We start from the raw sequence: 72,089 nt of genomic DNA, 5'->3' as shown, positions 1-72,089 counted from the left end.
TTATGCCTTGAAGACTACATCATCTGGTGATGCATTGAAAGGTATAGTGTCTTCCACTGATATTTAAAGTTTTGTTTAGCTACTACACTGCTTGGATCCTTCTGCTTTCTGTTGCCGCCTCTTTCTAGGGAAATGCCCCTGTAGCAGGAAACTGTGAAGAGACTATTGTTGGAAAGCTTTATCTGGGTAGCAAAAAGGAGTAAGGAGGTATCCTCAGTTTCCATTTGCCAGTCAGGGTGTCTCCAGGTAAAATGTTGCCTTCCATGTGTCCTCTCCCAAGGGAATAATGACTATTAGAATGCAGCTTTGGTTTACTGTGCAGAAGACTATAATTTCTCTGCTGGACTATGACTCATGAACTAGTGGTTTATTTTCAGTCTAAATTATCAGCTAATTATTATTTCTCAGGCAAGCAATAATCCGTTTCATGAGGGAAAGCCTTCAAAGGGAATATTTTCAATCAAGAACACAAAGAGCTTAGAAATACAAAGCAAAGAAAGGTTAATCTCAGCTTGGTGCAAGCTTTCTCCCTTCTCTAAGCAGTCCAGAGCCTCAAGTGGTTGGAAAGGTCTCGAATACAGAGATTTTCATTTACCCCTCTGCTATAATCCATTTAAAATGTACAGCTGTGAACCTGACTGATTGGTATTTTAAGGGCAGTCTGAAAGTGAAATGGTGACAGGCAAGATAAAACAGAAAGACAGAGAAACAGCAGTGCTGGTAAAACTGAGGCAAACTTATGAGAAGAAACACAACTTTCCCAGGAGAACAGTAAAATACCTGATTTGGGGTTAGCTGATAGCACTGGCCAGGACACAGTCTGCAGAATTAATTCTACAAATGAAGTTACTCTGGTATTTTTCACCAAGCAAGAAGAATATAGATATTCTCTCAGATATTCATTTCTGGTTTCATTCTGAAGTACTGCACCAGCCAGCCCTGAAAAAACGTCAATACGGACTGTGGGGTTCGTGGGGAGGGAGCATAGCAGTCTCCTTCCTTGCTGTGAACCATTAGTCTCTGAGCAGAAGGCACTGCTTCCTTCCTCCCAGAAGGCAGGAGACTGGAGTGATGTCGGGAAGTCTGCCTGTTGCATTTTAAAGTTTTCTTTTTCCTTGCTGAATTAAGCAGAGATGCTGGAAAGACTCACGCTAAGTAGAGGAGCTGATCACTAAGGCTATGTGTGCAATGCAGGGCAGATGTGCCTGCAGCACACCACCAGCCTTGGGCTGGAGACCTGGGGAGCTGCCCAGAGCATGCTGGTGGTCCACCTGGGCCTCCTGCCCACAGAAATCACCAGACAAGCAGCATGGTTTATTTGGGTCCTGTCACAGTCTCTCTTGCCTGTCTGATCCCAGTACCGAGTCAGGATGCAGCTATGCCCTGCTCTGGGAAAGAAAAAGTACTAGCATAGCTGGACCAAGGATCATGGTGCTCAGGAAAGCACACCTCAGCGGAGCATGGCATAGCACTCTTCATAATGTCAAGGGGTCCTCAGGAACCCACACCAGCTCCTCTCACCCCTTCAAAATTTTCTTTTAAACTCAACCTTTTTGTCCTTCATTGTCATGCTTTGCCAAGCAAGCATCAAAGGAAATTATGTATCTGCCTTTTCAGTCTGTTACAAAACCAGAATTCCAGGATTTTAATCTTATTTTAGTGGTAGCTCATAACTTCTTGGTCCAGTCCTGCCTATTTCTCTACCTTTGAACTTTATTTGGGTGCCTGAAACGTTGAGCTGTTAATCTGCCTCACTGATAGCTCAAAATGCTACTTTATAAAAAAAAGCACCACTTTATAGTTTGATGGGGTTTTGAAGTATTAGTTCAGCTGATGCAGCTGAATTTCTCCAAGGGGGGAGTGGTAATGGAGAGGGTCAGAGGAGATAAGAAAGAACAAAATCATGAAAATCTCTAATGCAAGTGAGAGATGGGAAGCAATGGTATCACCAGATGCAAGACCTTGCTGGAATAAGGAACTGAAGGAATTGTTGAGAGGTGAGAAAAATATTTACAAAGTCAAAATACAAACAATTGGGGAAAAAATCCTACTAAAAATAATGTGAAAACATTACAAGATTTTACTCATTTTTAACTGAGGATTAGAAATTCAGTTGTAGCACGTGCCCCTAATCTCTCAGGTGTTGTGTTTTAGCCATATGGGCTATTCTACAATAGTGGCGATTTTCATTCACTTGCATCTCTTTTGATCTCATTAATTATTGTATGGCTTCTAGTTATTTAATGCCCTACCTGGCACTGAAACTTGTTTTAGAAAAAGGGAGCTGTTTCAGTGAACAAAGACAATGCATGCTAGTTCTACACAGTGGTATAAAATATCATTCTCTAAAACAGGTTTGTAAAAGAACAAACATGCCTTCAGTGCAGAGTTCACAGGCAAATATGCATTCAGCACTAGCAAACCTGTCTTAAAATCTAAAGGAGGTAGCTAAGGATATTTCTGTTGTGTATTCCCTCTACTGCAGCTAAATCAACAATTCCAGTCTCTCAGTGGAAATTACAATGATGCTCTTGATCAAGTTCTGAGAATAAAGTCTGGCAAAGTAGCTCCTGTCCTCTTTCCTAAGGCAGCAATAGGATGGTACTTGCTCCATGCTAACAGAGATATTAAAAGGTTTGCTCCCGGAGAGGAGCAGACTGAAATGCTTAGGACACAGAGGCGACAGAGTGTACAGAAAGCTGATAGATCTTAAGGGCAATCTTATACAGAGGAATTAATAATTCCCACTGATTGAATCACATACTAGGTGGTCCACATAGTCAAATACCATTTATTTCTACATATCTTCACAACATCCAAGTTTTTGCAAGTTCATGACTGCTGCCTATATCACAGGACACTCTGTCTCATAGCAAGTGGCCAGGAGTGTTGATCTGCTTGACAGCAGGAAGGGTCTACAGAGGGATCTGGACATGCTGGATTGATGGGCCGAGGCCAATTGTATGAGATTCAATAAGGCTCAGTGCCGGGTCCTGCACTTGGGTCACAACAACCCCATGCAACGCTACAGGCTTGGGGAGGAGTGGCTGGAGAGCTGCCTGGTTGAAAAGGACCTGGGGGGGTGGTCGACAGCCAGCTGAATATGAGCCAGCAGTGTGCTCAGGTGGCCAAGAAGGCCAATAGCATCCTGGCTTCTATCAGGAATAGTGTGGCCAGCAGGACTAGGGAAGTGATTGTCCCCTTGTACTTGGCACTGGTGAAGCTGCACCTCGAGTACTGTGTTCAGTTTTGGGCCCCTCACTACAAGAAGGACATCGAGGTGCTGGAGCATGTCCAAAGAAGGGCGACAAAGCTGTTGAAGGGTCTAGAGCACAAGTCTTATGAGGAGCAGCTGAGAGAACTGGGGTTGCTTAGCCTGGAGAAAAGGAGGCTGAGGGGAGACCTTATTGCTCTCTACAACTACCTGAAAGGAGGTTGTAGCAAGGTGGGGGTCAGTCTCTTCTCCCAGGTAGCAAGAGACAGGACGAGAGGAAACAGCCTCAAGCGGTGCCAGGGGAAGTTTAGGTTGGATATAAGGAAAAACTTCTTCACTGAAAGGGTAGTCAGGCACTGGAACAGGCTGCCCAGGGAAGTGGTTGAGTCTCCACCCCAGAGGTATTTAAAAGATGGGTAGATGTGGTGCTTAGGGACATGGTTTAGTGGTGGACTTGGCAGTGATAGGTTAACGGTTGGACGTGCTGATCTTAAAGGTCTTTTCCAACCTAAACAATTCTATGATTCTATGATTCTAAGTGCACCATTAATGGTTGTCTGCAAGCTTCTGACTGCTGCCCAATTATTGACCACTAATCTGCAGTAGTCTAGAGGACAAGTCAGTTGTGATGTATAACTTCCCTTAATGTGTTTTTTGGAATACTGTGACGATAACACATGCACATTTATCTTCATTGTCGCTGCTGGGAAATTTGAAGGTTGTCTGTAACAAGATTTTCCCATTTGGTTAAATAATCATATTAGGATTTTAAAGCACTCTGTGTTATCAGAAGGCAGCAACAAATCTCTAACCTAACAAATGGTAGATGGATGAAGATATTTTAGCAAATAATATTTCAAAGCCTTTCTGCACATTGCTGTAGAATTCCAAATACAGGGAATCAAACCCAGTTCTCAGTAGAAATGACTCTACTGTTACGTCATGAACATACGTACTCAATGCAATTGACTGCATGGATCAAGTAGCAGCTACTGATGGGAACAGTGCTGAATGTTCATTGACAGTCTGAACAACGATGGTGTGATCTCACCGTTTACTATGTGTTGAGAAGGCTGTAATTCCAAAACCAATACTTCTTTGATGCAAAACACTGGTGATGATACTTCTCACTCATGTCAGAACATACAGCTCTTAGCTATAAAATATTTTTTGTCATGCAGCTGCAGCTGTAAATCAGTGTAATTCTATTGATTTCAGAGGACCCTTACACTGAGACTCTGGTCCTGTCAACTTTTAAATAAAATTAGATAAGCAGTCTTGCTACACACACTAAATTTTGCTATTAACCTTATTTATTCTCTGACAGATTTTTTTCCCACTCGTTCAGACCTCAGGCAGTGCTGAGCTGCACTTGTGACTACAACTTAAGTTACTGCAACTATGAAGGTCTTAGAGTCTTCCAATACTGCCTGTAGGACAAACTACAAATAAAACCAGTATTAAGATAGCATGCTTTGTTATCAGCAACAGACCCAAAACAGATAACAGATAAGCAGGATAAAATTGCTTTTGTGTATTATCATTAATTACAACAGAAAGATATCACTGTACTTACTTTCACAACTCTTTCCAGAGAGTTTTCATATTCAGAGGATACCGGCGAGGTAGCTCTGCTCCTGGTTACTTCTTACTTCTTGAGGTGAACCCTGATCACTAAGTTCTTCTGAGGATCTATCTTCATTAATGACTGTTTTATTTACCTTTTAATACTTGCATCAAAAATATTTGTATTAGTAGGGAAGTTCCAGGCACACAACTATCACCTGTCTCCTTAATCAGCATAGTTCCCACTAAAGAGATGCACACATTTTCCTTCTCAGAACTGAAGATCAACAATGTAATTTGTTCTAGTTCTCTGACAGGTCCTTTACAAGAAAAGCTGAGTACTTTGCATTCACTAATTCAGTGTTAATTTTAACAGCTCCACGAGTAGCATTATTGACATCTTATGGATATAAACTGAGGCACAGGGAAACTATTTATCTCAAATAAAACAGAAAATATTTGAGTCACGCAGATTCAGTGGTAGAATAGGAAAAGGAGAACCTTAAAAGTCCAAGTCTTAAGGCTCATATCTAACCTTTGATTCATGCTCTGAGCATAGCCCCCAGCATCAATCTTAAGCTAGGACTTCTCATAGTGGTCTCTATGGTAAATAAGTTAGGAGCAGGGAAATAAGGTCAGTATGGAGGTATCAGTGTCCCTATTTGTTTATCCATTGCTAGCAGTAAGCTTAGTAAAGTATCTGAACTTTTGCTAGGTTATCCATCTTAACATGCCAGAGGAAAAATGCATTCAAGAACCCACCAGCTTTGAAGACACTGCTGCTGAGAGCTCACTGACATCAACAGCAGGGCTATGTAAAAACACCCCAGACAAAAATCATTCTCAAGGATGTTTTGTCCTTTTTGTCTTTTGACATCTTTAAGAGAGTGCTAGGAAAGATCTGCTGCTTATTTACCATTTCTTGTCAGATGACTTCACACACCAGACAGAAGTCTCTGAGGGGTTCCTCAGACAGCAGGAGGCCGATATCTCCTGACAGCAGGAGCAACCTGGCCTAGTGGAAGGTTTCCCTGACCATGGCAGGGGGGTTGGAACTAGATGATCTTTAAGATCCTTCCAACCCAAACCATTCTATCATTCATTCATTCTATCATATACTGCATCGTCAGACTATTGGTGGTGTGTGGGGAGGAAAGGTCTCGTTTCTTAAGTCAGCGTCACTTTCACAGCAATCGTCTCGCACTTTCCACAGTTCTCATCTGTGAATGTGTGAATTAATGCACGACTAAAAAGAAAATGAGAAAATGAAGGTGCAGAAGCAGGTAAAAGGATGGACTGTACAGTGGAAGTTCAGGAAGACACACTGATTTCTAATGCAAGGAAAAGAACCAGGTATCAGATTTGCTGAGGAAAGTTATAAGCGGATGGTAGCCGACAGCTCTAAACAAGGAGAAGGGGTGGGGAAACCTGAGGTGGTGTTTCTCACAGGAAAGAATACATGAGAAAACAGAAGAGCAACAGCTAACCTGACACAATCCATCAGGGACTGGTAACAGATTACGAAAACTTTCAGTTGGCAATATATACCTAACATTACCTAGTCAGGTCTGAAAGCTGTTACCATATGCTGGCAGCTCACTGGCCTGTGTGGAATGACTTTAGTGCTCACGGTCCCCTTCCCAAAAGAGAGGTGAAAGCATCACAGAAGTCACCCTTACCAACGGCATCTCTGTCGGCAGTCTCAGGGCATGCGGACTGGGTTACTCCCTCAGAACAAGCCACAGTGCAGGACCTTAGGGCATGAGAGGGAGTGCAGAGACAGCTTTACCTACTACTTTGGAAAGCAGCAGTTGCTTCTTTTTGACTAGGATTTTTAAAGATCCACAGGTTTAATTTGGACACTTTGAGCTCCTAATGCACATTTTAAAAGAGCTCTTCAATTTCTACTGTAGGTATTATTAGCAAATAATATCGGATATTACAAAGAAATATTTATTTATAATAAATTTTGTTTACTAATTATTAAAAAGTAAAATCTAATATTAGATATTACTAAGATAAAGTAGTTGGGAACTCTTAAAAATTTGCTGCCTTATTCTGGTTCTGCACTGACATTTAGTAACTTCAGTCAGCAAGGCTTGTGCCCACCCCAAGTCTTAGCAGTCTCAGTTTTGTAGAAAATAACATACTTTGGCCTGTCAATGAGAAATTAATTCATTTTAGCTCCTTGCAGGCACGTATTGCTGAAATTCACCCTATTGACAGTAATAATGAAAAATGTTTACCTTAAAAATATAGATGACACATTTTACTTTGAAGTCTGTACATAAAGGTTTTGCCTAATTCCCTCATTCATCAGCTACGTCAATACTGTGGAAGATAGAGGTTTGATTCTTTTGAGCTAAAAAGCCATTCAAAACATTATGCTCACAGAGCTTTGGTGTTATGTAATACCACAGTTCATTGTACCATTCGCACAACAGAGAGGACATCAACAATCTAAAAGAATAAGATAAATAGATTCTATTATACCTTAAGTAACCTTAATAATTTAAGTAACAGCTGGCAAGACATAATACCAGAGGTAGTTATCAGGGAAAAAAGAACATACAATGCAAAAGGGAATGTAGGTATTGCTGAGATCCCTGACTTTAATCTGAAAAGGATGTATAAGAGGCTGCAGAAATCTGTGGCATTTTCTCTAAGATGCTTAAAGCATCTTTGACTCTTTTCCCAGAGTTTTTATGTTGACTGCATCCCTCTTTCATTGCCTTTCCACACTCTGTTTAGAATGAATTAAAAACATTTCCTGGGACTGACCACATGAGGAAGCTGACGCTTACAGGCAGATCCTTGTGTGGACCAGCAAGACCAGAGAACAAAACGTATTTGAGGAAAATAATGAGGAGTGATTTTCTTCTGGATATTTATTTGCCTTCAGTGTGAGCCCTGCTCCTTGTCCCCTGGCACGTCTAATACAAAGTTACAACCTTTTCTAAAATGCCAAACAAGACAAAGAAGAGGGAGCCACACATTGTGGCCATGAGGGATTCTGGAAGGGGAAGGAGAGCAGGACCAGCCAAGCACCAGCGCTGGCAGAAGTGAAGGAGTTGCGGGGGAGAGCAGGAGCACTGCCCTTGGCAGTAACAAGTAGATCTTCCATTAGCTCACTGCTATAAAACTGGTCCCAATGAAAACAGCTGATAAAATGGAATTTTAGCTCCAGAGCTTTACTTGTGTGATATGACTGATGTTCTATTTACATTATTATTTCAGGAAGGAAAGTGAGGGAAAGAGGAGAGGAAAGGAGGGGGAAAGGAAAAATTTTAAAGCAAGTAAAGGCATTGCTCTCTGTCAGAGCAGTGTGCGAGACTGTTTTCACCAGAATTACTATTATCATCATGATCCTAAAGAGAAAAGAATGTATGGCATGTAGAAAATAAATAACATCAGAAAGTAAGTAGCCAGGCACTATTTATTTTTTCACAGTGTAACCAATCAACTTCACAGCAGATACAGTAAAAACAATGCATTACAACTGCTTTACAAAGTTCAGTGTTGAAACTCTCTTGATTCTTATCAGTTTAAGAGACATCAGATCACAAACATCTAATCTGTTCATTTTGCACAGAACACATGGTATTCAATGGTGGGGTTTTTAATTTATTTTTTATTTTTTAAGAGTATGGCTTTCAGAGTTTTACATTTAGAAGATCACAGGCTACATCTCAGAAACATCTGTATGAACCATGCACCACGGTGCAAGCACATTCAATGCACAAGGACTAGTGCAACATTTATGTGAAATTCAATAGACATTAACATTCACAGTACAGTCATGAGCTATAAAACCTATCCTTCAAACTACTGTCAGCCTTCTCCTGGCAAGAGGTTTCTGAGATTTTGTTTTTTCTAGAAGTCCTTATAGCCCAGCTCTCTCCCATAATCTAACTTCAGAAATTGTGTTTTCAAAGCCTTGAGCAGCCAAGCCCCTTCTGATAATGAGAGCCATAAATGCCTCCTTTCTGAGCTTGCTAGTATTATTCCTGTCATCAGTCTCAAAGTCTCATCAGTCCTCAAAAAAAAAAAAAAAATCAGCTTTTAGCAGCTGATGTACTACTCTGCATGAGTTATACTGTTGTCAAAAAAAAAAAAAAAAAAAACCAAAGCAAAAATAACAACAAACCCATAGGGTGAAATCCCTCCATTTGCTTTTATCTCTCACCAGATCTCAAGAAAATTTAAAAAAAAAAAATTAAAATAACAATCCCACAGGCAAGACAGAACAAAAGGCTAGAAAACTCTAGCCTTGAATCATATTTGAACTGTCTGCAATATTCTATAGCAATCTAAACTTTACACTTATTTTAAAAACTATCAGTGATGCCTAGTTACTCACTTTTGGAGTGCTTTAAACTGAAAGTTTAAGGGATGATTTTTAGAAAGGGCTAAACATTCATGATTTGAAAAGCAGGTCTTTTTCAGATGTCTTAAACTGCACATCAGAAAATGAGGCATCCAAAAAGTAAGGGTATACTAAAAAGTATAAAACTCCGAGTCGATCTTTTACCATGGTAGCAATAGAGTTCTCAAATAAAAGAGCAGAATCCACCTACTCTGCAAATGCAATCACAGTAACTTCTTCAGCACTGAAGAAATTTGCTCCTACCTGTATCTATAAATCAATTTTTCACCAAGGAGGGAATTTTCATGTTTACCTTCAGTGGTATCAATGCCTATCTTCAACCAAAACGTTTGTGTTCTCCCTTTCTTCTTTAGTAAAAAAAAAAAAAAAAAAAAAAAAAAAAAAAGAGTTAAATTAAAAAAGAATCCACAAAACCCATCAAATGGAGCCGTAATTATTTTAAGCTTCTGAACCACTTCTACATTCTAACTGTGCAAATCTAAATGGGTTTTTTTAGGACCTTTTTGGTGACATTTAGAACATAAATTGGGGGGGGGGGGGGGGAAGTTTTTAAAAATTACAATCAGAACTGGATGTATATGTAAAAATTTTCAGATCTTGCTCTCCAGTGTGTCTTTGCCATTGCCAATATCATTTCTACTGCACTCATGAAGTCTCAGCTGTATGGGATTTAGCCAAGAGCATCATCAGTTTATCGTCTCTGAAGTCTTCTGTTTCAGCCATGTTCATTAATAATGTTGTCAAATATTAGAAAGATTATATCAATGTTTCACTCTAACCTGGGAGACAGACTATCAAAATGGAGAAGCAAATAACATTCAATTTAATACCTGAAAATGCTTTAGTTTTGGCATTGCACACAAAAGATTATGGTATTTTAAGAGAGACAGAAGAAGTCATGGCTCAATCACATTAAAAGCCTGTGAGGATACCTTGATGTTTCTAGGTAATTGAATATAATAATGGATGAGTGCATACCAAGGCTGTTGGAAAAGTACCAAATAAGTGAGTAGAACTGTAAATATCAGCACACTTATAATAATAATATTAGCCCAACTGAGGAGACTTCTGGAAGGAAAACTGAAATGGAAGAATAAATTTGCATCAATATTGTGCATTTTATATATAATCCTTAGAACTAGCATTAAGAGTTACATAATTTATCTTAATGTTCCATATTTTCTTCAGTAAGTTATCCACAAGGGCTTTAATAAATAATTTTAAAAGGAACATTGATGCACAATATTGCAACATTGTCCACTGGTGCCAAAACACTATCAAATTAAACGCATGGTATGAATGTTCACTTAGGTAGTTAAAAATATCAGCATTTTTTAAAACCAGAATGAAAAAAAAGGATGCATTAGTAAGGGGAAAACTGTGAATCACTGAAACACTATGTGAACTATAGATGCTGAGACAGAGACTTGCATTAAGAGTGTGTTTGAATAATGGAACCTCAATATAATAAATACTGAGACACATAATAAATCAACAAGTGTTATTTTTGAAGGATATATATGTAAATTTAGTTTTTAGATTATACACTGTAATCGTTTATAAAACTTCAATGAAGGCAAATGCAAATTATAGCGGTATTGTTTCTTTAATTGGAAACAACAATTAAGAACAGATATCAGATTTTTCAAGATAGGAATCACCATGAGATTGCCAGATTCTGATCCCTCAGTTTCATTTGAGGAAGTATTTATATTCTATAGCAATTTAAACTGTAAGTAAAGGTATCATAGCACAACCCTTCATGTTCAGACAATGTTCTAAGCACTCACAGTGGACAACAGTGGGAAATACAAAAGATACTGTGAAGACACATAAATTTTTTCAGTGACTAAAGCGTGAACACAGATTGTGTATTATTTAACACTGGGCCTACGAATATGCAAATGTCCACATTTACCTGTCTTGGAAAAGCTGAGCCATCGTGCAAACCTCTTCAGTGTTCCTGCTCCTACGCTGTCAGTGGGCAGAGGGACAAACATGATTTTGTCTGTTTAAAATGACCCCCAAGCCAAAAGATTCCTATTTACTTAAGGAGGAAAAAAAATTTAAGGGGAATTCTTCAGTGAAATAATGACTCATCCTCACTTCCTACCCACAGTAGCTGGTTTTGGGTTTTGTTTTTAAATATCAAATTGGCAAAGGTAATATATCCTCTGCAGGGGCAGTACTGGTCATTGCTGTTTAACGGTCTTCAACCTTTTCAAGTCTAAATGACAAAACAATCTTAATGACACCCTACAGAGCCAGCCTGCCTCCTCAGCTGGATTAACTGAAAATCGCTCTTCCAATGTTTGGTGACAAGACATTTCGTACCTGCAATGCCCAGACAGGGAAACTTCAAGGGGAAACCTCTTCTTTTGAATTCAGCAAGGCTCAAACCATGATGATAAAGATCATTCTTTGAAGCTAGAAACACACAAAAGAATAGCTTCCAACCTGAAAAACATTTGAGTCTCAGGCAGGCATGCAGAGATGTATAGAAAAGCAGCTGCCACAAAGAATTACAGAAAAGAAGCCTTATTACTGCAAGCAGACTCCTGTCTCTCTTGGTCCTGGCAGCTATTGGGACTCAGGCCCTGTCATCAGTAGCAAAATTGTCCTCATTTACACATGCCATACATCTACTCTTCTGAAACTCTTTACTTGACTAAGAGAAGGGACTGAGAGGAAGAATACGGTAGTACAGTTTACAGGTCTTCTGTCTTACATCCCCTGTGGCTCTCCTCACACAACTCAAATAATGTTGATCTATCATAAGCAAAATTTGCAGGCAAAGCAAGATTTGTCACTGTGAAGGGGAATGAGATTCCCAGGAACTTTACAGATTTTTTTTTCCTTAAAGTGCCATGAGGCTTTTAAGAATTTTTTAGAAACAGTGCACTGCTAGTGGGCAACAAGACCCACCTATGGAAAAAAGGGCTAGATCCTTTAGCCTATTACAGTTTTAGCTGATCTATCTTCATGGGCTGTCTGAGGTTTCCTCTAAAGCCTTTGTAATGCTCTGCCTTCCTCAGTGAGATTTATTAGTAAATAACTTTCAAAAGATTAGTATTCACTGCCTTTTCAGTAGCATCATAACTGATCCAAAAGACAACTCAGAACGCACAATACTGAGCCCTATGACAAGATTCAGACATCTTGCCCAGAAGCGCAATCGAAACTCTCTCCCTGCACTACACAGGGAATACCTCAGTGCCTCATAACAGGACAGTCACCTCAATGAAACCGCTCCTGTGCAAAGATAAACATCAAGTGCAGGGATGCTTCTCCATCATTCTGGAAGTCACAGCTCACATCCATCTTCTGAAGGGAAGCATGTACCCTGTTTCAAATTATAGTCTAGCAGGCAGAAATCACCCTTCCTTTTAACCAGAAAGTGTTACCAACCTCCCTGGAGTACACCAGCTATCCTAGTTCTCCCCTGACATGATCACAATTCACCTTTCCCACTCCCTGAAGGAGGGAGAGACTCAATGATTGAATGCAGTCTGGGTCAGGTTTCCATTCCCAAACGTTGTAGCCCCCAAGGGGTTCTAACAGTGGTGTAGACACGTGGGTACTAGCTCTTTCCCAGTGTCTATTGTACTAATTAATACTCAATAATTTTAAAAAGTTTTATCATTAATAATAAAAGGAGAAAAAAGATAACCTTTTTCTGATTTAATCTTATTTCTGATTTTCTGTCTGACATTTCACCAGAATGATCACTCAAGATAACTGTCTATTGCTCATTCAGTCTGTAACTGATGTATAGGAAACACACAGTATTTTTTTTTAATATAAAAAAGAAAAAGATTTAATTATGTTGCAGGGAAATCAAGAGCATTATCACAGATACCCATGAGAAACCTATTAACTAAATAGAAGTCACTCAGATCCATGATACTGGATTCTGGAATCACTTTCCCCCACGACCTCTTCTCTCCCATCTTTCCCCTTCCTCCATACCAGCTTTCAGTGCAGATTCTCAATGGAATGAAATATGTCCATCATAGGAAGCCATCCCTCTGCCTCCAGCTGCAAGTTCCCATCACCTGTCTTTGACCAGAACAAATGGTCATAGTCTTGCATATTCAGTCAGATGACCCCACCCATCTGGCTGAAACATTAACTTAGAAAAGAGTAAAATAAAGATAAATTTTCAGGTTTTGATTCATCTGGCAACATGGCTTTACAACTGCTATTGCTGGCACAAGTGAAGCAGAAGCAAAAGACGACTGAAAAAGGAAGGACAGATCTATTCCTTTCATTGACTTAAACCACTCCAGTAGCAAGCCCATAGCATGAACCAACGCAGACGCCTTTTCTAAAGCTCAGAGAATATTCTGCCTCTCCCCACGAGTCAGCCTACCACACAGCACATTCATCAGGCCATGCGGACATTCACTGAGCTTTTTCAGAAATGGAAGCACATCAATTCTTTCTAATTCCTGGCCTTGTATTCCTTATCTGAGGAGTTCTATGTTAGTTTCTATTTTCTATATCTATTATAATGACTACAAAATACAGTATTATTTCACAAACATAAAAGATCACATTTAATGTAGAACTGACAGAAACTACAATGAATTAAAAAAATAATTATATTAACAACTATTTAAAAAAATTAAATTAGATGTATTTGCATGAATTCTCAGGTATTTAGAAGCAGTAAACTGAAATGATGACTGATGCAATTAAATAAAACATATATTACTTTTGGCAGATAGATATTTAAATCCAGACTCGTCCTGTTGGACTTTCAATTGAAAGGTCAAAGGTGTTCACAAATTACAAAGCACAGTTCATATATCGATTTTAAACAAATCTTTTACTACCATAGCAAATAAGCAACAGAAAATTATAAAAACCATGTTGGAGGATTCTCCTTCAAAGTCGCACACAATCTTATGTCTCTGAATGGCAGAAAACTGGATAAGGTTAAAGCCTTTGAAGCACATCGTGTGAATATAAAATACATTACCCAGAGCTCATGCTTTGGTTGCACTGCCACTACACAAAACAGATTCATTCAGACACGGAAGACATGCAGTGAAGATCAGTGAGGTATAATCATAGACAAAACCTTACCAAAAAATAACATACTGAGCTGTACTCACTACTAAAACAGACAAGTGGTGAACAGTAATCCAGAAATATCAAGGAAAAGTTATTTTTGAAGAATACATTTCAGGACATGCCTAACATAGGTGCAGTATAAAACGGTTTCCCCAGACTTTCACCTCGCTGCCTTTGTGGCAATTTCTCCTCCTATGTCCCTCTCTTTCAGTGAGAAAACTTCTTACTGAAGAGGCTCTGGCTCACATCCTTAATGTTCAATCATTTGAGCTACCAAATACTTATTATTGAAATTAGTGCAAATTAAGCATGTGTTAATGGCATCAATTCAGGATAGCATCACTCTTTATGACAGTACATAAGCACACGCTTTTCTGAATTCTGGTCTAATTACAGTACTGATTAGGAATAGGTTTAAGCATGTGCTTAAGCAGTAATGGTCAGAATAATATGACTCCAAATACTGTGATCCCAGCTATCAGTAAATGAACTTTTATCCAGGCAGGTTTGAAAAATGATCACAGCATCTAAGTCCAAGTAATTATAGTCTCTGTTTCTTGCCATTTTTTTGAGTATCACTTAGTTTTCTTGGAATCAAGTGTTTACACACAGATTAGAAAGAAAACACATAGGACTAAAATAACACATTTATTACATGCCATGCTACAGTTAACTGCATTCCCATTTCTATTTGCTCTCACAGTACCATGGGAAACTAAAATTATTTCATCAGAAACAAATGAAGTACACAGAAAAGTTTGTCAATAGACAGAAGCAAGTGTATCCATAAGCCAAACAGCCATAACATTCAATAGCTTTAATACTCTATTACATTGTTTCATGGAAATTAGAGATGAAAGACTTCTTATCCATCCCTTGCCAATTCAGGATGTTTTCTGTTCTCCAATTCAGTTACCGAAGGCTGACTGGCAACTGACAACCACATGAATAGAAAAAGCTAACTAGATGTGCCAGAGGAGAGCAGGCTGTGAAATTTGTATTTCCCCTTGTGAAGTGCCAAGTTCTTTCAAGTTCTTTTTGTTTAAAGGTAAATTAATGAAACTGAGGAGCTCACAAAATCTGGGTCTTGTATTGTATAGCAAGCAGTCTGCTTTTCAAGTACACATCCAACATATTGTTGCTGAAGCCACCTTCATCCCTCCTACAGAGGAATGTGTTTAGTGTGCTGTCAAAAAGCATCAAACTGCACTATGGAATTAAAACTGACACATTCCCATTGTACTGAACATTTTCTGAAAATGAGACTTTAAAGAAACAATAAATTATAGTTGATCAGTGTTGTTAATGATGCTGCACTTCTACGCTCAAACAGTCAGAAGTTGGTGCTCAGAAAGGTCATGCAACAAATAATGTCAGCCAACCTCGACAGCAGACTTTCAGACTCTCTCAACCACTTTCATATTTCATCAGCTAAATATTGAAATAAAGCTTGTATTAAAATGGGATCTTCTCTGTCACACTTTCTTCCAGAATCAGTGCACATAGTCTTGCATTCTCTATTAAACTTCGGGGCTGAACACTGCAGTAACATTTCATCTGCAATGTGTATTGTATATCATATCTTATTATGTCTGGTACCAACTAGAATATAAAAATACATTAATCTTTTCTGAGAAATTCAGAGGAGGGAGCACATTCAACAGAAATATTGCGGGGGGAGGGTCCTTCATGTATCATTTTCTATTATTAGCCATTAATCATGTCTTTATCTCCAGTACTGAACATCCTTACCTACAGACAAATGCTAATCCCATTAATCCTCTTTAAAGATCTGTAAGGTCTTCTGTGTAATTCTGACTTTTACTTAATGCATATCTTAATTTTATAGTGATTTTTGCAAGATCACTTGAGACCAGTTTCTTTTTGAGAAAGGAGGAAAGACTGCACTTTTACATAATGAAGACAATGGATTTAAAAACAGAAATGAGATACTAAATGCTGCCAGCCAGCAATAGTCAACACAGAGAAGTCAGTCCAGAAAGGCTACTACTGAAGAATTGCTACCAAAGTGAACAGAAGGTCTGACCACAGAAAGGCTGAAGAACTGGTCCTATGATTTTGGAGGGATACACCCCATCTTGGAGAAGGATCTGCAATGCATAAGGATTATTTTTACTTCTCCTCCCCAGTAACAGGGCTTTTCCATTAGAAACAAACTAATATTAAGGAGGTAATTACACAGCAATCCATAACACGGGTTCAGTAAATTCATACCATTTGGCTTTGGCTCAGTGAGGAGCATATGCAGTAACAAGTAGAATCTACAAAATTGTACTGTATGCAAAGTGGAGCAGGTCACACGCTACACTTAGGGCTGGAGATTTAACACAGTGGCTTTGAATACAATGATTATAGTACTTTACAGGTTTTCCAAACTCTGATGATACAAATTCTACCAAATGTAGAGTTATGACTTTTTCTCTGGCCCTGAGTATGAATCAGACAAAGCAGAGGGGAATGGGGAGGATGTGAAGAGCATTATGTTTAATGGCCAGAATCTCAGTTAGACAGTATCAGTTTGATTTCCATGAAATGAGCAAGCAATGGCAGCTGGGTAGGAATTTTTGAAAGTTGTAGACCTTTTGGAGAACTTCGAGGAACTCACAACAGTGAAGTAATGGCAGATGGAGCACAGATATAAATGTAATCTAAGGCTGAAAGCCAAAAGCCTGTATCAATGGTCAGGATAAGACAAGCTCAGAATTACCCTTGGGGTTTTTGTGATATATCCATTTCTTGATGCTGTAATCTCTGCATTCTGTATAAATCTGAAAGTGATTAATTATGACTTAATCACTCTTTTTAACATACTGCAGAGAACAAATGGCTGGTTGAAAAATAGAAATGTTCTATTTCAACTTTTTAAAATCGGGGATTAATAAAATCATCACCTTATGGATGAAATGGATGAGAATAACTAATCCCATTTTATTAAGGCTTTCTTTGTAAAGGTGTAGGAGATGTTACAAAATTCATCTACATTATCATTTACTATTAAAACTGAAAGCTTATGTAGAACTGTCCAGCTAAATAACATAGCCTCTTGACTCTGCATTTTGTTAGAGCTGGACAAAATATGTGTGTGCTCAGGCAAGTTAAATCTTAGGGGTTTAAATTTGCTTTTCAAAATACCAATATCAGTTCTATAGTTGATCACAAGAGGGAGACTACATCACCATATTTCCTCTCATTGTTTCAAATTTGTAAAGCATCCAAACATTTTGAGTCATTTTGGATCAGCTCTAATCTTTGACTGCTCACTGAAAAGTGTTAATGACTGTTCAATTAGCATTTTTTTTCTGAGTTTGTCAAACCTCTGAAATTTATAGATAAAGATAGCCAATCCAGTAAACAAGATTGAACAATGCAAAGGCAGTTGGAAAGAAGATTCGAGAATAGGAGTCAATTTTTGCAATACGAATGTGTATCCTTCCTTCTCTCCAAGATCCTGTGCGGCAGTCTTCAAAACAACAAAAGAAGCTAGCACAGTCTTTCCCTTCTAGGCACTCATATCCATAATCATCATCACGTTCAGGGAGATGATTAATGTTATTAATTGGAATTAGTGTTGATCCAGGTCGAACAGCAATTGCAGGTGGTTTCTTAAGAAAAACAAAAAAGAAAAATATAGTTTTGCTTTTTTTTTTTTTATCCTCACATTACATAATTCCATAGACTTTCCATAGCAAAGGCCAATATAAGCACATTCAGTACAATATACAGAAATTCTAATATTAAAAAAAAAAAAAAAAAAAAACAGTTTGGGGAGTGTTGTGAATTATGAACTGCTGTATATAATTAGCTCATGCAGGCAAAAGATCATGAATGATTTTCACCTGCACAGTGGAAACTGGGTTGTGCTGGGATTTGGGAATAGTGGATAATTAGTTACACAGGCAGGGTTAGCTGATCCCATCTACACAACACAAACGAACATTTTGAAGTCTGTCACAGCTTGACAACTGGGTCACAAGCAAGTCCACAAGGAGGCTATAAGCATCCCTACCAAGGGAATGACAGTTCTCCCATCATCTGAAATCTTTAAAATGAGACTGTATGTGTTTCTGGAAGCTACATTTTCAAGAACAACGACAACAAAAAGCTAATGGGATTAGTACAGCATCACTGGTGAAGTTTAAGAGACTGAGATGCATAAAGCCAGGCGATGTCATCTAACCCTCTGATGTTAAATCCGTGAACAATATGCCCTACCTTTAGAAACCAAGACATAAGACTCCTTAGGAGAATGCCATTCAAGTCAGTGAAACTGATTAATTCAGCTCTTCATTCTTACTTTTACTTTCCGTGGGGATAACTCAACCCTCTTGCAATCTGGTAAAAACTTAGTGTAATAGATGTTAAGGTTCATAAATAATTTTCATAGACAAAAATCTGTGTGCCTTATTGCCTAGTACATATACTGTTTGCTGTTCTCTTTCTTGCGACTTTTGCATTTTCACCTTCCTTTTACTTGCATTACCACAGCCTATCTTCCCCCTTTTATTATTTTGTTTACATGCAATTCTTCACTCTTCATCCTTGTTTTCCTGAATACTTGAAAAGACGTTCTCTTTCTCTATTTGTTCTTTTTTCTTTTTCTAAATCTCATAGCCTTTTTAAACTAGTCCATAATCCTCTTTCTTTCAACCCCTCCCACCTTTGGCATCTCTTCTAAAATCTTCAGGCTGAAGACAGGGGTTACATCAACACTAGTCTTACATTGTATTCTCTCTTTTCTACCATCTCTGTATTTTGTCATGTAAGGAATAAATACAGTAGGAAAGGATGCAGTCAGAAGAACTAACTGGGTATTGAAGTGTAGAGAAAAATCTCTCTTAAACAATTATACACGATAGGCAATGAAAAAATATAGAAAAAAAATGAAAAGCAGGAAGCCACATCATTTAGATTCTTCTTATGTTTTAGAGTCCTGTTGTCCCACTTCCAGGGAATTACTTTGGCCAGTACAGAGACCTCTATACTTTGTTAAGGAGGCACTCTATTGCTGCAGGGACACTTTACCCAGTGTCCAATGGGTGATGTTAAAGCAGTGCAGTATACACCACGTTTTCAAATAGCTTTATTTAATAAGTGTCTTTACCAGAGGAAGTTTCACACAGACTACTGTTTCAACACTTTTTAGACATGATGACCTAGGGAGCTAATTATCATCCTAAAGGACCTCATTATTCTTTTCAGTTATGGTAAAATACTGACAATAGTAACAAACAGCAGTTACATGCTTCTACCTTAATTTGAGGCATTACAAACAGGGCTTATTTTTATAAAATATAAAAAGTAAGTTCAAATTTTTTTTTAACTTACAAAATCATTATTTTGTTGAAGATATATAGGGAAAGATGCTTATTTCTGATTCACACCTACTCTGACTTTACAAGAATTTTCTGACTGTTGGTTTTGCCAATGTAAGTTTCATGGCATGATTCGTTTCTACTAGTGGGGTAAAACAGGAATCCCCAACTCAGAAACACCATGGGAGGAGGAAAAAATAACAGCACTGCTTTTCACTGCTCATGTCACCAGCACAGACTGAAGCTGGCTACTGAATTACAGGTTTGAAGAGGTTGCCTGAGAGAGGCAGAAAGACAGTGCCATCTTACAGGCCTAACTACCTACAGAGAATACATAAAATGTGTATAAGAAAGAGACAACATGAGGGAAAAGGGGAAAAGAAGACCAACACCTCACAAAAAAAATACCTTATATCAATTGGCAGAGACTTAAAAAAAAAAACAAACATGTAGATACAGTAGCACATGCTGATTGTTCATGTACATGCCTACTGATATTACAGATAAAACTCCACATATAGTGAGAAGCATTTATAAATACACTCGGATAGGACCAAAACCAAATTATTCTGCATTAGCACTAATACATGTACAAAAGAAAGCCATCATCTGTGGAGATCATAGCACAAGTGATGCATTCACTTCAGGTGAAATGATGATCAGAACAAGATCCACAACTAATTAAGTTTAATCTTTCTTGCCCAAATTCATTATCCTTACTAACATGGATTTACATAAACCAATTCATACTATCTTTCTTGAACGATGCCAGCATATATTTTGTAAGATAAAACTGCTGTAATCATTTGTAAAATCTCCCCATTTTTTCACAAGATCATTTATAGCACCTTCTTGGCATCAGTTCCTGGAATAATAAGCTTTTATTGCATTTTGCAATAGAAATAAAAGACCTATGCAAGGTAAGCTTTCCAAAGAAAAAACACCTGTAAATGAGTTTTCAGAAGAAATTAAACTAACTATTTTAATTAAACTGTTTTTTTGAGTTACATATCCATAACTCCAAGAGAAAAAGAATGAATAGAAGTCTTTGACAAAGATAAAGCAGGAAAAAAAAGAAAAAAAAGAGAAAGAAAAATATAGATTTGTAAGTGTACAACTTCCCATTAACTAATCAGATGGCTTCTTTAATTGTTCTATTTGGAACAAGAAATTTTATAGCTTTTTATAAAACATCACCAAAAAAACCCTATTTATCAAATTAGAATGCTTGCATCTAAGTATATTAAATTTAACCCCAGCCTTTTTTAGAGTATGTAGTATGGTCTTATAGCCATAACATGCTGAAACATGTTTAAAGAATTCTGTGTGAAAAGATGGTTGGTTTTCAACTACTTAGAAACAAAAAGCATGCTTTAAGAACACGGTAAAACACAACCGAACAGCATTTTGTGTATTATATTGCTAATTTTAATCTTAGTGCAAACTCCAGCTATTTATTCAATGTGTCATAGTTTCTATCTCACCATTATTCTACATTTTAAATTGTCATATGCACTGAAAATCTCAAAGCATTTGGCAGATTATTGCACAAATGGCTGATGTGTGAACAGATTCTGGAAATTCTCATTACTCCAGTCAATAGAGTATACTTGCAAACCACTTCAATGGCTTTTGATCTGCCAGCAGCTGATCTTTAATATTTCCCTGTTTTGAATAAGCAGTATTTCCTTCCCTCTTCCTTTTTTCCTTGTTGTGCATGCTGAGAGCAGACCTATTTTAGCTCCCTATTCCCTAAGTGTTGTTGAGACCTCATTGCAACAACAACCTAAAGCTGAATCTGCTATGCTAACACTGGGAAGCCCCCCAAATTCTGCAGCCTCTGTTATTTTTTACCCTCATTGCTCAGCTGTGGCCCTTGCCAAAGCCTGTTTTCCATCCTTTCCTTTGTGCCCACATTTGCTTCTACCACTAATAGGAAGGAGCTTTGAGGTTTCCATTTTCCAGTTCTCTCAGCTGTGCTGGATTCCCTGAGGATCACAGTGATGTCCGACCAAGGCAGCACAGGGCACAGGTATCACAGTATTAATCCTTCACTACTATCCTTGTCCTAAATACACAGCTGATCCCCTTGGACCAGCTCACCATATGAAATGTAAGGGCTCTCATTTCCCTGGTATTAAGCCACAGCAGCCTCGCAGGGCCCCCATAAGACAGTCTCCCACAGCAGCAATGCTCAAACTGGTTGCACCAGAGCTTCCCGACACGAGTCACAGAACGGATATGGTTCATAACAGGATTTCTGCATTTCCATATCTGGTTTTCTGTAATTTCATTTCAATTTCTGTTTGATCTTACACAGGTGGTATTCACCCTTCACCCAGAAAAGACAACTGATATTATGATCCCGCTATGCTCCAGACTCCTTTGATGAAATGATCTGGAAGGGGGTTTTATAACATTGTCCTTCCTCATAGTCTCTCCAAAAGATGACTACAGTCAAGCCTCAGATATTAAGACTAGTGTTTGAATGAATAAGCTATTTAACACCTTTACCTCAATGTTTTATTAAAGATTAGCTTTAACTATTTGTACTGGCTTCCAGCAATGATTCGTTGTAAGTTCCAGTATTCTTACTACACGAACAGAAAGCCTCTTAAAATTGAATAATACTTGCTCCTGGGATATGTGGGGTTTCACACCATACAAACATCAACTTATATAAGCAGAAGGTTCATTTTATCAGAAAGAAGCATGGAAGTAAATGAAAAAGAAAGAGTTAAAGTAGAATTTCTGAAGTGGAAAGGAGTGAGAATACTGACCAATAATAAGCACTTTTTCCTTTGCAAAGCTAGTGAGGTAAGACCCAAGTTAGGTGATGCAGACCCAAACAAATCCTCATACCTTCAGTCCATTTACATTCTCTCTACTTTACAGTCTTATCTACGGTTCTTTGCCAGGTGCTGTTTTCAGAAGCACGGTGGCCAGATAGAACTGTCTCCATGGGCACACACTCCACAGGCAGCTCTAGAAGCACCAAGCGCTTGGACATGGCATGGAAGAATGGAATATTATATTAAACCACCCTTTAGCTTAGGCTCATGTGTTCTCATTCACATATGAGTGGAATGACGGAAAACCTTTGTTCATTAGTATTTACAGAAAATGAGTACAAGCCCCCAACTGTAAAAAAAAGATAAAATAAATATTACTGTTAATTATCTTTTAGTATTAGCTCTTCTACTTAATAACCAGTCTCTCAAAATTAATGCTACAATAAAGAGCACTCTGTATTATTTTTTCTTTTTGTTTGGCTAAACTTACTGATGGCTTAGATTTTGCCTTCTTTTCTTTTCCTTTGTCCCCTTTTCTGTTGCTGGTAAAGTAATGCAAGGTGCCATATTCCATCAAGGCAGCAAACACAAAAATGAAGCAAACTGAAACAAAAAGGTCCATTGCTGTCACATAGGAAACCTTTGGGAGTGACTTCCTAGCGATTGTACTCAATGTTGTCATGGTCAGCACCGTTGTAATGCCTGTTTGAGAAAGAAAAAAAAGACAGGAAGAGGGAAGTGTATAAGTAATCCAATTATATTGTCACAAAAAAAATTTCTGAAATTAGCCCTTAATTCATTCATGAGGCATACAAGAACTGAGCCACAGCAGGGTTCACCGCTGATCACATCCACACACATCGGTGCTATTGCAAGAAGCCACCCCTATGGATCTAGTGGCCACTGTGGGATCATACAGAAGGCAGCACATTTCACCTTCAATTTAAATTCCTCCCATTTTCAACACACACTGAATAAACAAAGACACAGAGAAAGTTTGTGTAGTTTTATAAATCTGTTGTAGAACGCACACATAAATACAATAGACAAACAGGTACAAACAGGCACACAAATTTTATAAAAACACAAAAAAAAAGTCCTCTGACTCTTGAAAGATTAAAATGTACAAAAGGAAACATTCAGGAAAAAAGGTGTGTTATTTATCAATGACTTCGAACTTTCATAAAACACACACAAAAAAAAAAAACCACACAGAAAAAAAGGAATAATGCTTTCAATTGTTTGTTTCTGACAATGTAGCAGGTCAGACTAGATGACCTTCATGGCCTTTCTGGTCTCATTCTAAGTTACTAGGTATTTTTTCAATACTGTGTCTTAAGTAATAGAAAATGTTTCCCTTGGTTCACTTACATACAAGCTAATTAAAAGAACAAGCTGGCCTTAATAGCAATATGTTCAGAATCTGAACTATACCACTTTTCACTGGCTTAACATTTAAAAGGTGTTAACACTTTCTTCTTATATTTGATGCTTCAGGGAGATGCAAAGCCTTTTTTATAGCAGTCCAAAATTAAGATATGACCTTTCCTTTGGAGAGCAATACTTGAACACACAAATAATTTGTTATTTACATGCACAGGCTTATTGCAAAAAATGCGTTACACCAGTCTAAGGCTGCCTATGGCTTTTAAACCAAAGCATGGAATCAGGGGTCACTATGGACTGATCCTGCAGCAGGAAAGCAGTGGTGATTTTGCAACAGATTTCCCACTGAAATTACATGCCTAAAAGGGCAAACAGATAACCACAGAGTTTTTCAAAAGTGCTCCGCTCCCACTGGATGCTTTTGAAAATCAATTAGGTGTTTCTCTGCATAATTAAATATCTAAATACCCTTAATCATCTCAAATATTTTGCTTTGGGAAACCACAATCTGCCAGAATCTATACAGAAGAAAAAGGCCCAAGCCTTTTCAGTGTACCAGACCCCAGCACCGCCTCCAGGTGGGAGGTGACACCCACCATTCCCTTACTGACTTCTGTTCAGAGAGGACAAAGGGAGACATGGACTTTCCCAGCCCTCTCTACTATGTGAAAAGCATACGGGGGGCTCTCACAGGGAACAAACCTTCCACAGCATCATGACTGCTTGCCACAATGGCCCTTGCTTAGTTTTGGCTTTCTTGTCTTAATTTCTCAATATTCTTCTATAAAATTGTGTCTATTTGACTGGTATTCTCTTTCTTCTTCACCAGAACATCTGCATGTGAGAAAAGTCATCCTACAATCTGTCAAACGATGACTTCTGCATGTTCACACAAAAGGAGCTCAGAGTTAACTGCAGGGAGATGTAAATATGATATTGCAAATGATGTAGTACATCTCAAGTAGATGAAGGTTAGTACTGCTGAAGTGCGAGCATGAAAACTCTAGCTTAACCATGAGATCAAAGGCAAATTTGCTAGGTTCATGGCATAGAAAAAGTACTCTGTAAAAAGAACAAACTGGATACAGAACTAGCAGGATACCAATGCAACAGTTTTTCCTGTTATAGTTAATGTCTTTCTAGACAGTACCCCCAATGATGTCCAATGATTAGTCAGTCAAAGAAATCTTATAATAAATTTGTAAATCAAGATTTGAAACTATCAAGAGACAGTTTCACTTATTTATTCAAGATTTTAGGCTCCCTTCACTAAACTTTGCAGTTCTTTTTAAAAGCATAAATTAAGATCCAAGACTCGGATTTTTGTCCCTTACCTCTTCATTAGGCTACTGAGCCATGCTCATTTTTGCTTACTTTCTTTCTTGACTCATTAATCTTGCAGGCTTGACTGCATGGTGGTCCAGTTTCAGTGGGAAAGGCAGGGAGTTAAAGCCTGGACTCACCCTTCTGGTAGGAAACACTCCTAGAACGTGGGAATGGTGTGTTCACAATCCTATAAGCTGATGACGAAAATTAACTCACATCTCTCACTTCTTAAGATATACTTTCAGCTCTTGATCTTTTCCCCAAAATAGGTCATACTGCCGTCACCAGTTTTACTAAAAACATCTGTCACTGCTAAGCTCAAAGTTGCTAGTGTGCGTTCTGTGTACTCCACACACCCTGTCTGTCCTGCTTTATGTGGGGACTACAACACTTCTCCAAGACAGCACATGAATGCTAACAGTCAAACATAGGAGACTGACACCATGCTAAACAGGTCAGCCAAGGTGACACTAACACAGAATTATCTCTCTAGTAGAACTTGCAACACACTTCAGTACTGTCTGCAGTAAAAGCAGGACAGTGAGGCAGTTTTTGTGAGTTATATGCTTAACTGCTTGAAGTGCAACTTTGGTTGCAAATTTTCTGTCCTGTCCTGGGCTTAAAACAACAACTGACTCATTTCTATTATTAAAAAAAAAAAAACACCAACAACAACAAAACAAAAAAAAAAAAGAAAAAAAAACCAAACAGATCTTCGCAGTTTTCGCCTGTGTAGTAATGACATCCTTTGTTCCATGATGCTAAGTGAAGTTTAATCATGCTTGTCAGACTAATGATTGCCATATTGCCATCCCTGGTGATGACAAAAAGAACATAAAGGAGAAAAAATGTATTTATGTGAACAACAGTAGATCCACAAGGCTTGGATCAGGATTTCCAGATTTCCATTCTCAACACTTCCTCCTTAAGCCCTGCTGTGCAACCACAGCAAGATCCTCCTACTCTTAATCTTGCAGTTCAAGAGAAAGGGTGACCAATGGTCACAATCTGAAGGGGAATAAACTGTAGTTAATTTACTCCCTGCTGCAGATTTGTATTCCTGGGGAGTACCAGATCCTTCAAGGTTGAAAAAAGACATTCTTACCCAGAGAAGTCCTTGCAGGAACTGCATCCTTATTGATCCAAAATGACACCCATGAAAGAACAACTGTGAGTATACAAGGAATGTATGTCTGAATAGTAAAATATCCCATACGTCTGCTGAGATCAAAGAAGATTGTCATAATAATATAATCACCTATCAATTAAAAAAAGAAAAAAAAATACTTACATGACATTGAAAATGATTTTCAGTTGTATCTTCATCTGTTAGTCTTGTTCTACATAGATATTACATGAAATAAAACTTAACACTTTGCCTTACCAGACAAGGTATGAGAAATTTCAGTTGTATTTCGTAAGCCTACAAATGCAAACTGATACAATCTCCAGTATTTTGGATCTGCCACTTCAACAGAGGTTTTCTTCCATTTGTATTCAATTTCATTTCTGGGATATCCATCTAGAATAGAACAGAGCAAATCAAGCGTTCAGCCACAGTATATACTAAAGCATGTTCTGTGATCTCTGAAGTTGTTTATAAACTAAACCAGGGCTGTACATAAAGTGGATCAGAGAGAAAGCCAATCTATAATCCACCTGATACACATAAAATGTAAGCACAAAATATCTAGCCTCAGTTTTAAGCCTAGCTAACTGTATGATTGATCAAAAACTACGTAAATACAAATGTTTAGGAAGTATCTACACAATATTCTGGAACTCAGATATGAAAACCAGGTTCAGAATCATCACGATGAATTAATACACAAATGTAATATACATTACCATTACAAGAACACAAAGAGTTTAAAAGGACAGACACCTAAGTACATAATTTGATAAAATTCTTATTGGCATTTATTGAAAATTTATTTGTTTATTATTCCCAGAATGGATTTTTGTGGCCTGATTCACTGTCCAGTACTTCAACCTTAAGGAAGTGCAACCCTCTTGATTTTCATGTGCCTCACATGTTGTCCTACATTATCTTGCAGAAAGGCAGAAATGACATTAAGCAAGATTCGCTTGTGTGGTACAACTATTTAATCAATGGAGCTACCAAAGCTCATTTAGCTGGAAGCACTCAAGAAGGAAGTACTAAATGAAAACATTAATTTAAAGAGAATCACTGAAGTTTGATTTCATTGCCTATTAGGTTTCACATTTAGGAATAAGTCGTTTAGCTGAGTGCAGGTGGTTTGGGTTTCTTTTGCCAATAATAGCACAATTCCCTTAGGATCTTTTTTTTTTTTTTTTAAATATAGTTTATATTAAAGAAAAGAAGCCTGAAAGTTGTGTTTCTTGCTCACATAAATAAGTCCCACTGAAAGGAGAAGGACTTCTTATACTAATTAAGCATTTACAGGAACAGGTTGAAGAAGACAGATCTTATTTTTCCTTTTAAGTATACCACATGGAACTAATTCAAAGCTGGCAAGTCTGGCAGGCATAGAAAATAAAGTTCTTCCAGGGCAATAGATTTCCATTAACTGGAATGGGCATTGTATCAGACTCCTAAGCAACACGATTATTTTTAAAGTTGCAACTAAATGAAATGCATGTAATTCAACTAATTCATTACTGCATTTAAGAATGTATTAAAAATGCAATAAATCTAATCAAAACATAAACAGGTCAGTTCTTTCCTTCACTACAGGGTTTTAAAAAGTAAACACTTGCTCTCTTGCTGCCAGGATTTAAGGAAATTTAATGCCTGAATGTAAAGAAAAAAAAGTAAAAAAGGAGGTATTTTACCACCTACAGCTTGAAAACTCCAGTGGACAGGAGTGTTCATCCATAGGAAAGTTATGAAGCTGAAGATAACATTCAGCATTAATTGTCAGCCTAATTAGAAAAGGAAGGAAAAAAAAAAAAAAAAGATTATATTCAAGCATCCAGACACTTCAGACTAAAGAGTAAAGAACATGCACAGAAATCAATTTTGCCAATTAATGGATGTTATGCATAGCCAACTGTGTATCTGCAACAAACATCCAGCATCACTGCCAAAGAACAGAAACTCTCATCATATGCAACCTGAGGACCTGTGTTGTTTCAGTTGGCATTTTGAGCCATTTTAAAAATTTCCATTGATTTGTGGGGATCTCTCAGCTCTCTACCAGGAACAGGGGATAAAAGGGAGAGACTGAAGGCAGGGGAACATGGGGAGTTTATGACAGCAAATAAAGAAAGCTTGTGAAGAACACATTTGTCAAGTCAAATTGCATTTGGCATCATTGTATCTGGTGGCTATATACACAAGAGACAAAGCAGGGACACTCCTGGGCTTGGTCTATACTCACAGAAGCAGCTCTGGTGAAGACAGTAGCATGGATAGGAAAGAGCAGACTTGATATTTCTGCTTATTTAACGTCAAAGGCACTCAAGTAATTCAGGCAGCTAATATAAATTTTAGAAGTAGTTTAGGACTCATAATGGTATCAATTGAATCACTTGCTGCTTTTGGAAATACTACCAGAAATTTCGAAAGACCTTCCAAGCGACCACTGCAAAACCCAGTTCTGCTAACTTTCATTAGGAAGGTAGAGTAAGGGGCTAGACTCCCAACTGCCTTCTTTGCATTTAAAATAGCTCGTCCTTTGTTGGTAACACAGTGAAGAAAGTCAGAATGTCTTCTAAAATCAACTTTGAAAATTAACATAATGCTTACATACTGGACTGTACACAATACTTACATAGTAGACAAAAAGGGATGGGGAAAGGAAGATTCTGCCACACGCTGCCAGAAAGCCCTATAAGTCTGTGAACAAAGTAGCTCTTCTACAGAAAGCGTCACTAGGACCTTTCTAGAAAGCTGTCCTGACCAAGAGAGAGGTTCATAAGGGAAAGTGTGTTTCTTGCCATATACTGGGGGGGGAGAGAGAAAAAAAAAATACGTTTCCAAATAAAACACTTGCATCCCTCTGAAGCTGCTTTACAATTTGCTAATGTATATGTATTTATTGCCTTTGTTTTCCATTTTCAACCTCTGGATAGTCAAACGCTTAATGAAAAAGAAAACAAAATCAGACATTTATTAAAAGCAACACAACTAGATCTGGAATTACTGATGGGTGCAATGGACAGACCAGGGACTACCCTCAGAGGAGACTCAGTAAGCTTGACTAACAGAATCGCCACGTCTGCTCCCTCAAGTACCATCAGGGAAAGAGTGGTGATACAGGGGAGACCGTGAACCTGGAGCACTGTCAGATCCTATTATTGTTCCTTCAATAACCAGCATATGAACCTCTCAACGTTACTCCACCCTAGGCCAAATTCAGTCCATATCCTCACCTATCCAGATGTTTGCGTGTTGCAGTGCTGGGTGAATACCTGTTCTGCTGTTTTGTTACTAGCTCATTGCACTTCATAGCTCATACCGTAGCACAATAATTCTAACTTATCGCTCTGGGAGACCTCACATGGCTTTTTTGGTTGCATTTGTTTGTTTCTTTGTTTTACTTAGACCCTGTTTAAAAGAAATTGTACATTGAAACTAAATGGGCAATGGAAGGGTAAAGTCCAAGTATGAGTCTAGAATTGTTAGCTACAAAAATAAAAAAAAATATTACCACGTGAACAGAAGACGCTCTATAGGGATGTTTTATAAACAACAGCGCAATAAACTGTTTTAAAAGTGCTCTTCAGCGATATTTGTATGCTCTCAAATGAAACATACTAAGAAAAAAATCAGTGAAAAGAATCATTTTAAAACATTCTAATTCTTCTTACTTCTGATACAGAAGACTTTTACAAAATGTTCATACAACACAACTAGCCTGCATATGAAAACAGCGTAAATGACTGAAAAGGAAGTAATTAAAAGGTGCTACTTCTTGTTTTAAATAAATAAATACATAAACTCTTAAAAGCAGAATCAGATTTATGGCATCCTCTCCATGGACTGCTTCTCGATCAGCTCCTAATTTATTGCAAGGTTTTTTAGGCATACTTAAAAAACAAAACTGAGAGATGACTCTAAAATGCTTTCTGTAGGCTACAGCCTTTCAAGAACTGTTTGATAAGTGACTCAAAGATCAGTGCAGATAGCCTAGATGGTAAGCTTAAAACCAGCCCAAGCATCCCCCATTTGCCAAGAAGAATTATCACCAATATGTTTGCTTATGCCTAATTTGGATGAACAGATTTGTTGATTTTAATAGCTTGCAAGGGTAAACATGTGAAGAAATATATGCAGGACTGGGGCCTTAGCTTTAATCAAACTTCTTATGACTTTTATTATCTGAAGCATTTAATCTTTTACTTACAGAATATAATTTGGTGGAAATTAGATACTGAACTATTTAGAACAGAAATTCTGCAAAACAATTTATGACTAGATCTGCAATATGTTAGTGACAGACCACCACATCGTGCTACATGCTACATAACATGTTTTTTTTTTAATCTTGCCTGTACCAAAACGAGATTAAAATTTGCTGTCCCCTTCAATTGTCTTTACGCAGTTATCTAGGCAATATATTTCAATGATATTAATTTCATGTTTTTAACGATCCAATCATCTTTTTTTTATTTCTCCTTTAGTAAACTCTTTGCAAATTCCTGTGGTCCACAACAAAAGAGATGCCAAGGGTTTGATTCACATTCATCATTTTCATATTCCTGGTCATAACAGTTTTTATTTTTTTCTACCCAGTTAATAATCACCCACCTTAGAGTGTATAATACTCTTCCATCACTCCAGATTCGAAGCAAACGATTTGGAGTTGTAATCCAGTGAGCATCAGATTTCCTTGAGTTCCGGAAGAAAGTGTCTGGAATCCAAATTTTTCCAACCATGTTGCTATTAAGCATAAGCACTTTCATTGAGCTGTTAAATTTTAGACGACTGTCATACCACGTCTGGGCAAAAATTATATCTATGGTGTATTCCTAAAAACAGAGAAACAACCATACCTATGTATACATCTACCAAAGTCTGCAAGCCAAGAACTTTTACTTCATGTATAAATCTAAGGCCACTTCTTCTATTCTCTTTTGTATTACCTTTTGCATAGCATACAGCAGCCTGTAACCCCAAACTGAGAAATTACAGACTGATGAAAGACATACACAGCCTTTTTTTCTCTACCTCCTCCCCCTTGACACACATCTATTAGTTAAGGAAGAGGAGATGTGATGGGAGACTGCTGTAACTTGGAGGTCCCTGCACAGTGCAACCACCGCTGGGGGCCCTAGACAGAAATTTAGGGGCAACCTTAATATTTCACAGCTAGACTATGTTTGTTAAGACAGACATTCTATGTCTTTTAAGAAGTAAACCAAATAAACTTCCTACATTTTTTCCCCAAACTTTACAACATGCAATTTAAGGTCCTTCAAGAAATTTCAGATTTTGAAAAATTCATGAATATGCAGGAAGTAAACATCACAGTTTGCAGAACTATCTGTTACCATCTGCCTCATATATCTACCTACATGCACACAAAAGTATACATAATCATAATAAGAAAGGAAATTTCCCTAAAGCAATTCCACTTATTAAAGCCTCAAGAAAGCTCCTTTTATGATAGAAAGTCAAATTCCTCAGTAGACTTATGGCTGGAAAAGAAAGGTGAAAAATTAATTAATTAAATAAATAAAAAAAAGGAAAACCCACAGCCTTTTAATGAGACAATTCTTGACATAGTAAAACTTGAGGGAGATAAACATTACAGATGCAATGAAATATTGTTTTTGAAAGAATCCATCCAGTTGCTCCTACACTCCGGACAAAGGAGCAAAGCAGCAGCCTCTTCTCTGCTGTATTTGTCACTGCTCCAGACCATGACTCTGACCTTAAGGGCAACAGCCTCTCTACTTGATGGCAGATGTGATCTTTCCTGCAGGGCTGCCCCATGAGGGCTCCAATGAGTAACTCGGCAGCTCCTCTGCAGGGAAAAAGAGCTGGAGACCAGACTTAGACACTTCATGTTGGTTGTTCACCTCTCAGTTATGGGATGAGTGGGCAGGGGGAAGAGAGAAGGAGACAGTGGTTCACTAAAGGGTTCACTACTAGTTTACTTGGTCAATGAATATGCACAGTGCAGACAGTCAATTCTGTTTTTAAAGAAAATAAAAGTGGAAGGCTTTGCTGGTTGGAGTGGGTTTTTTTGTTCATTTTACTTTTAAATAATCACAGCAGCCAACTGTATGAGTTACAGACTCCTCACTCGTTTCTGCAACTGATATCACCCATCTCCCAGGAACGTTTGTGAAATTTGGCACTTCATCCTTGAGAAGTGCCAAGGCAGATATTCCAGGACTACCTAAAATCTCTCTAAATTTTCCCACCTCTCCAGGTGGAAGAAGAATAGGTTCAGGAAACAGATATGCAAGAGGGAGATATGCCCTTGCTCTGTGATGTATGGCAGCTGAATTACCACCTGGACTGTGGTAACTCAGTGACTCTCAAAGGTTACAAATAACTAGTGTATGAGGCAAACAGTGGAGGGACAGAAGGAACAAAAGGACTAATCAAAAATGCATTTTAGAGATTACTTTCTCTAAAACTCTGCTTATGGAATGCAATTCCTGCATTGCCATCAGGGGAAGATTCTGCAGGTCAAAACAAGTCGCTGATTATTTTATTTCTGTAGACAATGTTCAAGACACCTGTGAAAACCCAGGGCCTGTTTAACCTTAAAATTCAGCTTTCTGTGCTCATCTATAGTGGTTAAAAGTGGAAAGGAAACTTGCCTTGCTCTAGTGTAAATGAGAGCCTGAGGCAGTGCACCGGAGAAGTGTTTTAATGGGCTTAAATGGAACAGAATGAACAAAGATTTACGTGTTGCCTTTACAGTACAAATAGGAGGAAGAAAAGCAGTCAGTGAGTGAAATCAACAAACACGACCAAATGTATGGAAAGAGCAGAATGTCTGAGTTTGAAGGTGCTGCTCTAAGCAGCCACTTCACAGCAGCACTGCATTGTCTGAGAAAAATAAATTTATCAAAGTGTCATTACAGTCAAATCCACCCAGAGCAAGAAAACTGAGGTTGTCACAGAATACCAACCACCCTAACAAATTAAGATAAAAAAGGAAGAGGAGCTCACAGATTATTTTGAACACACAAAGCAAAGGAACAGCCTCAGCGGACCCAGATGCTTGTATTCTCTTACCTTTCAGTATTAAATGTGCAAGTTTTTATCATACCCATGTATTACAGGAGTTGTTTAAAGAACTTTTTGGGAAAAAAAAAAAAGAAACTTTGTTAAAATCCTTCATGATACATTTATCATTGTTCAAAAAGAATCTAATACATAATAATTTAATATCATAAAATTAGTAACTACTTGTTTCAAGTATCTTGCTGAATGTATAACAGGAGATCCAATTGCTAGCCTCTTGTCACATACCTGCAAAGGGTAATCCTCCATGTGTAAGCTGACACTTTAGCACCCAGACATCTCCCTCTTCCTCAGGAGTCAGCCAAACAAAGGCATAATCCTACTCTTCATCCCACCTGAAAGACGTGGACTTGCAGCCTCACGGTGGGTGGCAGCAGCAGTTCACCCACCTCTTCAGCAGGGACCCAGAGTCAGTGCTCTCTGAGCTCTTCTAACATCTGCCTTGGTGGACATTACTACCTACGTCTTCAGCATATCTATTTGTCTTATGCCTCCCAGAGACCCCTCTGTCTTTGAGGGTCCATAATACATCCTTAGGCTGCATATATTCCTCATACAACATATCTCACACATTTTCAACTCATTATATCTATACTATCTTTCATTGAAGTGAACTTTAGCGTAATGTCCAAGCACATACATGTACTCACATTGTAGAGGTGCAAGGCATGTGAAAATGGGACTCATGTAGAGGTGCAAGGCATGTGAAAATGGGACTCGTATATTAGCTTCCTTTCTGAACACAGGGTTCCCTGCAGAAGAGGCCAGATGGCATAGGTCCAAATAGACGCTAAGCAGTCATCAAGCACAGGCAAACATATAGGATGATCAGACAACTAAGAGTCTGGCAGCATGCAGCTCTGACAGTATGGACACTTGAGAGCAATAGCCTGAAAAGGAAACTCTGCTAGGGGGATTATCAAGAAAGTTGGATTCTTTCTGAAAATCTGATTTTGAAATGGGCTTGAAATTTTCAGGTTTTATGAATCCCCTTAAATTTGCAGATTTTATGGATTCATACACTGAATTCCCTTAAATTTGCAGTTCCTGAACAACATTTCGTATTTCCCTATAAAAAGGGGAAATCTCGGTCCCTAAAATTTGTTGAAAAATGAGGCAGAAAAATCACTATACTGTCTTTCATGGAAGTACTTTGTTTCCAAAACTAGATGAATAAAAGCCCTATCTTTGTTTAAACATCCTATGAGCAAGCACAACAGCACACCAGATTTATACCACATTCTTTTAGTGCAATACATCTCTCTGAGCAACTATTTTGTTTTCCTTGTTTTCTTAGAAAAAGTTCAATTTAACACTCTTATCACTACTTCTATTAGTCTTTCATAAAACTCGCCATTCAATGCCACTGTGTAACCATAAAAATTGGTTTACTACTCTCTTTCAAATGAAACTAATGATAAAATAGCCATGCAGAATAAAATGGAACCAATCTGTGGCTGCATTAGTCACAGCCATAGCAAAATGCATGCTTATTCATATTTACCCTCACAGGGTTCAATAACCAGGGCACACGTTAGCTCGTATTTGGTGTTTGATTAGATAGCTAACTCTTTTTTGCACAGCTGGCATAAAGAGCCCACCTGCCTAATTATTTACAGATAACTGCAATCCTCCTCCATCTCTTTCCTCTCTAAAAGATCATAACAAACTCCAAAGGCTGGGAACACAGTGACTAATCAGAGATTACCATTGAAGGGCCAGGCAGTGAAAAAACTGTGAATATTGACGAGCAGGTGTATAGTCTCAGAGAAAATCATTTAATAAATAAAAGCAATTACTTCAAATAAAGTAGGAAAAGCTACTGTATGGAATAAATGGAATCCTCAACATCAGTTTCATTGTCATGCACAGTTCAATTACAGTAACTCATGAAAATGGGCCAGTGGATTGGTTTTTTATTGGAAAGCTGTGAAAGAAAGGGAGGCAGATACCATCCTTCACAATCGTTTCTCAGCGCAAACCGCATCACACCAATTCCAACATAATATCAATAAGGATGGAAAAAAATCCCACAAAGCAGAAAAAACATTTTTCTTGGATATTTTGTCTGGCAGTCTCACAACTGATTTGATATTCCACAGTAAAAAGTGTGGAGAAGTCAAGCAATGAGTGAGTAAATTGTTGGCTGGAGCATGTTAACTACAACACATTTTGTCTGAGAACAGGAAAAAAATGGGCTGGTTTTCTGGGGCTAAACACAAAAGCAATGAAAAGTCCCAAAACCAGACTCAGAGGTGAAAAATTGTGTTAGCCAACTACAGGCCTGCAATACAGTTCATTACCAGTGAATTTCAGAGAAAAATGGATAAAAACATACTCCTGTCATTTCATCTTTGCTCAGAAACCCACCCCAGCTTTTCTCCCAGATTCAAAATTTCACCTGAAGGGCACCTGGGGTTTTCAGGAACACAACAAGCTAATTCAGAAATCTGTTCCATAGAGAGCTCCTGAACTCAGTTCGATTACCAAGTGTGACATGGCTTCATCTTACTCAGTATCTGAGCTTTGAGATATTTTCCCCATGTTTCTTCATTCTGTTCAGCTTTCTAATTCCTTAAACTGGAACTTTATGTGAGGCGGATAATGAATTCTTCAGAAAAAAAATGAAGGGGAAACTAAAGAAAACGCTCTACCAGCCTACATGTTTTGACATTAAGAGATGTGATTTAATATCAAAGACTCAGTCTAGTATGCTGATTAAGAGGTTCAAACAACAAAGAAAGTCATAGACAAAACTGGTAAGCGCATGCTTCCCTAAGAGGTAAGCACCAAATAAAGCATCAAGCATTAGCTAATTTATTTTCATCTTGCCAGTGTGCTGCCAATAAACACTCATAACCTTTATCTTTTCCCTCACCCAAATATCTCTGGACATCAATAAGGGGTTATTAAGTAATTTATTAAAATACCTAACCTATCTTTGATGTATAACTACTCTTAACAAAACATCTAAAATGTGGTTGCTCTCCCTGGTGTGTTACTTTAAAAGCCCTTAAAAAAAGATTTTTGAGCTCCTTCAGGGCCAGCAATGGTTTCAGAGCTTTATCCCCATGGCTGGGGCTGAAGCAAAAGTAAAATTTCTTGTTTTGGCAAACCATTTTAGTTTGCTCACTAAAGCAATCTAAACCTAGTGACCTTAGGGTGAGATCTAAAAGATCCAACAAATCACAATGATTCAGACATGTACCTGTAATATTACATTAATGATACTGCAGCTTTGGTAGAGGCGGGGGCTGCAGGAAATACACTGAACAGAAGTGCACAGCATCTGTTCCCAGAGTCTTTTAACCAGTCAGATTGTTATAATTGTACAGGTAATCACACTGGAGGATGCTATGAGAACATATGCACAGGGTAAGTGGAAATATGGCAAATCATATCTACAGAAGGTGAGGGAGAACAGAGAGACCTACATAGTCACAATACAGAAAAAATCCATCACTCTTCACATAATAATTTGGCATCTGTGCTTATCCAGTCCTTATTTTGAACATGCAAAGTGACAGATGCAAACAACAATATGAATAAAAGGCAAGATTTATTCCAATGCTTTGTAGATTAGAAACTATAATTAAAATCTTGCCAATAGTCAAAAGATTAGCTAGGAAAGTAACTAAAGCACTGCAGCAAAATCTCTGCTTTTATTTGATCATCTTAGATTTTGGGAATTTGAAGAGAGCATAAGGAGAGAAAGTAGATTATATACATAATCTATATAAATTCCTACAATGAAAATGATATAAAAAGTTTTGGTTTGCTTTTCAATTGACACTTGAATATTTCAGCTGCTGCCACTCATAAAGAAACATTAAACTACAGAAAGAACCAGAGATGACAACTCAGAACAAAAAAAATCAGACATAAATACATACATATATATTAAAAACCCAGGAGTGAATACTGATACGGATTAAGGGTTCAGCTTTGAGATTGTCAATAGTGATTTATCAACTCCATTAACTGTACTTTCTAAATTCTGCAGCTGCATCTACCTTCCTGTAACTAGAGAGGCTCAAGCAGTCAAAATTGGTCCCACAAGCAACTTTAGCAATAAAGCTGCACATTACTCAAGCATACATGGTTTTCTCCAGTTTCCTTTTATAAATAAGCTATAAAGTCTCAAACACAATGCTTCACCTTTCAGTATGGTGCAACTGCTTTTAAAGCAAGATTAATTGCACAGTTACTGTTTGCCCTTTTATTTCTATGGTTCTCCTGTCACGCTTCGAAATCCCAACATTGATGGCAAGGAGACTTATCTGGCTTTGGTTTCTACCCTGCAACTCCTGTAAGATACATGATCCTACATGAAATACAGCACTCCTATCAGGTTAGCTTTCTGGTTGGTGAGGCAGTCCTGCAACTCCAAATCTGCTACACTGAAGATATAAGAGCATGGACAACTGTTAAGAACTGCCTAAAAGACCCTCTGTTTACTTATTGGTACGAAGGGCATAACCCTTCGTGGGGATAACCCTCTACAACAGAGACACTACTGTTATTCAAAAAGGTGGAATGTCATACAGCACTTACTGTAGGCCAATGAACGACAAACTCCAAAACAGTCCAACAAAAAGTGTTTTAGATGTGCATTCTCTATGGTGGTCAAAATAACTGTCCAGAATGTATAAAACTTGATGAAATTTAAGATCATACAACAGCAGAATAAAAATAATGAAGGCCAAGATCAACAGGCAGGGAAGTTACATTCACTTACTAGCAAAAGCACGTTGCGTTTCCTAACAGATATTTTGTCAGTGCTGCCACCCCTACGAATAAGGGAGTAGGGCAAACACTCTTTCCAAGAGTGGGTCTGCTTCCTTGGTAAACAGCTTGGAGGTGCTGCTGCAGAAAAGGGCATCCAGACCATTCCCCCCCTATGTAAAGTGAACTTCCCATAGCATGCACTGTGAGGAGAAAAATCCTGTTCCTGTAGCTGCCCAGCTTTTAACAGAGGATGAGGTTTTGTAGTGTCAGCACAGATCCTGGCACCAGCCATTGTAGGGGCCAGTGAACAACAGCAGCTTTCCTCTGGAGCACAGCAGTGAAGGAGGCAATGGCAACCTGTATGGTAGAAGCCATTGCCAAGGACAGTTTCTATTGCAACAAGCTGTTACAAGCTCTCATAACAATCAAAGCACATCCCCTGCCTTTTTTCCTGAAACCCAGTTCAAATCTAGGCCAGCAGAATTATTCCCACAACTGGAATGCAGCATCACAAATTTCCATATAGACAGACAGATTAGGAATTAATAACAAAGAGCAGGTGTGTAATGTTCTTCAAAATATTTATCATCTATTCAACACAAAGATAAGAGGTACAAGACAAAGAATTGAGCGTAGCTTGTCTCAGCTGCAGACACAAGGGAAACAACCACAGCAGAAGCAGACACAAAGTATTTGGAGAGGATATTAAGGCATCAGAAGTAACAATAAACTGTAGGACAGAGCAGCCAAGCACTCCATGCAGTTTTGGGGGAAAAGCAGGAGTAAAACACTGTTTGGGTTAGCTTTAGCCCTAGTCAATACCTTTACCTTCTCAGTAAAGTACTTATATTAAAATTATTCTTGGTTTAGATCATCTCAGATCACAACTGAATTGTGCAGGCACTCAATACTGGTTATACAGGATACACGTTCTCTGCAAGGAGCTTATAGTTTGAATTTAAAATGAAAGACAAGATTTGGAAAGGCAATGGGGACATCAGTAACGGGAAACAGAGGACCCAATACCACTCAGAATTGCAGGTAGTGATTCTAGCACAACAAAAGCTTAATAGTTTATGATATTTTGTAGCCTCCACAATAAAAAAAAAAAAAAAAAAGAAAAAGAAAAAAAAAAGAAAAAAAAAGTAAGTTTAAACAGGAACATGATGAGAAACAATGAAGAGGCTTTGCAGACATCTATAGAAAGTTTCTTCAAGCATAAATGGTAGCGTGGGCAAGAATGTTAGGAAAAGTTGAAAGGATGGGAGCAAAAGCTAGTGAGATCTGAGATAGGAAATGGCCTCCTGGGGGAAAAAGCAACTAAAAATGGCTGGGGATAAGCTTTGAAGTGCCTTGAAAGTGAAAGGAAACTGTTTATGTGTGAGGTCCAGTGAAAGAGGAGACGGAGGAAGAACCTGAGCAAGGAATGACTCAGTAGAAACAACAGAAAATTCTCTCTGTAGGACATGTCTAGATGGTACGAATAGAGCAAGACTGCAACTGAAAAGGTTACAAAAACACATTATCATAACAACGGGAGTCTGGACAAGAGATTCCCTGTGATGGATTAAAAATAAATTTAAAAAAACCTCAAAGTTGCTTTGCAATCAGAATTTGCAAGACTCCAACTGAGACCCTACTCCTGGTTCTAAGGTCCACCACATCATAGAAAATTTTTAGATTTCAGGCCTCAATGACATACAGGGTAGTGATTACCCACAGCAACTGAGACCATGGAAGGAGCAAAAAGTGGGAAGATTTAAAGCTATGATTTAGCCATATTGAGCTAACTAAACATCTGTAAACAAATACGAGAGACACAAGGCAGTATTTTGGATTGTCCAAAAGGAGATACACAGAATAGCAGGCAACTGGCACAGCAAGGTTGCTGAATTTGTGAATGAAACTACCAAGAGAGCAGGAGAAGAGAAGGTGATCATGGAAGACATCCTGCACAGAAGTACCAAAGGATGAGCTTTAAGTACATTCACATCAACACTTAAATAGATAAAGTACTGGGAACACAAGAAAATAAGGTGTTTGCTCACAACACACTGACAGACTGACCACAGATAAAAAGGAAGAAGTTTTTCAGAATTGTTTTCTAGCCCCAACCATGTCCAAAGCTCAGGACTTCTGCTATTTCTTTAACAAATTAGCCTTATGCAAATACAGAACACTAACATCAAAGGCAGTTTGGTTATTGCTCTGGCTGTGGATGCCAAGAATTTGAGATTATATAAACTGGATTTCCAACCAGTATATCCTGGCACACTCTACTGATGTCAGGGGAGTTAAGTCAAAGTGATATTTTTTTTCCATTATTTATATTGAAACTATGCCAACTGTGGCTTAAGTGATACAATGGTATAAAAAAACAGTGTTTCCTAAAGCATGAACTAGTCTAACACAAAATTTAAGAGTGAACCACAGCACAAGAAGGCTGCAACCTTACATTATAGTATTGATAAATGGCACACACAAATTAGGGCATATTTTACAGCAAAGAACATAGATTTTTCTGGTACCTTGTGTAGAACCTTAACTACCTGTCCTGACTTCATATCTGTTAAGGGACAACCAGTAAACTGCAGCTGAGAATAGGACAAGTACTGACTGCTGTTTAAAGTGGGGGCTGAAAAGGTGGCTGTACTCTGGTTTGGTTTCAGAAAGCTACTGCAACATTTGTCTGTCATACAATGGCTGCTTTTTCCCTCATCCCTCGCCATTCCCTTCAAAATGATCACAGAAATTGGGAGCGACCCAGGAACTGCTGTGCTGAGCCAGTGTGAGCAGAATATTGCCTGTACTTGGCCAATTCCCCTGAAACCGAGTATGGCAAGCTTAGAGCTACCTTGCAATAGCAGTAGGCAAACTAGCTGCCTGCAAGAGCCAGACTAATCAATTTAAGCTATTTTTTTCAGAATAAACTAGAAAACATTCATGAAATTTTATTTGTGAAGTATTACTCAAGTGCCTAGAGCTGGTAAAATAAGAAATACTAACAGACATAAGGGTTTTGATACTTAAATATATTTCATAACAAAGAAAAAACAATGCTCAAGCCTACTGAAGGAATATTTATTCAGCTGCTGTAAATGAACACTGTGTCCATCAATCATCTCGAACACTCATCTGAGTAACAGTCAATTAACTCTGATCACTTGCAGTGCTGACAGGCACCAAAATGATTGGAATCTATCTTTCCTAATCAAAATAAAAGAGTAAATTGGGAAAAAAATTATTCTAGCTTAATCCAAAGAAGATGCTCTATGATAAGAAACAGACAATATATGAAGACTTACTGGTACTTCTGTCCTGATTTATGAATAAATATTCCTGCCACTTGAAAGAGAACGGAACCAGTTTGCATAAAATGCACACATCTGACTCTCCAAAAATTTGCAGTGCTTGCACACTGAACCCATGCAACCTTAGGAAACCTCAAATTCTCAAACATGGGTAGGAGTGCATCCCTCATGCTCTTCCTCTCAGTCTGTCATCATGAAGCTCATAGAGACAATGGTTCTCCTCAAAACGGTCTTCTTCAAACATGAAAGCAAAAAAAAATGGAGGTTGCAGAGTGTGCATCTTTGAGTACTGGATTTTAGGGTAGCTTCAGATAATGTATCCTTGGGTCATGATTACTTATATTCTAGTGTGCTTAATGTAAATTACCTGGCACTGTAAAGTAAGAGTACAAAACCTTCAAACCTTCAATACAAATTTAGTCACTAGTAGAATAAGTGCAGTGACACACCTGACCACAAAACCCTCCACAAGTACAATAACATTGAGCAATCTGTATTAGGATACTGATCACATTGATACTTCAATACCTTAAAAAAAAGAAAATCTGCTGCTAGTTGCTGCAACTTGAGAATGAAATGGAATTTATAAGTCAAAGTACACTTAAAATTCACCATCAGCACATTCTACACAAAGTCATAAATGGTACAATATGACAGGAAAAATGGTATCCTAACAATGTCCAGGCCATGCAGTCTGTGTACCAAAGCAGCACATTGTGTTTTCTGTGAATATCTGATTTCTTCAGTGGTTTAGCTATCTTGTTAAAAATAAGAGTGCTAGGCTTCAAAGTATGGCCTTCAGCTTGTGGTCACAGTAGCCTTCAATGGATAACTAGCATAGATCATGTGACAAAAGCTAAATCATCCCCAGAAGAAACAGAAATGTTGGGAAATAACAAGGAAACAAAACTGCTTCAGTGAAGTCCAGTCCTAGAAATTTATCCTGGAATTTTCAGTCTGGACCTTCTAATACAGAGTTCCATTAACAAATACAAAAGCTGAATAGAGAGCATCATCTACATCCACAGCAAGGGAAGAAAAAAATATATAGCCCTCAAACACACTAAAACGGCAATGATAACATAATGTTTCAAAATGTTAAATCATGACTTAGAAACACATGAAAAAGCAAAGGAATTTTAAAACATAATTTTATTTCTGTAAATACACATTTATATACATATACACTTACAGACACATGTAGACAGAGAGGCAGAGCATTTTCTTTTGGCTAGTTTCTAATCTATCTATCAGTCACGATGTCTATGCATCTTTAGAAATGATCTGCCTCCTTCTAACCCTTTCCCCATTTTTGTTACTTGAGCATTGTTCCACTAATTACTATATGAAACTCAATTAAATAGACATTAAGGACAGGGAAAGTACAAACTTTTCTCTTTGCTCTTCATTTTTGACACAATGATGCAATACTGCTTCTTACTTAAGGAACTGCTCCCGTATTCCTTCTCCAAAAATTTCTCTCATTTGGAGTAGCAGTCTCTTATTGTCATGAGAGTTTTGATCACACAGAGATTACAAGATCATGTATTCTCTTAGTTAAAGGAAGGTAAAAATGCCATGCCTCTCCCAACCCACTGAATTGCACACTTGCATGGTCTTGTTAAACCACAAGAGCTGTGGCGCTGGCATAGTTCTCCCTGGACCTCTTGGGGCACCAGTAGCACAAAACATCATGTATTTATGAACACATAGGGTTTGGGGGATGAATACAGGGCAGAGAAAGCTAATGAGGCCCACAGGCAACATGGGTCAACATGCATTTCTACACAGGGACCATACATCAGATTCTGCTACCTGTACCACCAGAGTGGCTTTTTTTCATGTTGGCCCTAGTTTGGAAGGAAAGAGAAAGGCAGTAAGAGCCTAGTACATCTACGTTAAGTGCTCAACTGAATGAGGTTCCACACAGAGGAAAACCAGGCTCTAAATATTCATTGCATGCCTAAATTCTGCTAAGAAATCCCTAGACCACTGTAGAGCTATTGAGGATCAAGATTTTGGCCATAAAAATGCACTTAGTTGCACTTTACATGATTGTTGCATGATGCATAGCACAGGTTAGCTCTAAAAGACAGATTCAAAAATCTTTAGACTGAATGAGTATTACAAGCCTAAATACTCTGCTGATCAAGACGCTTGTTAAAAATGTTTACTCAGGTTGTAGATGCCTAAAGAGATGATGGGCGGTAGAAAAATGTCTCTTAAGCATGGGGTGTCTATACCATCTAGAATTTTGGGTAGACCTTTGCTAAATAGTGAAAGCCAAAACACAACAGCCTTCAAAAAAAAAACTCTAATGTTACACATACAGTTAAAGCATCCCTTTTATGAAAGTGGAAGTCTATCAGATAGCAAGAGAAAAATAGACTGAATTATAAAAATAAATCAGTTTCATAATGTGTCCTCTGAAGCTTTCAGACAAACATACTCCCTTGATATGCTGCTTCAGCATCATTGTTAGAAAAAACACTCTCTACATCATGCCATATTGTATCCAAACTAAATAGTTAAAGGACATAATTTGCCAGAGTGAATTAATGTATCTGGCAAATGAGTAATCCAATGGAGAATCACAGATATGTGTTCTCACATTAAAGGATCAAATGAAGGGCTAAGGACAGCCCTTGAAAGAGAAGCAATTTTTGGAGTATTGGTTAACAATCTCAAACAACATTGACTCCAGGTGAAGTGCCTTCCTAATGAAACCAACAGCTCACATAAAGTGAGCTTACAGGGTCAAATCTGTAATTATTTTTTTTGCTGAGAATGTTGTTTCCCAGATTAAAAACATCTTTATTGGAAACCTTAATCAAATTATTTGCATATATATGGTTTTATTTATTTTCACAAACATTTGATTTTTGTAGTGATGTTAGATGCTTAAATGATTCAGGTTCCTGGAGTCCAAGCCCAGTGAAAGCAACTGCTTTTTTATGATGGCCATAGTGCCCTTAGACTATAATTTAAATTGCTAAGTAATTCTCTGCCCATTTTTAAAAAACATAGAATAGTTGTTAAATTTCTATGTCTTAATGACATTTACGCTATTACCCTTTGGTGACACGCTTCATTGTTATCTTTTTTTTTTTTTTAAACAGAAAACAGAAGGTTAGAGGGATAAACATTCAGTTGATATACATTATAACCATTAGGATCCTGCTCTCTAATGAAGTAATATGCCTTTTCAATATGATGCTATCCTTACCTTGGACTAAAAGCCAGTATGACTGGCTTTCATTAGCACCATGGCAAAAGCATCACCACCCAGCTCTAGGACAGCTCTAGCAGATCTGGGGAGACCTCTAAACGAGTGGCATGAAATAGTCCCATGGCTGATACTGTCATTACTGCACGTGCAGTGCATGATAATGTTGCCTCCCAGGCTCTGGGCTGCGCAAGCAGAAGGCAGCTGTGGGCACAGGAGAGGCCATGGTACATAGCAGAGGGGAGATTGCCCAGGGGCTGCAAAGACAAGAAGAGGTCATGGGAGATGGGGCAGGGCTACCCTGCAAAGCCAGGTACATGCTGGTTCTTTAAAACTGGAAAACTGAAGCTGTAAGCATTTCTCATTTTCAGTTCCAGTGTATGCAATACCTACTGGCCACAGGCTGAAGGACTTACATTGGTTACTGGAAAAGGAAGCCTCTACCATTTGCTACATCCTCCTTACAGGTAACTGCCTGTCCACACATTTTGCTCCCACAATAAGTTCCTTCAGAAGAGGATAGGAAGGAGAGAAGCAAAAGAGAAAGACTGCAGCAGGAAGACAGACAAAACCAAAGACACTACTTACACCGGACATGAAAACTGAAAAGTTTCCCCCATCCCATCACTTTTCTGCTCTTTCATGCATTTCTTTACGTACAGCCCTGGCCTGAGAGATGGACTTCCCTGCCACAGCCCCAGGTAATGACAACCCTGAGCTTGTTAGACCATTGAATATCCTTTGCCACAGATCTGCATAATCTACTTTTGGCACCTTTATCCACAGTATCTAAGTACCACTCTTTTTTCCTGCTTGGCTTCCCATAACTGAAAGTCAATATTCCTCACCCAAGCAAGATGACATACGTGTAAACCACAAGATCCTTAATAATAATCTAGAATTACTGTGCTTTCACCAAATGCTCATAAGCCCCCTGCACTGGCATAGTCCAGCCTCAGATTGAACAAAATGCTTCTCTGCCATGCAAAGTTAACACTGTCAGCAGTTCTGTAGGGAGGAGGAAAAGGAAAAAGGCAGGAGGGGGCTGAGCTCAAACTTGCCCAAGGGCCAGTCCCAATCTTAGTCCTGGGCAGCGGTCCCCAGGAGAAGTCATGCAACAAGGCCTTTCTAAAGCCTCCAACACCACCATTTCATACAATGCACATCGTGACAGATCTAAGTGATTTAAGAAAAGGCCACAGACTCAACTTCCTCATAATTGCTGTTACTTCAGTGTTGGTACCAAATAGATAGGTCAGATCTCAACAGGTCTACTGGAAACTAGATGAGATGCATTGCTAAAATTCTGAAGAAACCAGCTATGTGTACACACACACACACTAAAGAGGACCCATAAGACTAAATAAGAAATGGAAAAAAGAAGACAAAAGAGTTCATTTCAAATTTTTCTTTTTATGAATTTGAAAAATAATAATGAATCACTGCACTGAAAATAGTTTTATTCACAAATGCTGGGTCAATTGTTATTTTTCTTAACCTCTGAAGAGTAGCTCCAGGAAATTATACTGGGCCAGAGATAAACCAGGTATAAACAAACATAGTAAAAATATTCAACACAAACCAAAATAAAGACCTGATACAATGTCTTCTGTGTGGTCTCATTTTTTTTAAAGAAGAAATACATTTTTAAAATTACAACAATTTCAAATAGAGAGAGTCTAAGCATGTTGCGGTAGTAATCACAATCACATCTAACAGCATAAGAATACACAGTAAGAAATAAATAAATTTATTTGAATGAGATTAGAATTATTTCATAATATTAACCCATAGCATCATTCAGACAATGTTTTCTGTCAATAATCAGAACTTACCATATTGATTGGGTCAACTGGGCCAATGCTGTTAACATAGACATCTGTTTCAATTACCGTAGTTCTCACTAAACAAAACAGTAATGATAATAATTACATATTTAATTAACTCAGTACATTGTTAGTGTAATTTAACCTATTTACTAAAAAACAACAACAAATCTGATATTCTTTTATTAGATCCAGAATAATTAAATCTCTGGTTTGTTCATTCTGTGAAGGATCATAAATGACTTGGCTCCCTTATTCCATATGAATTGTTAGAATTATCAACATTAATTTTTTACTTCATAATGCAATTCCCACCTGCGCTTTGTAAACAGATATAAAATAGACATAAAAGTTAAACGAAGAAAAAAAGAAAAAAAAAGCCAAAACATGTCTTCCAACATAAAAATTGAATCATGAACAGAAAAAAAAATGTTTGGAAAAAATTGCTCGTACAACAAACCATGAGGTCTGGGAGCAGATGTGTTTATCAGCTGTAAGGAATCAATATGCAGTGCTTTGTGTTGATTCCTACTGAAAATGTGTAACAAAAATAAACTAACTTTTCACCACAGATTTCTTCAATTCATGCAACTATAGCACAACTAAGGGTTACTAATGCCCTTTCATCAGCTTGATTAATACACTGCTTCAAACACCAAATTGAAAGCTCCTCAAGTGAAAGTCATTTAGAAGTTAAACATTTCCAAACTTATTTTTCTTTAAAAACACAGGGAAACCACTCTCACTGGGCAGACAAAAATTAACTTTTTAAAAAATATATTCTCTTACAGAATATACTCTCTTACTTTCTACACTTACGGAAGGGCACAAAGTCTAAGTGACTTCCCATGAAAGTCACATCTGAAGTACAGGTGGCACTGATAATTCAGTTTTTTCCTCCTAACTGGTTTATAGGGGAAAAGGTACAAACAGAAGAGGTCAGGATGCATTTTAACTGCAACAATTTGCTAAGCATTTTCTTCTAGCTTGTACTGGAGAGCCAGAATGTGGACACAAGACACTAGTCCCCAGTGGAAAGAAGAGGGTTAATTATAAAGCTCTGCTGGTCTTTCTCTCATGATCTGGCATGTTAAAATGAAGCATCTCTGTCCATCTGCAGATGGAAAAGGGGGAAGGTACAAACAAAAAGACACTGTGCTTTCATAGGAGAGGGACCCTAGGTGATCAGATTTGGTTTCTTTATACTGCAAACCATCAGAGATTGCCCAAGTGCTCTATAACAAACCTAAAATCCTAAGAGGATTTTTCAAATCTCAAAAATCTAAAACTCAAACAGACACACACAAAGAAACAGGGTATCATTAACATCCTTACAATGACAGGCAAGATACATTTCCTAAATAGCACAAAATACCTTTTCCCTGCCAATCTCACTTGGGAGGAAATTCTCGCAAATTCCAAATCCAATTACTGGTGTGACCCTGAGCCTGATGGCAAGACACACCGGTGAGGCTGCACAAAGGATTCTTTGTATGACCACAGAGCACAGAGTCACTTGATCACCATACTGTCCCCAGCATGCTTCACAGAAAGTTTAAACAGATTCTGGAAACCAATTTATTTCCTGGGGAAAAAAGTAAGTACTTCCTGAGCTGCAAATGTTTTCAATATCTGCAGGGCTCATAAAGGAAGGGTGGCAACACAAGAACTCATACCCACAGACTGAAAAATCAGAGTTAAAAAAGTATATAATGCGTGTGTGTATATACACATATGTATAATATAACATATTTTACATATGCCACATCTCACAAACAGATATCCTCTTCCTTTAATTTTGCAGCCCTATTTATCTATATAACAGCAACCCCACTGCCAGAGTAAAACACAAGGAGGTGGATCAAAGTGTATCTTGCCTCATTGCTCAAGCAATGCTGAATTCATTGTTTTTTCCCCATATTAGTAGGAAATGTTTAATTCTCCTTAGTGTTAGGAAATCTTGTTTTGTTCTGAAGTTCAAGTCTTCGACTCCAACTTTCAGCACTGCCTAGCCATATATCAAACCTCTTCTTCAGGCGCAAGTACCTACACACAGTGATCAAGGTCACCTCTGAAACTTGCCTTCAGTATGCTTAGCAGTTCATATCTCATACTGCAAATGCAACCTACAGATAATCTGTTCAGCTTTAACTTCTAAACTTGCTCCAGTGTTTCCAGATCCATCTTGAAATGTGGACACCAGGACTGGAAATTTTTATAACAGTGTTATCAGTGCTGCTTGAACATTTCCAGATTTCTACTTGTTGTGCTCCTTTTCAAAAGGGGACTTATCTCAGGACAATGCTCAGGGGATGCATAGCTAAGATCTTATGCTACACAAAATACCTAAGTTTTCCCCTGAATCACTGCTTTACTATGCAGAATCCCTCACCTTGAAATATGATCCATGGGCTTCCTCCCCTCCACCTCCTTTTTTATTTCCCCTCTCAATTTTTGTGTCTCCAGTCTTACTGAAGGAGCAAATTATTACTCTGCAGATACAGCCTCTCCCTTTCCAACAGTCTTTGTCTCACCTGCCAACTTTTCTACAAAAATTAATTGCTGACATCATTCAAAATATCATTATTCTTGATCAAGACTTTCCTATGAGACCCCAGTATAGACAGCCCAGCCACTGATATTTCCTTATTAACAACTAAATTTTGAGATCTGTCAGTGAGACAGTTTTTAATGGGGGCTGTGTCAATTTTAAGAAATGCCAGCTTGCAGCAAGCAGTACTTGATCTGCCACAAGGGCTCTCCTGTAATGTGCCACAGAGTTCAATTTGCCTTTTCCATACTGCTCTGAGTAAGATTATTAGAGCTATTAAGAGCCAGTGAAGAGTCTGAAAATCTTCCTCTGTTGAAATTATTTTAATTGACCCAAATGATCCAGAGAAAGAGATCCAATTCAAGAAGACTGGAAGAGGCTGTTTTGTTACCTTAGTTCTTCTGTGTGGTACAGAGCAAAGTAATTCTGTGAATTAGAAGAAAGAATTCATTCTTCTCTTGTTCTTGAACTAGAAGTGATATGAGTCCACAAAAATGACAAATGCTGGAGGAAAATACATTCTTGATACTCATCTGACATCCATATAATTACTATTGTTCATTTACTCTCCACAAAGAGGTAACAGAGAAAGATGGTTTGAGGAGATGTTTCTACAGTGAATACTTCTTATTTTACTTTAAAAATTTGGTATCAACCTTGAAAACACTAGGTGTAGGAAGAAGGCTAACACATCCTGCATGAAGTGCAAAACAGTACTATAAACTTACAGAAGCTTCTAAGGGGAGAAAGAGAGAGCACACTTTAAGTATTTACCCTGAAAGACAATATGAGCCAGGCTAGAAGTAAGAAGGTGAGAGGACAGCAGACTGCATACTCAGAGAAAAGGAAGAGCACCAAGGGGTAGCTGCCCCCAAGGGATAGTTCATCAGCTCGTAATGTAGCTGAAGCACACAGGCAACCTGTTTGCTAAGCCTGATCTAGAGAGACCTACTCACACTTTCTAATTTCCTGCTTTGACACCTTTTCTATACTAAACTAAACTTCTTCTGGTTTAAAAGGTTTGACTGGTATTGAGCATCACCTAACACAAGCACATAGCTATGGACAGGTTTGTCCCAAGAAATAAACATAGCAAATAAGAGACTCTTGTGCCTAGAATTCAAGAGCAAGAATGAACTTCCCGACAAGCAACCAGACCTGAAAAGAAGTCTCTCTCAGCAGGCACGGACCACTACACTTCTGATAAGCGATGATGCTGCATTAACACCCAGGCATATTCTGAACCCCAGTCTGAGTTCAAAATCTGTATTTTGAAAAATGTTTACTCTTGATTAGAAAAATCATAGTGATAAAAATCTACCTCAATCATTGACAAATTATTTTAGTAATTGCTCTCACTATCAAAAGTGCCTCTTTTTTAGCCTGTATTTATCCAGGCCTAATTTGCAGCTTTTGATATTTCAAATATCTCTGCCTGCTACATTGAAGAGCTCTCCTTATCAGTTATTCTCAGTTTATAAAGCCCCATCTCCTGACAGGAATGACTATTATTATTGTAAAAGTGCAGAACATTGCACTTTTTATTGCTTAATATTACTCTATTTTCATTACTCCAATCCTCAACATTACCCAGTAGCGTGTTAGTCCATCTAAATTCACTAACCAGTTCCCGTAGTTTACCACAATTCCCCATTTTGGAATGAAGGTCTAAGACATATCACCTTTTTTTTTATTATTATTACTTATCATGCTATTTAAGTTAAACTAAGATTACTTTTGATAATTTTATCCAGGCTTATTTTCTTTGAGCATGTTTTCTATAAGTCCTCATTAATTTCCTAAGGAAGCATCTCTTCTTGGTGATAAAGCAATTATTCAGCAAATAAATTAGGTGACTACCGCATTCAGGAATAACAGAGGCCTTCAATTCGTAATAGTTTTTAATGGAATAATACAATTCTCACAATCAGCTATCTAAGAGTATTACTTATATGGCTATCTATATTGAAAATTTGGCCTCAAGTATCTACAGCAGGCTTCCAGCTCCATCTCTGAAGAATTTTTTCAAAGTGATTTTGATGAAAGCAGAGCCCTGTTCTCCACACTTCTTCTTTTACCTTTTTGTTTAAAAGAAACCCATCTTTAGCAAATATTCCTACCTCACAACTTTTATTATTTCCATCATTTTCTATGCAGTGCACACATTCAGTACCCTTAACATTCACTGCATATGCTGTTCTACATCTTGCTCTTGTATTTCAATTTCCTTCAATTCTCGCAAACTATTCTTCATCTCAGAATACATGCCTTTCTAGCTTTACCTGATATTTTCCAGCTTATTCAGGCTTACTACTTTCCTGCCTATATCATCCTTTCATCAATGCTACACTAAGAGCACCTGCTCAACAGAATTTCCCATAATATCCTTATCTTTTCAGAATTAGTGCTTCTATTAGTCTCTTCAAAGTCCACTTTTTGTACATGTATCCTTTATATCCCTAAGTACAAGCCTTTTCACAGTAGTGCACTGAGATGCAATTACTCACCATGCCCTGCTTATAGGGCAATTACAACTATCCAAATTTCTCTAGTTATCCAATTTCTCTATATCCATGAGCAATCATCCTCACCATTCTTAAAAATTCTATCAGTGATGACTTTCCTCAAACTGCTGATTGAAAACACCCCATTAGAGTTGTAGTTATGTGATGATTATTCCCTATTTTTAATTAAACTCTCAGATTGATCAGCTGTGTTTCACTCATATAATACACAACATTGGACATGAGACATAGCTGGAAAGAATGTGCTGTACATTGATAGGCTAATATTAATATATCAGTGTCCGTAAGGTGTCAGAGATGGAATAGCGTGCAGCCAGAATTCTTTCCTTTAAAAAGGAAAGTTGAAAAATAACAGGTAGTTTGATGCACGACTGAGGCTAAAACAGTATGGTTATAAAATCAGGTAGCCAAAAGGTAATGTTTCAGTGAGAAAAATACTGCTTTATTAATATATCATCACTCCAAGGTTGTATCTGTAATTAAAGGGATACTACAGATAAGAGACTTCATCTGGTAACTACTATTACTTCATACTGAGCAGAAGGTACTTTAATACTAGTTTCTTTATGCTCCAAACACCTCAAAGTATATTACATAAATTGAGTTAAAGATTAGTAAGATTAATAAACATAGCATAGGGTAGCAGTTAAGAAATCACTACAACTCATGAATATTTGAATGAGACAAACACAAAATGACGGTGGTTTTCACTTATTAAAATTCAGTATTGCCTCTGACGTTTCAATTTTCATTTGGGTCTCCTTTATCACCTCCCTCAACTAACTGCATGTTTAACAATTAAACCCCTTATCTCACTCTGAGATGCTGACATTCTGTGTCAACATCAGGAAGAAAACAAAATTCTGTTCTGGTGTTCAAACCAAAAAAGTCCAGGTTCAAAATAAAAAATGTTGCCATTGTAACTGAGCTTTGTAATTCAATAGTAAAAATGTTCTGTGCGATATTATTGCTTTGAAAGATAATCAGAATTCCAGTTCAATAACCTTGTTGTACAAGTACTGACATATACTCTGAAGATGTGGAACCTGACACCAGATTTTATCCACATAATTGAAGCAGACTAAGATGAATGCACTATAGCCTGATTTTGTTTTTCTGTCTGTTAAATATCTGCTGCATTTCCCAAGCAGCTGGACAGAATGCAATGCTTTCACTCAGAAATTCCATCTTATGTTAACCAAAATTTCTGCCATGTGGCAAAAGTCTGCAACTTCCACCCAGAAGATGAAAAAGAAAGGGAGCATTTATGTGAGAGAAGCTACAACCAAGTGTCGTCTTTCAGGAACTGATGTTTGGAATCCAGAAAGTTGTACATTGAGTTACTCACAAAACGGCAGAGTTCTTGCCCTATCATCAAGACTCAGTACATAACCAGAAAAGTGAAGGTAAGGATTACACCAAAATTCTTCCTTGCCCATCTAAATCCATTTGATGTGTCAGAATAAACTCCTCTTCCTCTATTTTCCCTCACTTTATTTCTAAGTTTTATGGGGAGAGAACAGAAACAGAATTCTCTTTTCTTTCATTACGACCTACCAGCTAATCATTTGAAGGAATCCTAGTGGAGACAGTTTCATAATCCCTTTGCTGTCTGTTGCACCAAGCAGTTGGGGGGCGGGGGGGGAAAAGTAATGCTATACATCTGTCACACATTGAGAATTTAAAGAAAAATATTCTGGAAGATCTTTATTGTTGCCTAAGTGTTTGCAGTAATTCAATTAAATGAACGTGAAGGTAAAGATTTACAACAAACTGCATTAGACTCACATGTGATTGTATTACGACAGGGAGAGAAAAATTGCCATTCAACATCTTCAGGGTAACAGTCAACAACAAAACAGAACTAAGAAATTTGGGGAAGAAAACAATTTGTCAGACACTTTCAAAAGAAAACATTTAGTTTGAGATTCCATCTCTCTGTTGTCCTACATAAATGAAACAAGTCTAGATTGTTGTATTGTTTATCGTATAAGCAGCTTACAGACTTACATGGCATTCCTTTGATAGGGAATGCCAAGTACTTAACAAATAATTGTGTCCTCCACCTCTCCCTTCACAGTTCAGGAAACAAACTCAGAGAAAATAAACTATTTTTCTTAGTTTGATCCAGCATGCATGTGGTACACAAGAGCTGGCAAGGTTTCGTGTATTCCATGTCTTCAACACAAGATTTTTCCAAATATCTACACTTAATAGTTATATGCAAATTGATGCTTTGAGTGTTGAAAGACAAAATTGCCTTCCTACTAGTGGCAAAGTTTGATCTATAGTAATGCAGTCTTCCTTCTTATATTTCTCTAGAAAAGATATAGTCCTAAGGGGTTTTTTTTAGATTCTTATGAAGTTTTTCAGCATCTCAGCTAAGGGAAGAAGAGAGCTGAGTTCAGTTAAATTTGCTCAAAATACACACTTACAATGCATTTTCTACAGTAAGAGTAAAAATATCTAGGAATAATTCTTTAATAAACTCCTACAGACTCAAGATCAAATTTTTAAATAACCATGGCTGGTTTATATCTACAATTCTTTCTGTCAGAAGATCTTAGTTAAACAAAGCAAAATATAATTTATTTTTAATAATTTATTATAGATTGCCCACTGTCCCAAAAAAGCAATACTTTACATAGGAAAAAGAGACTGTAAACATAAAAATTTTACTCTTGCATAGAACATTATTTTTACCAGGTCCAGAAAACCATTGCATTTTATTGCTGTTATATTTAGCTTGCTATATTGTTTTAAAAATTGCATTAAGTGGGTGTTTGCCATCTTTGATGAAATGCAGACTATCTCCAGTTCACATCTTCTATTTACTGAATTATTTTAAGAGCTTACCCCCAATATCTGGCCGAAGCTTATTGTCATATCCTTGAAGTAAGGAGTCCAGTATATGAGTTACATCCCCGCCGTGAATCTTTGGTGCAAGGACCCATGTTTTATTCACAGTTAGATCTTCATCATCCTCATCATCTGCTTTATCAGCTCTATGGTGAATGAATAAAAAAACAAGGTTAGGAAAAAAAAAAAACCAAACAGTGAAACTAAATACATAAGAGGTGAAAAAGAAACTGATAAAACCTTGAACACTATTTAGAGTACTTTATAAAAATCCAGATGCATTCTGGTGCCAACAGAAAGAGGCAAGCCCTTATTTGAAACACCAACATTTTGTTTTATGTAGAAGCAGAGAGTGTAAGCTAATAAACATGTCAAGAGAAGCATTAACATCTCACCCATATAGAAAAACTCAAGCCATGATTCAAACTCATAAAAGCAGCAGCAGGCATCTTCTTACTGTCAGCCTTTTCCTGGTTTAAAACACAAAATGTAACGCACAACTTTTCCCTACATGTGTTCAATTTTCAGATCATGGTATGGTATTGGGTTTGCATGGCGAGGTTTTGGTAGCGGAGGGGATACAGGGATGGCTTCTGTGAGAAGCCACTAGAAGCTTCCCCTGTGTCCAATAGAGCCAATGCCAGACGGCTCCAAGATGGACCCACCGCTGGCCAAGGCCGAGCCCATCAGCGATGGTGGTAGTGCCTCTGGGATCACATATTTAAGAAGAGGAAAAAAAAAGCCTGCGCAATTGCAGCCAGAGGAGAGGAGTGAGAATATGTGAGAGGAACAACTCTGCAGACACCAAGGTCAGTGAAGAAGGAGGGGGAGGAGGTGCTCCAGGCACCAGAGCAGAGATTCCCCTGCAGCCCATGGTGAAGACCATGGTGAGGCAGGCTGTGCCCCTGCAGCCCATGGAGGTCCACAGTGGAGCAGATATCCACCTGCAGCCTGTGGAGGACCCCACACCGGAGCAGGGGGATGCCCAAAGGAAGCTGTGACCCCATGGGAAGCCCACACTGCAGCAGGGTCCTGGCAGGACCTCTGGACCTGTGGATAGAGGAGCCCATGCTGGAGCAGGTTTGCTGGCAGGACTTGTGACCCCATGGGGGACCCACGCTGGAGCAGTCTGTTCCTGAAGGACTGCACCCTGTGGAAGGGACCCACGCTGGAGCAGCTCATGAACAACTGCAGCCCGTGGGAAGGACTCACGCTGGAGAAGTTCACGGAGGACTGTCTCCCATGGGAGGGACCCCATGCTGGAGCAGAGGAAGAGTGTGAGGAGTCCTCCCCCTGAGGAGGAATGAGCAGCAGAGACAACGTGTGATGAACAAACTACAGCCCCCATTCCCCACCCCCCTGCGCCACAGGGAGGGAGGTAGAAAATTCAGCAGTGAAGTTAAGCCCAGGAAGAAGGGAAGAGTGGGTTGAAGGTGGTTTAAGATTTAGTTTTTATTTCTCATTGACTTACTCTGATTTGATTGATAATAAATTAAGCTAATTTTCCCAAGTTGAGTCTGTTTTGCCTGTGATGGTAATTGGTGAATGATCTCTCCCTGTCCTTTTCTCGACCCATGAGCCTTTCATTATATTTTCTCTCTCCTGTCCAGCTGAGGTGGGGAGTGATAGAGTGACTTTGGTGGGCACCTGGTGTCCAGCCAGGGTCAACCGACCACAGGTACTAATATTTCTAAGAGATGCTTAATCAAGGTAATAGATACATCTTGGTGTCAAGAACATTAACAGAATCTCCTTCCCAGTAGCCTCCATTCTAGTTATGATATAAAAAAATAAGACTGTATACTTATTCAACTCAACTCAAATTTTAAGAAAGCAAATAAACATTACATCCATGTGCTATGATTAAACACTCACAGAAGCTGAAGTCATGTGTCAATTATGTGTCTGTATGTATATGTGGTATAGTTAAAATGCTGTACCATTCCTTTCAGTTAAGAAGATCATTTGTTAACTACCTATTTTATTGAGATGAAACAAATGCACAAGGAAAACACTTTTACACATTCATTTATTGCCTAACTTTTAATTAAATAAGCAGCAATATATAGTTTATCACTGAGTTATTAGAAAAAAATCGCAATACCTCGGTTGCGTCTGCAGATTCACTCAGATATCACCGAAAGGTCAAAGAATGCCTGGAAGTGGTTTTCCTTCCATTTGAATCAAATGAGAGTGGACTTAAGTATTCCTCCAGTGCTAAAGTTTGCAATCTATATTACTCATCCAGCTTATTTCAGGGAACTGCTATGGGCTTCAAGTCAAGCAAAGTGCATCAGACTGATAGCAGTAACTCTGACAGTCACACAACGTATCTTCAGAAATGGACGCTGGCTAGCAATTATTACAGAGCATATGCAATCCATATAAATCAGTTCCAATGTTAGCATAAGCACAGATATTCCAGTAAAAGAAAGGAATTAAATTACTGTCCTTGTACCAATTTGTATTGTACACTAAAACTAAAAATGGTACTGCTATATTATTAGAAAGGGATTTAAGGGCTTCTAAATTACACACAGACATACACTGCCCTCAAAACTAAGGGTGGAATTTTTCAGTAAATTTCCTACAGGAATGAAGACCACCAGCATGTTCCACGCAGAGACAACACTATGCCTTCAGGAGGAAAGGACAGAAAAAGTCAGGAAAGGACAGAGATGCAGTAGGCACGCCTGGCTTTTATTGCACCCCTTTGTGAGAACGCACCAAACCAGTTTGTATCCGTAAGACCTGGAATCACCTCTCAGATAACACTAGCAAGTCTCACTGAAAAATCAAGACTGTCACGGCTGTAGAAACTGTTTGGTGGTTTTGGCATGCCTGCTTAACCTGGGAAGTGCAACAGGGAGCTTGCCACAGCTCAACAGGTTCCCAGAGGATGAACAAAAGGCGCTGCTAAGATGTTGGGACTTTCATACCTAGCTTGCTGCAAACAAGTTGCAAGAGTCCATTATAGCTGAAAGTAATATGCAATCTAAATACAAGGTTCACTGACAGCTTCCCCTGTAACAGTCTGAAAAGTGCTTTCATTCTTTTAAATTGAAATGCACCATAAAATACTTAATCTTTAGTGCACTACATAGACATTATAGAAATGTCAGATATTAAATATTTAATATTTCCCATTAGCAGGATCCCACTAATGGGAGCACTAAAAGAAGTAGGAAGCTAAGTTTTTTGTAAATGTACACTCTTTTTCCCCTCAAAGCTACCTATTGCCTTCTCTTTCATGTTTCGTTACCACGCTGCTTTTTTTATACATATTTTTGGTCTGCTTGTATGTCATCTAATTACTATATAAATTAGCTTACAGTTGCTAAGAGTGCAGAGGCAATCCCAGCCTTTCCCCAGGGTCATTAAGATGGTGAGGAGTAAAACTTAATTTATAAGCAGCTCCCTAAGGAAAGAGACATGCCCACTACAAAACTGACCTTTTCTTCTTCCTCTTTTTGTCCTCCATCCCACAAAGAGCAGAAAGTACAGCAAAACCACCAGATCACTGTAAAGACTTAGGGCACTTGACTCTTAGGGTCAACCCAATTATTTGCAAAGAATTTGAAGAATTTTAACTCTTCTTTAAGATGTGCCCAAGACCATCGAGCATGCAATAAAGACTATAACACCTCTGCAGTGCTGATGGCACCCGGTTCTACACTTTTGATTCCTAAGCTGTAGCCACTGACGCACAGCCACAGGACTGAGATAAGACAGGAATGATGTTGGCTGGAAAACAGAAGTGACCAGAATATATAGAAAGTCTTCTGTATGCTCTCCAGTGAAGCAGAGCGCACAACACCTGCCAACTTGAATGCTCAATCCAGAGGTTTTGGGAGGAGTTGCATAAAGCAGGTAGCTCCCCCAAAAGAGCAGCTAAACACAAAAAGGCAACAGGACAGACATTGTGTACATACTCATTTCTGGGCATCTGAATTACTGATCTTTGTCACACAAAATAGATTTGACCCACTCTGTTTCAAAGGCAGAAATCCTTTCAGAATTATACAGTCGGCAGGACCAGTTGAGATGGTGTTACCAGGATCTAACTGAGGGTGCTAGACCATGCTCTTTAAGAAACACTTACTTTGGAAAATAAGATGGTTCAAAACTGTTCACCTTTTACCCGAGTTTCTGTGTGTCTCACATTGCAAAGTCCAGCTTTTTCCCCAGGCTTTGGAACAGGGTAGAAGGAAAGACAGAAGACAGCAAACCTCATTCCAAACCAGAAAATAAAATGTTAAATTCAGGTATGCCATTCAAATATTTAGCAACAGTAAACTTGGGCTGAGCATTACTTCTTTGCAGTTAAAATAAATCTAACAAACCCATGAAGATTAATGTCAATTAACTCCACCTTCACTTTAACAGTAGCACTTTCCCCTCTCTCTCACAAACCCATGAAGAAAGACAAACTTAATTAAAGAGGAATTCTTTTCCTTTCCAAGTTCATCTAAAGGTTATTTCACTATACACAGAACATAATACTTGATCCTCTCTCCATTTACTGTAAAATATTTTTTTCAATAAAGTTCACTCAGTAGGTCTTTTTCAGAATGTCTGTAGAGACAATGATTTAGAACAAAAATATGTTATCAGACATTAAAACATTTCTGTTCTATGGCACGACACTATTTTACATCTATTACTGCAGGTGTTGATCCTCATTTTAATGATTTTATAAATAAGAAAGAGACCTAACTTCTTAACATGCTTGCTGTTATAACACTTCAGCTAACCTCATAAACTCAACAGTAAACTGCATGTATACAGTTAACAGTAATTAGGTAAAAAATGCCCTAATTATGCTCTCTGTCCTTCAACTAATTGGAGACATTACCATGACTAATAAATCCCTGAGCACAAGCGACTAATGACTAAATAAGTCTTCAACATCAGGCAACATGCTCTTCTTCAGACATTAATATCACAGGTCTTTGTTCTCCTTTAAATATGAGAAAAACCAATCAGATGAGCTTTAAGTTGCAATTAACAACTGTCAGGTTATGTAATGAACTGGAAAAAAAAATGGACATAGTGAGAGTGGTCCTACTGCTATTTGCATCATGCGTATCAAAGTATTAAATGTAGAACTACACGTATAGCGTAGCTGGGAGTATTTAAACATAGCTAGGGATTAATTTAGTTGTCCATTCCCAGGCTCCTATTCTCACCCAACACATCTGAGGGTACCCAGTCCTCCAAGTGGGGCTGATTTATAGGGAACTCATAGACTTCCGGAGAAGCAGTAGAGACTGGGCTGGGAACCTTCGTTATCTTCACCGACCTTTCATGCCTGTGCACAAGCAACTCAATCAAGCCCTCAGTGGCCGTGAGGTTTAAACAACACTGCACAGTAGCTCTGTCTATTTGGAGGTACAGTGTTCCTTCCATACAAGGAATGCTCTTATGATCATTGAATTAATAAATAAATAAATAAGAAGGAAAGTCAGTGTTTCAGATAATTTCTACACCGAAAGAGCTGAAAGGAATATAAGATTTTCCTTTTTGCCTTATACATGCCAATGAAAACCATGAAAGTAGTTGCGTTAGTACATTTAGCTGAGAATCTTCTCTGACGGCAGCCAAAAGCAGTTGCTTTGGAAGTTTTACCAATACAGGGGTAGGGCACAGTGACACTTCTCTAAATCACAAAACATGCCTTAAGACAGCTGTTATCCACTGGCCATGCTTCCCAGCATATTACATTTATGCCCTTTGTCTAGGTATAACACAATTTAACTTTTGTTTTCCAGTACTTTAAAAAAAAAATACTATATTTCTCAACTTTCAGACAAAATGGTAATGTTTCCCAAATTGTAAACATGGGAGAATACTTTGTAAGCAACAGTACAACTTCAGAGGTTTGTTAAAATACTGCATTTAACCAGACAATGCTTCATAAGAAGTCGGTCAAGACAGACAAGGTTTCCAGGGAAGATTTCCAACCTATCAGACACCTAACCAGACCCCACCTTACTCCAGAACAACAAACATGATATGCTTGTATGTGGCAAAGAAGTATATTTCATGGCCCCATCAACAAGAGTTCAGGGGTCATCTGACCTAGCCAAATCCTACACATGAAAAAAGACCTAGCGCATTGCTGAAAAACAAAACATGGTCACTGACACCCCCACATCCAGAGTCAGACACTTTTACAGATGCTGGTGATGATCCTAATTCAGAAGCTAAAAAAGCCAGTACTTAGGCATGCGTCATGTGCATGACAAAGGTATAGGACCAGGTATAGATGAAAATCTGAACTCTAGAAGGATGAGAAGTTTAAGCAGTGCCTGAGACAGAAGAAACCTCCTTACAGAGAGCAAAAAATGCAACTTCAACATGGTAGGAATCAGCAATTACTCTTATCTCAGCAATTTAAAACACAAATTTACATATTTTCTTGGATCTCCCTAAGTTAAAACAAGGGCCTCAGACAGACTTGTAGTATCCTTCAGAAGCTGAAAAAGGATTGAGGCTCCTGCACATACACAAATATTACTTCTTTTCAGTAGCAGCAATAGCAGCAGGACCACATAGTCAACACTGCTAGAATAGGACACAATTGCTTTTTTCTTCAAAAGATTTTGTTGAAAGCTTTCTTCCACTGCTAGCTGTCAGTACTGGATGGTTTAAAAATCTCTCAAGATTTATCTTCCAAACTTGATGGCTGACTTCATACTCATCAGTTCTATTACATTTCTGCAGAAATTAACTCCCTTTTGCATTTCATCATCAGCTTCTTCACTGATGTGCTTTATTCATTGCAGAAAATTTCTGGCAAAACAAGCGTAACTGCAAGCAAAGAAATGCAGCTACTGAAAATACATCTCCAGAAGCAAGCATTACTTGCTCTTCTTAATCCTGTGGGATATAGAGTCACTGATGTTGTATTCCTTCATCTTCATCCTCCCTAAACTGGTTTAGACACTCTCTTGACAAAAATCTTTTATCTCTTCCCTCCACCCATTCCATCTCAGACGCTTTTATCAAATTATTTCCTCCTCCTTCTGCCTTGCCAGACTCTGGCATATTCTTTTGTATGTCAAAATGTATTTCTCTCTCACTCTGAAGTATATTTTACTTATTTCCTACATCTTTCTTCCAGAATACCTACCACATATTGATTCTTCTTCTGGGTGCACGTCCTGTCTTCTGCTCATTGCCATCCTGAATCTCATATTTATCTGGCTATTTATAATTTCCTGCCCTGTTTCCTCTTTCCCCTCTCCTTCCTGAGTTTTTACTGAAGGGATGAATCTGGACCTTAAGTCAGCAGTAAAATTATCAGGGAAAAGTGTGGAAGAAAATATTAAAAATTCTTATATAGAAAGAAACATTAGATTTTTAGGATAAGATACATAAAGAAGTTCACTTAGTATTAAATAACTAAAGCCTTGTTTAAAAAAAAAAAGAACAATCATAGCACTAACAGAATAAAATCAGGTACCTCTGTTGTTCATTCCCTGTAATGAAAAGAGTTGGTTACATATTTGACTGTTTAGACTATCAGACTTCTGATATCTTAATACATATCACAAGCATCAGGTGATCAAGCTCTTTTGAGTCATTACAGCTTTGAAGTACATCTCTGAAAGATATGAAACATTTTCTCCCACACACAATAACTTCAGAACAATTAATTTTAATCTCAGTAAGACCTTCATTTAAAAGTATTATCACATTTCTTATAAAATGATCTTCAACATGCCTGTGATACTAATATAACAAAAAGTAATCCAAACAGAAATTACTGAAAAATACAACCAGACTTAACTCTAAACACTTGATAAAAGCACAACCTGACTGCAAAGAACATTTATAGAAATGTGAATTTTTAACATTAAGAACAACAGGTATTATTAAAGATGTATTCCAGAAGAATGATTTTGTTCTGGGATCCACACAAATTGCTCTCCTCCAAGTCAACTTTCAGATAATGCTACATATTATTTGAAATGACACTGGTCAAATTTGTTATTAATTCAAATGGTTTTTAAAGATCTCACAAAAAATATCATCTGGACTCAAAGCATCACAGATATTCTTTATCCATCAGCCCTCTCATATAATACAGAGTTAATCTTCTCTCCTTTAAAGTTCACCCAGATATTGATATGCTCAGACCAGTATGACTGCTGCCTCTACTCCCATCAAGTTGCAGTCCAGAAATCAATTGAAAATTTTCCTCACATCTATCTGTCCAAGTACAGGTAATTCTCTGTGCCAGTTCAGAGCTGCTGGATTCTCAAACATGTTCAGCTTGATTAGTATAGTGATCGCATTTTGACCGTCTTAGTAAAAATAACTCTTTATCTCCATATGGGGTCACAAAAATCTCAGTTTTGCACACCTGATGGAGACAACTACCTGTTTCTGCACCTCTCTTTTATATGCTATACAATAGAGAGCAAGAATCTTGCACAAGTAAGATAGCAAACAATACTAAAACAAACAAACAAACTAACCCAACTGAAAAAAAAAAAAAAAACCAAGCTGATTCCTGCCGTTTTCTACAGAATCATGCAATTTAGAAGGGATCTTGGGAAGCTGACTTTTACTTAAAGGAGGGCCAATACTGAATTCAGACCAGGATGCTTAGAGCTTAGTCCAGTTGGGTCTTTGAAAACTCCATGGACAGAGATCCCACAACGTCACCAGACAACTTGTTCCACTGTTGAATTTTTTTCCTTAATACCTAGTTGGGACTCCCCTTGTTGCAATTCATCACCATTGTTACTCATACTCTTACCATGCACCACTGTGAAGAGCCAACCTCTGTCTTCTCAATCACCTCCCCGTAAGTGCTGGAGGCTGCTGTTGGGTCCCCCCAAAGCCACCTCTTCTCCAGGTTGAACAGCCCTCTCCTCACAGGGCAAGTGCTCCTGCCTGACCATCTTGGTAGTCCTTTGCTGCAGTTTAAATTGCAATCTGGATGCAGTATCTAGATGTGGTTTCACAAGTGCTGAGCAGAGGGAGACAGTCACTTCCCTAACCTCCTGAATGTGTGCCTGGTCACACGGCCCAGGAGGCTGCTGGCCCTCTTTGCTGCCAAGGTGCCATGCTGTCCACCAGGAACTCTAGGTCCTTTCTGGCAGAGCTGCTCCCCAGCCAGCTAGTCCCCAGCCTGTCCTGCTGATGGGGGCTTCCCACCCAGGTGCAGGACTTAGCACTCATCCTTGATGAATATTATAACGTTCCTGTCAACCCATTCCCCCAGTCTTTCCAGCTCCCTCTGGACAGCAGCCCTGCCCGCAAACATATGAATGTGGAAAAAACAATCTTTCAACATGAAAAGAAGTAAATTGTCTTCAGGAAAGGCTATGCTAATATCATTATTCCTGATGCTCTGAGCAGTTCTTGTTCCACCCCAGAGAAGCAAGGAAATAGGACACACTTCTCACTTCTCTTTCCTCACATCAATTATTCCATGTTCTGATCACAAACTTGCAGAATGTGTTATGTGTTTTGTTTTGGCTTACAAAAACTGGGTAACTTATTGATCGTAACACCCACATTTGCAGTGTAAGTACACCTCTTCCTCTGTTCTGAGAAAATCGTTACTATGATACCTTAAAGCAGTTCTTTGCCTAGGAAAGTATTTGAAAGTACCCATTGTCTTCAGTAAGTAGGTCCTTCCTTTCTTATAGTACAAACATTTCTAATGCTATCTGAAAAATTAGTAGGGGTCCTTATGTCAACTATATTTTAATCTTAGAGATCAAGAGCATTTTGTCATAAAATTTTCAGACAAATATATATTCACCTTCCTCTACAAAATGTCTTCTAAGGAAAGCCTTCCAGCCATTGCATGCAACAAAAAATAAAATTTATCAGGAAGATAAAGCAGGCCTTAGGATAATCTGTACTGCCTTGACTGAAACTGAAGTGTAAACCTACTAAAATTCTTAGGGAGATTTATTTCAGATAGATTTGAATGAAACATAGAAATGTAAATTGGTAAGTCTTATTTTCTCAGTTGGTAAGTTTTACCTTCTTTGTGGGTTTTGGCCAGACCATGCAATCAAATAATTAAAATGTAAACAGCCATATTCCACTCTTCATCCAGACAAAACAGTGGAGAATAAATGAAGTTTCAGAGAAGAGAAGATAAAAGGATAATGATAGCAAATTATGGAGCCTAAGTAGATATAACTGAAAAGGGACAAATGATATTAAATAAAGGACAAAATATCCCCAAACTGCTAAGGAAGGACATGATGATGAAAAGGCATCACCTGTCTGGATATCTGAAACATGTACTAACCACAGCAGTATCAGATCTCCTGGGAGTTTCAGACTAAGATCATCACACAAAGACAGACACACATAAATCCGTGTGCCACGTGCCAGCACCCTGTTCAAGAGAGTGCAGATCTCTATCTGCACTTGACTGATGAAAGGTTAATTGTCATCAAGTTCAGAATGAACTGATATATTGTTGATGGGTTAAGTGCCTTGATCCAAGAAACACTTTCCATAGCAGAACTAGACTTAAAACAAACATAACATAAATGAATGCTGAGAACCATAACCTCACTAAAAAGCAGTTACCCTAATTAAATGCCATCCCACAGTCACTATAACATTCATCAGATTGCAAAGTCAACTTTGTTAGGTTTCTACTTTAAAATGTCACCAGCATCTCAAGAAATACATAAAAGATCTCTCCTTTATGAGAGATTTTCAATTATTTAAGCTGCTGGTATGTCAGCACATTCATGTGAACGTTTGTTCTAACACAATTCGTTGCATATTTCCTGCAAAATCTTCAGGTAACTAGGAATCTCCTACAGCCCTTCACAAAACCAAGCTTATTTCAAGTACTTCCAAATTCTGGTAGACATGTGAGCAGGTATCAGTCTCCTCCCACAGAAGGCAAAGAAATATGTATAGACTGAAGTAGCAACAGAACCAGAGACTTGCACTGAACTGCGCACCATAATAGTGGCATATAGGTGAATCTGGCTTAAAATCATAGAAAAAGCCATACAACTTCAATAACTAGGCAATGACAACTTGTCCCCAAGAGAAATACAGTGAATGGGTTCTACTGAAATTTTAGTGTAACTGTCATTAGGCAATTATGGACTAATCCAAAGGTCAATGAAATTAATGAATAATTCTACAAAAAGACGTGAATATACTCTGTAAGGGCTAATGTAAATTCCTAAACAATGTAATAAAAAGCTTGCTGTCTCTCTCTCTCTGCAAGCAAAATTATCTCTTTTCCACTGTAATTTATTGCGTATTAAATATAACACACACCTTTTACAACAGGAGTATTCCACCTCTTGTCAGATGACAACTAAAATGTGTGGCTGTCAGAGTTGTTCACTGCTGAATGCAACCTGCAGACCATCAGTTGGATGGCCCTCATCAACAAAGCAAGAACCTAAGGTACAGGTCCATAGCCCACCTGCAGCAGGTCTGATACAATCCAGTACATATTTCATGGCTGTATGCTGGTAAGATCAAGCACCTTTCTCCCCATGGAAAACACTGAGGGAACTTTATTTTTAAAATCATCTACATAATTTATTCTGCCATGTAAATATGGCATCAGACAATGAAGAAAAAAATTTGTCATGACTTATAGTCACAGTTAGCCACTTAAATTAATACTTAACACTACAACTCTTTCCTGATGTAAATTCCATCCAGCTGAACTTTATTCTGAAAGAAAAATTGGACCATAATATTACATTAATAATAATAAGACTTAATAATAATACTTAATCCCTCGTGGTACACTGCCTCAAATAAGGAGAAAACCATATTAAATGAAAGGACTAACAATCCATTTAAGACCTCAAATAATTTAATCCAAAGGAGACGTATCTCATGTTACCTCAGATCTTTCCTACTCAGTATGTCTGTCTTCCTGAAAATAAGAAAAATAACTGCATATAAATTTAGAAACAGGGAATTAGCCATTCACACCTTACCAGAGATAAATGCAGAGACACGGAAAAGAATTTGAGGATCAAGGCAGGAAGCAAAAAGAAGATGAGGTACACCAGAGCAGTACTGGAGCGGATCCTGGGATAGAGTATCTCAGCAGTATGAAGCAGGAGCAGGGAAGTAATATTCTGCGTGTATCTGCCATTAATGAGGCTAATATTTATATAATCTACCCATTTTTTAGGTCTATTTTTCAAAGAAAAAATGGAAAGGGTTTATAAAATGGTTAAACAAACAATTCAGTATTTTCTGAAGAAATTTAAGTATCTCAGTTTACTTATCTGAGAGAAAAATCTAAGCTGCTATCAAGTTGCCTCTTAAACTACAGACACCAGGGAAATACTTCTAACAGTAGTCAGTACGACTGTAGCATGGGTAAATCCATTTTGATGGAAATTTCCACTCTGCGCAGAGTATCTCTGATTGTGACACATTTGTACAAAACTTTCATTTTGGAGAAGTTCATTCATCCTGCAACACCTGCTAGGCATATAACTGCACTGCAGCTTCTCATCTCTGAGGTGAGGAGGTTTCTCCAAGCAAATAATCTACAATTTATCATGAAAGACTAGGCTGGAAAGAGAAGACAGCAGGATGTTTTCTGGCCAAAATGATGATTCCTTTAAGAATTTTCAGGATTCATTTGAGTTCTAGTCAAGGCAAAACCTGGCCAAGGCACACAGGGCAAGGAAGAGCTTTGTGACTGGTTTTGCTGTTGAAGAGCAGCCGGCTGCACACCACACTCCTGAGGAGCTGCTGCAGCCATGGGTCCGCACCCTGAGGTTGCCCTGCAGAACCAGAGATATGAACCAAGACCTGGATTTCCCCACAGACAGATGGATGTGGGATCCAGTGGCTGAGCCAGCTGTAGCAGGTGGTACTGGGAAAAAAAATCAGACTTTTTTCAGCTAGCAGAGGATCCACTGCCTGGAAGACAGAGAAACCTCAGACTAGAAATGCTGTAAAATACTTTATCGGATTCCTCCTCATCCAAGTTTTTATGCAGGAACTTAGAAAAGTTATATTGAAGCAACAAATCTGATGCAGAAACCAGGGTAAATTCTCTAGTTTTGTTCATTCTGATGTCAGACTGGGTTGTCACAGCGAATCCTACTGACTTGAACATCCACCAGTGAAAGTGTATTTTAGAAACTATTCCTTCCCATCTTTGCCATATCACTGAGATTTCCTTCTTCTTTGAAGCAAGTTCAGTTCTGGTCAACTCCTGCTGGTCTTTCCAGTCTCTTCAGTCACCTCTATTAGTTCAGTGTTTTTGCATTATTGACCATTTTAGGTTTAGATACGTAGGATCAAGTTTTTACATAGACCAGTAGGCCACTGAACTCATCACACTATTTTCAGCTGTATTAAAAACGTTTGCATGCATAGAACTGCAAAATCAGGACTTCTCTGTCATCTCCATGTTAATTCAATTGCATCTGAATTACTCCTTACAAATTACTACCATTCAGAGAAATTGTTAAGAAATAAAAGTTAGTGTCACTGTCATCCACCACCCTTTCAAAGGCTCCTGTCAGTATGCTACATACTGTCATTTATAATTACCACTCTTTCTGTTGCTCTTTACCAAGTAAGTTATATTATTGTTATTTTACCTAAGTACACGCTCTAATTTAGTATGCAGTGCAAGAAAGGGCTATGCAGGTAATTAAAAAAGCCCTAGTACTCTTCTCTCATAAATGTTGCTACAAAAATGGCTTTTTGCCCATCTTGGGAGATGCTCACCTTTGTTTTTCTGTGAGTTCAACATACATGACTTTTTAAGTATACATAAGATAGCACAAACCAAGACAACTCACTTTCAAACAGTGCATATGCCAAGTCCATTTAAGTAGTCCTACCTACTGGCCATAGAAGCTAGGTGTTGTATTCAACCCAGATTATTACAATTCCTCTACAGCTTCAAAGAAAAAACACAGATTCCCCAACCACCTTGTAATTTACTCTGTGGCCAGACTTATGTATCTACAAAAAGTTGACCAAAGCAAACGAGTGCTCACCTGTAACCTTTTCTATCCAGCTCAGAAAGGCTTGAATTGGTAGCAAGGGTGCTCTTATATAACATCAGGCATATTTAACAAACAGAAAGTTAAAAGTAATTGAAAACGTAGTTCAATTTGCTATGAGAGTCCTTTTTTTAATGGATTGCCATAGTTTGAAGGTTTCCTTTAAATCCATCGTGAGAAAATTATGTGCAAAGAATATAAGTATTTCTCAATATTTATGTCTCGTTAAACTTTATACTAATAAAAGAAAATATTAATAAACTTCTAATAAAATAAACCATATTTTAAACCACTGGGGCTGCTGAATAACAAGTTCTTCGCTGTCACATCATGAACAAAGCACATAAGAGTGAGGATAATAATGAATAAACATCACAGATGTTCAAATGAAACAGTAAATCACTATTATCAAGCATTAAGAAACCCATGTTGTTATGACAGGCTTAACTCTGATCCAGGAATTTATATGAGAAGAAAACATAGGCTGTATTATAAAAGTATTTTCCTAAGAGATACTTTGAAATAGAAAAGAAAATATTAGTTGACATTTGCACCTGCTGACAGTTACATTGCAATGGAGCATTTATAATTGCTTTTTAGAACACTGGGTTACAAAACGAAAGGGAAGATATGGCCAAAATTAAGTTAAGCTTACAATATACTGTTAGGGATGCTGACCAGCACATACCATTTAAAGCAGTATAAATTAGAAGAAATGTTACAGTTATGCTGCACCTGTATGGTTAGAACTAAGGAGATAATATTAATTATGTTGTCAGCTCTTATGCTCTCCCTATGAATTATCTATTTATTTGAGTTCAACAAGAATAATGGGTTTGCTGAACGTTTAGGACTGCAGTGACTGCTGGGTAACTGCTCTTTTCCTGCACATACCTTATAGGAAGGCTCACAGCCCAGTTTCTGCTACAAAAGAGATGTCAGCTATTGACAAAAATAGTCCTTCAAAATACTGACTCATGAAGTTACATCAAGTGCATTGCCATTCTGGTCTGTTTGTGGTGCATGTGCAGAACTGGGGGAAAACAACTGTTTTATGGGGCAGAGTTCAACTGCAATGAATCCATTTGGTGAAGGAAGTTCAGTCTAATGTCATGCTACAGCTTTTGGGGCAGTACATTAAAAAGATAAACCCTTGGTTGGACTCAACTTCCAACGTCCTTGCTTCGGCTTTAGCTCCATTTGTTATACCTGAAGTAACTTTACTCACACTCAGCACAAAGTACTTTCTGTTTAAATGCATACTAGAAGTGATGCAATTTGCAACCTTTTAAAAGTATGTGTTGAAAAGGTGGGTTGGCTCCTGCAAGATGTTTTAAAAAAAAACAGCCAGAATTGGTGCAGCCTGGTCTATTCTTGAGAAAAGCATTACTTCTGTGTTTTAGTCTGAATTTCAAGGAAAAGCTTGGGCTGAAACTACAGAAAGGCATCCAAAGAGGCAGAAAAACAGGATTTTCATCCTACTTTGTGTCAGGCTGCTAAAGGGCGCTAGAGCTCCTGAGCTCTCTGCAAACACCCCTGAGTTGTAATGCACTACATACCAGAGAGTCAGGATCTGAAAAACATGTCCATTTGTGGTCACTTAAAAAAAAAAAAAAAAAAAAAAGGAAAAAAGAAAAATCTCTCAACCACCATTTTCCCATGTAGCCTCTGAATGAAAGGCAAGCCTGAAAACAGTTGATTCAGATACGTGGATATTTATACCAAAGGTTCCATTTTATCTGAGATGTTCTGGAACACAAAATAAAATAATTCTTGTAAGTTACCTCTTTTTCTCACTGAAGACTTCTTATCAACTTATTTATAAATGCTACTGTTAAAGAGATGTAGACACAATAATCTAGACCTAGTCCTGTAATCACAACCACACTTTGACAAACAAAAAAAAAAAAACCCAAACTTTTTTTTAGCTAGTCCTCCTCCTTTGTAACTAAGTCTTTGAACTGATAAATTAGCATGCATATTCTTTTCTCTCAAACCACTTGATAATTTCTTTCATACCTGAGGTACAATATGTTCATTAAGAAACATTCTGAAGATGCACAGCTGCACTGCTGTAATTTCCATCAATGCTTTTGAAAAATATTTCCATAATATGCCAAGGTTTTAAAAGACACAGATTAAGAAAAGTATAATCAGTGGTGTTTCTAACTAGGGCAACACAGCAGCCTTCTGAAGATGAGAGATGAGCTGAGGTCAACACACTTCACACAGATTGATAAATCATCATTCAGTGTGGGGAAGGGGTCTACAGTCTGATGAACTGAAAAAAATGTTTAATAGGGGTTTTTTTTGTTGTTTTTTTTTTGCCAGCCTTCATAGTACACATTTGGTATATCCTCTTATAATGGTAATTTGGTCTATCATTGAAAAGAAAGACACACTGGGCAACAGTCAAATACCCTCAAATACCCTTTCAGTACTGCCTTCTGATTTTTATGAGAGTATAACCTGTGGAATGACTCACATTAGCTCTGAATTATTAATGGAGTTGAATGAATGCTTTTCGTTAAGTTGTTATGGGTACTAATAACACATTTACACAGCAGTACCAAACTGTTGTTTCTTCAGAGCCCTTCAGATCAATTTTGTAACTCTCTCTTAAAATGCACCTTTCCAACTTCTGGGACTTGAGCAGCTGCCCGGCACCATCCCACGCGTGGGCCCAATCCCACTCCCGAGGGCTGCAGAGGCACAGGATGCCGTGCAAGGACGCCCCGCTGCCGGGACAGCCCAGTGAACAAGTGCCGGCACCTCGAGCGGTGCCCCCACCTTACCACCGACTGCTGGACCCGGCTCTTCCAAAGCAGCCGTCAGCGCCGCGGCCGCTCGCCAGCGAAACTCCAGCCTCCGCTCCCCGCAGCAAGCGGCGAGCGAGCGGGGACGCGCAGGCACCGCGGCGGGGAGGCGCCGGCGCTGCGGGGAGCTCGCCGCGCCGGGCGGCAGCGGCCCCGCCGCCCCTCCGCGGGGCGCGGGGCTCCCCTGCCAGCCGGCTGCCCCGGCCCGGCCCCGCCGGCCCCTGCGAGGGGTGGGGGGACGCGCTTTTCCCGGCACCGAGCTGAGCCCAGACTCACCAACTCGCTCAGCGAACAAGTGGAATGCGGCAGAAGTTTTACTTTGCCGGTGCCGGCTTCCCCCGCAGCCGCCCGCGGGACCCGCCGCCGGAGCACAGGCACCGGGCGCGGGGGGAGGGGGGGGGGGAGGGGGGCGGGGGGGTAAGTTTGGAGGGGCGTAGCACGCCCCCTTCCCCCGCCCCAAGCCCGCCCAGCGCCCCCCGAGCTCAGCCCGGGGCGCGATGCGCAGGTAGCCGAGAGCCGGCGGGAGGGTGCGGGCGGCCGGGGCGGTGCGGGGGTCCCCGCCGTACTCACCCGCTCCCCAGCCGCACGGTCAGCAGCAGCAGCAGCAGCCGGGCCCCGCGGCGGCGGCTCCAGCGGGGCGCGGGGCCCCGCCACGCATCCATGGGCGTGAAGGCGCTCTCCTTGCCCCGAGTTTTCTCCGGAGAGGCTGGGGAATAGCGACCCTGCCAATCCCACCGTCCCCCCCCCGGCACACGGCAGGCAGAGGGAGGGGAGGGGAAGGGAAGGGGAAAAAAAAAAAAAACAACACCCAAACAGGTAGGAACCCACTCTACAAGGACCGAGCAACTCGCCCAATAGGCTCATCAGGTTGCTCCATAAATTATCCTAAAAACTGCTGGGCGAATCAATCCCTAGCAGAGGTGGAGCCTCCTTTACTAGAAGGGAAACATGCTTGGGAGAA

The 72,089-nt window shown here is 38.6% G+C and overlaps 1 protein-coding gene across 2 annotated transcripts; it reads right to left on the bottom strand.

Moving 5' to 3' along the window:
- Positions 1 to 17,590: 17,590 nt before the first annotated feature.
- On the bottom strand, positions 17,591 to 71,790 carry GABRG1 (gamma-aminobutyric acid type A receptor subunit gamma1; the record flags this gene model as incomplete). 2 transcript variants are annotated; one of them, XM_082316373.1, is made up of 10 exons in its annotated part: positions 17,591 to 17,869; positions 22,862 to 23,073; positions 26,189 to 26,341; positions 26,468 to 26,605; positions 27,908 to 27,990; positions 30,821 to 31,041; positions 46,125 to 46,160; positions 46,378 to 46,445; positions 54,301 to 54,449; positions 71,699 to 71,790. In XM_082316373.1, the coding sequence occupies 10 exons, from the start codon at positions 71,788 to 71,790 to the stop codon at positions 17,591 to 17,593; spliced, it is 1,431 nt and encodes a 476-aa protein (XP_082172499.1). The 2 variants fall into 2 exon arrangements, with proteins under 2 accessions (XP_082172499.1, XP_082172500.1); XM_082316374.1 differs by lacking the exon at positions 46,125 to 46,160.
- Positions 71,791 to 72,089: the final 299 nt, after the last annotated feature.

Source organism: Platalea leucorodia (genome assembly GCF_965183815.1).
Source record: "Platalea leucorodia genome assembly, chromosome: 6".
Classification (NCBI taxonomy): domain Eukaryota; kingdom Metazoa; phylum Chordata; class Aves; order Pelecaniformes; family Threskiornithidae; genus Platalea; species Platalea leucorodia.
The sequence above is the reverse complement of the archived record's forward strand: the minus strand, read 5'-3'. Positions and strand labels throughout refer to the sequence as shown.